The 72,089-nt window shown below is 43.9% G+C and overlaps 1 protein-coding gene across 1 annotated transcript; it reads right to left on the bottom strand.

Moving 5' to 3' along the window:
• Positions 1–22,616: 22,616 nt before the first annotated feature.
• On the bottom strand, positions 22,617–63,446 carry LOC114029652 (nuclear factor interleukin-3-regulated protein). Its single transcript, XM_027844239.1, has 2 exons — positions 63,387–63,446; positions 22,617–24,045 (listed from the first exon to the last, which is right to left on the bottom strand). Exon 2 carries the CDS (start codon positions 24,026–24,028, stop codon positions 23,177–23,179), a length of 852 nt encoding a protein of 283 aa, XP_027700040.1. The 5' UTR covers positions 24,029–24,045; positions 63,387–63,446; the 3' UTR covers positions 22,617–23,176.
• Between the last annotated feature and the right edge of the window lie 8,643 nt (positions 63,447–72,089).

Genomic DNA, 72,089 nt, shown 5'->3' with positions numbered 1-72,089 from the left:
ATTTTATAGGTACCTATATAAGGACATATTGTCTCCCTCTTAAAGGCACAGACTGGTTCGTTTTTGTCTCTGTATCCCCAGTGCTTGGCACAATGCCTAGCACAAAGTTTATTGATTGATTGACTGATTGAGGAGGGCCACCAGGATGGTGAGGGCATGAGGATCAGGGATTAGTTGAAAGAACCAGGATGATTTAGCCTGGAGGAGAAAAGAATCCCAGAATATCAGAGCAAGGAGGGTCCTTAGAGATCATTGTATCCAACCACCTCATCACTGAGTAAACTGAGTCCCAAAGAAATGAAGGGACTTGATCAAGGTCACATAGCTGGAGTGGCTGAGCCAGGACTAAAATGTCTTCTGACTCAAAATATAGTACTCTTTGCACTCTATCACACTTAGCAAAAGGGCAGGGAGCATCAATTTTATACTCTTCAAATTTGTTTTCTAGTTGTTTTTTAATTGATACTTTGTTTTGACATAATGAACAAAACTAAGCAAAAACAAAACTACACAAACAAGCTACCAACACAATATATTTCCTCCAAAACAGTTTAACAAAATGGTTACACAAGTTATTTTGGTTGTTAGGAAATAAAACAACCTTCACATTTCTGAAGGACAATCATGTATGTGGCAAAGGGATTAGGTTCAAAAGACAATCAATCAAAGAGTGAGCATTTCCTAAGCAGCAACCTTGTGCCAGACACTGTGCCAAGCCCTGGGTATATAAAGAAAAAGCAAGCACTGGCCCTGGAATCAGGAGGACCTGAGTTCAAATCCCGCCTCAGATAATAACACTTAGCAGCTGTATGACTCTGGGCAAGTCACTTAACCCCAATTAGCTCAACAAAAAAAAAAAGAAAGAAAGGAAGGAAGGAAGGAAGGGAGGAAGGAAGGAAGGAAGGAAGGAAGGAAGGAACAAAGGAACGAAGGAAGGAAGGAAGAAAGAAAGAAAGAAAAAAAGAAAGAAAAAACATCCCTGCCCTCAAGGACCTTGTATTTTCATGGGGTAGACAAGTTAGATACAGAGAAGATAGAAGGTGACCTTTGAGATAATTGGGCTAGCAGCTGAGGAGACCAGAAGAGGCTGAGTCAGAGATTGGGAGAGAGGGCATTCTTGGCTTGGAGAACAGCAAATACAAAAGTATGCAGAAGGAGCTTTAAGACATGTAGGCCAGGATGGCTGGATTGTGGAGTGTGGGGCGGAGAGCTGAATGTAAGAAGACAGGAAGGTGCCAAGTTGTAAAGAACCTTAAATGCCAAACAAAGAATTTTATATTTGATCTTGGAGTTAATAGGGCTGAACAAGAAGTGGATAGAAGTGATAAGGAGGAAGATTTATGGTTCAATATGAAGTGTTTTCTGTTTTGGGGGGGTTTTTTGTTGTTTTTTGGTTGGGCAATGGGGGTTAAGTGACTTGCCCAGGGTCACACAGCTAGTAAGCGTTATGTGTCTGAGGCTGGATTTAAACTCAAGTCCTGCATCCAGGGCCAGTGCTCTATCTACTGCACCACCTAGCTGCCCCTTTTGTGTGTGTGTGTGTGTGTGTGTGTGTGTGTGTGTGTGTGTTTTTGAAGTGTTTTCTAACAGAGCTATCCCACTATGGAACAAGCTGTCTTGAAATGAAGCTGCTGTTGTCATTATCAGCCTCCTCCTCTTCCTCCTCCTCCTCCTTTTCTCAAAGAGGACCAATGACATCATGAGGGTGATGTCTTGACTTGTCCATGAATTGGATTTAAGCGAGTTAGACCTTAGCTCCCCGTCAGTGGAAGTGTGCAAAGAGGAGATTTAACAGCGACTCATAGAAGAGATTCCCCTCTTCAAGCAAGGGGTCATACTAGATGCCCCCGAAGCCCCTTCCAGCTCTGGATTCTAGGGCTGCCCTTCAGTCTGGATCACTGGACTTCTGTCTTCCCCTCCTCCCCATCCCACCCCCTCCTCCATTGTTTCAGTAGTATGTTTTTTTTTAATTTTCACATTAGTCATGTTGTAAAGAAGAATCAGAACAAATGGTAGGGACCATGAGAAAGAAGAAACAAAAAAGAGAGAGAGAGAGAGAGAGCAAACAGTATGCTTCCATCTGCATTCAGACTCCATAGTTCTTTTTCTGGATGCGGACAGCATTTTCCATCATGAGTCTTTTGGAGTTGTCTTAGATCCTTGCATTGCTGAGAAGAGCCAAGTCTAACAAAGTCAGTCATCACATAATGTGGCTGTTACTGTGTGCTGTGTACAATGTTCTCCTGGTTCTGCTCACTTCACTCAGCATTAGTATGTTTTGATGACTGCCAGATGACCACTAAAGTTGCTTCCATCTCTCAAATTTTGTGGTTCTAAACACTGTGCTCTGTCTACTGAGCCCACCTTGAATAGTGGTGTCCCCTCCAGAGAGCTCCCCCCACCCACCCTACAAATAGAATACCCTGGGCCTGGCTGGTAGGAGCCTGGGTCCCAGTGCCTGACCTTGGGCAGTTCCTACTCTTTCCAGCAGATGGCAGCCACCCCTGGTCCAAAGGTCTCGGCAGGAGTTGGTTTAGACTGGTCCAGCAAGGCTGAGATTAGATTCTCCGATGCTCTTAAGACTCTCTGATAATGAGCATCATAAGAGATTGAGGGTCAAAGGCTTTTATCTGCAGTTTGGATGCTAATGACCTGTTCAGTTTGTCTTGGCCTGGGGCTTTGGGGAGACCATCTTTGGATAGGTTGAAGGGAAGGGGCTTTGAAGGAGGGAATCATTAGTCTGCTGGGAGGGCTCCAATCAGCCCCTGGTCCCTGGCTTCTGGACCTTCATCACCATTCCCAGGCAAGAGCCTGGGGCCTGAAGCCTCCTTCCTTCCCTCTATGACAGAGTCCCAGAGAACAGAATTTGACTTGGATCCTCCTACCCAGAGGCCACTGTCCATTTGGTTGAGATCCTTCTCCCGGGAGACTGAGCTTTACGCCTGAACAAAGCAGAAGGCAGACATTCCCTGCCCCAGCCTCAATGAGTTCTTGCCCATCACATCAGCCGCATCAGACCCTGCTCAGACCTTGGGCTCGGAGGGTTGAAGGCTGCCAGCCCCATCACATCCACATCCCTGTACCTCACGGGCCAGTGAATTTGGCAAACACCCACTCAAATCTCCTGGACGTCTCAGCAGCCCCAATCCCTACCCTCATCAAGCCCTCATCTTGCTGACACTCTGACTGAGCCAAGCCAGAAACTACCAAAGCAGCTGCTGCATAGTTGTGGGGGAGAAGGCAGCCCAGGTCACATCCCCCCACCTGGAACAGCTGGGGTTAGTCAGGGAAATCTGCCTGGAGGAGGCAGCGAGCTCTGGGGCCTTGCTGAATGTGTGAGGTTAGGGGCTGCCTGAGGCTCCTGGGAGGCTGAGCAGGAAGGAAAAGTACGGGAAGGGGCGGGCTAATCTGGGCTGGATCATCACCAATGAGCTTGTAAAGTCTCAAAGCCACACAGAAACCTCATTGCACCTAGGTTTCCTATGAAAAAATTTTTAAAAATCATTCATCTCACTATTGGTTTCTGACTGTCTCAGCCTTTGCCCAGGGACCAGTGGCGTTTGCAGAAGCTTCTGTCCACTTTTTGAGCCCATGTTTACCAGGACCATAGAGGGTTTCAGGAGAGACCTTTTTCTCCTTTGGGCCCAGACCCTCAAACCCTTTGATCTCACACTAGCTTCCTGGAACTAAGGGCCATTTTTCAGAGAGAGAAACTAAGGCCCCCTCAGGGAGACAGGACAAGACTTCTGAAGTCCTTAAGCCAGGGATTTCCCCAATCCCACCAAGGTCATGTCCCCTGGGGTCTTGGAAAGGTAGTATTGAGGAAGAAAAGAAGAAAGGGAAGGAAACAAGTATTTAAGTGCCTACTATGTGCCAGGCACTGGGCTAAATGCTTTACAAATATTATCTCATTCTGATTCTCACAACCCTGGGAGGTAGATGCTATTTTGTCCCCATTTTACAGATGAGGAAACTGAGGCAAGAAGGCATTAAGTGACTTGTCCAGGGTCACACAGCTAGTAAGTGTCTGAGACCAGATTTAAACTCAGGTCTCCTGCCTCCATATCCAGCATTCTATCCACTGCATCACTTAGCTGCCATGCAAAGGAGAGAGAAGGGAACAAGCACTTATTAAGCACCTACTATGTAGCAGCCCTTGTGCTGAGTGCTTTACAAATATTATCTCATTTGATCTTTACCACAACTCTGGGAGGTGGGTGCTACTACTATCCTCATTTTACATTTGAAGAACAGAGGCAGACAGTTTCATTGACTTGACCAGGGTCACACAACTAGTAAGTGTTTGAGGCTGCATTTGAACTCAGGTCTTCCTTCCTCCAGACCCAACCCTGTCCTCTACACCACCCAGCTGCAGGACTAGGGGAAGGGGATACCACCCACTCTCCTCCATAAGAATTCCAGTGGAAATGAGCAAGCCTGGTGCCTTGTATCCCACAACCCATCGAGGCAGCCTGATGGAGGAATAAGAGCACTGGATTTAGAGTTACACAAGCTGGGTTCAAGTACTGACTCTGCCACTTGGACCTGTGAGATCTGGGCAGGTAATTTCACCTCTCAGGGCCTTAGTTTACTCATCTGTGAAATGGAAAGGTTAGATCTGATGCTCTCTAAGGACCCTCCTAGCTTAACATCTCATGACCCACTAGGCTGAATGGGCCCCAGTTTGGTACCCAGGGGAGGGCTGGAGATTCCAAAAAATCTCTGGGCCAGAGGATGGAGATAGTCACAGGAAAGAAGTAGGGGATTGCTTTACACATTGTGAAAAGGTGGAGAAAGGTAATAAAGGTAGACAGACAGATAGAAGAATAGATAGAGAGAATGGATAGATGATAGATTGATGGATAGATACTCATATCAATAGACAGAAGGATAGATAGATGGATAGATGAATAGATCACCCTGTATATAGCCTATATATATGCCAAGTTTTGTGTAGAGGCAGCTAGATGAAACAGTGTCCTGAGCCTGGAGTCAGGAAGACAGTTCAAATTATGCTTCAGACACTTTCCAACTGTGTGACCTTGGGCAAGTCAAGTAATCGCCTTCAGCCTCATTTTCCTCATCTGCAAAATGGACATAATAATAGCATCTACTTCATGGATTTGTTGTGAAAATCAAATACGATAATATTTAGCACAATACAGATAATATAGTAAGTGCTTTAAAAATGCTTATTGCCTCTCCTTGTTTACCTGGCATAGTGGATAGAGTGCTGGGCCTGGAGTCATGAAGACCTGAGTTCAAATCCTGCCTCAGAGTACAGGCTATATAAAAACAAAAGATAGCAATAAAAAAATTTTAAAGAAAAAAATCCAGCCTCAGACACTTACTAGCTGAACAAGTCATTTCACTTAACTCTTCTGTGCCTCAGTTTCCTCATTTGAAAATGGAGATAATAATTGTACTTGCTTCATAAACTTCCTGTGAGGATAAATGAAATAATATATGTAAAGTGCTTTGCAGATCTTAAAGCACTGTATAAATGTTGGCTATTTTAGTAGTAGTAGTAGTAGTAGTAGTAATTGCAGTAATGGTAGTGGTAGCGGTGGTGGTGGTGGTAGTAGTAATAATAGTAGCAGTGGTAGTGGTGGTAGTGGCAGTAGTAATGATGGTGATGGTGGTAGTAGTAGTAGTAATTGTAGTAATGGTAGTGGTAGCAGTGGTGGTGGTGGTAGTAGTAGTAGTAGTAGTAGTGGTAGTGTTTACTTATTGGGACGCTGTCATATATCCCCCAGTGGAATAGAAGCACCGCAAGGTTAGGAATGAGTTTCTTTCATGTCTTTGGAAACCTAGTAGCTGCCACAGTACCCGACACATGGTAGATGTTTAGTAAACGTTTGTCAAATGATTAGGATGGGGGAAATATCCCCAAACTCTCTGCAGGCCAGAAGCCCAGGAGAAGGACCAGGTGCAGGAGGGAGTTGGAAGGGGAGGGCAGAGATTGAGGAACCTGTTGCAGGCTGATATCTCTTCTCTCACTTGAAGAACTGCGATTGTGGTCAGAGGGCTGAGATGAGCACTTATCTCTCACAGGAGCAACCTAGAACTTACCTGATGCGGCATCCATAGCAAAAAAGATTGGGTGACTCACAGCGGCGGGGAACCTGCGGCCTTAAGGCCACACGTGGCCCTGCTAGAGGTTCAGACATGGAGGAGAAGGGATGCCTACACGTGAACGGAATCAGTTTTTCTGCCGTACTTTTTCATATCTGTGGGGACTCAAGGACCGTGGAAGTTTCCGCAGAGGGAGACAGAACAGGATTTGTGAGCCATCCTACCAGAAGTGAAAGTGCCCCAATCCTCTCTAGGACATAAGGAGAGGACAGTTGTCCTATCTTGACTGTGACCAGGGGCAGGAAGCCAACAGGAAAAGGGGAACTTAATCTGCTGTACGCTGTGGCATCCAAGCTTCCTTTCTTCTCTTCTTTCCATTGACCTTGGATTTGAACTTCTGGGCCTCCCCAAAAAGGGAGTGGCTAGGCCCACCACCTTGTTCTCTAGAAGACTAGAAACCAGCATTGTGGAGAGATACAGATCCTGGAACAGAGATAGAGATAAGAGAGGTGAGGAAGTGGGATCCTGAGTTCTGAGATTGTCAGTAATTGTGCATCCCTCATTGACACTAGCGATCCGTGTTGGGGCTTTTTCCACACTGAGTGTTCAAACTCCTAGATATGTGTTCTCCCTGATAAATTTATCAAGGCTTAGTATTCCTATCCCTTATTTTAAGTGGGAGAAAGTGACTTGATTAATTTACTCAATCAACTCCTATCCTTGCACACATAAGAAATAAAACAGATCAAATAATTTTCACAAAAAAAATTTTATTCAGCACATGGCAATGTTTATGATGCCACGAAGTTAAATATTTATCAGAGCCACAGTCTATAGATAAACTAGCGAGACCCATGAGTTTGCTTCTTCTCAACAAAGCAAACAATTTACTCTCAATATAGTTTTTCAAAGGGACACCCAAGGATTTGTTCTGTGAAGTTTGGATTCAGTCAAAGGGCCACACCTGAGGACCTAGAGGGCCACATGTGCCCTCAAGGCCTCAGGTTCCCCACCCCTGCACCCAGGTCACGATCAGCCTCTAGTTTGTTTGCTTTTGATTTGATAGAGAACAGGACCGAGAAAGCTGATCCCCAAAGGTAAGTTGTTTAAAATGGAATGAAAGCCTTGCAAACATATTTGGCAAGACAGGGATAAGCTTTTCCAAGGGCACACTAACAATTCTGTATCTTCCTTGATTGGAAATCAATTTAGGGATTCTGGTTATTGTGGAGATCCATCAGCTCATCTTTTACTGAGTTGTTGACTTTTTTCCCCCTCACTCAAAGGGCAGTGGATGGAGCTCAGGGCCTGGAGTGAGTCTTCCTCAGTTCAAATCTAGCCTGAGACCCTTACTAGCTTGTGACCCTGGACAAGTCACTTCACCCTGTTTGCCTCAGTTTCCCCATCTGTAAAATGAGCTGGAGAAGGAAATAGCAAACCACTCCAGTATCTCTGCCACGAAAACCTCAAATGGGGTCACGGAGACAGACATGACTGAAAAACAACTAAACAAAAGCTTTTGGATTTTGAAAAAGATTTTGGATCCAAACCTCATTCATTTGGCAGGAATTAATCCTTCAACTGCCTCTTCCAAATTTTTCAGTTGCATTGTACTGATTCTTCCTTTTCATGCCCGACCCCATATCTTCTTCATTTTGTCTCCAATCTATATATGGTCTCCCCCTCCCATTACTAATTTTGGAATATTTCTTTTTTCTTTTTTTTCTTTTTTTTTGCTTTTTGGTGAGGCAATTGAGGTTAAGTGACTTGCCCAGGGTCACACAGCTAGTAAGTATCAAGTATCTGAGGCTGAATTTGAACTCAGGTCCTCCTGACTCCAAGGCCAGAGTGCCACCTAGCTGCCCCCTAATTTTGGAATATTTCAATAAGACAATGTAATTATTAACCAAATGTTCTCCGCTCTCACTTGGGCACATACATATCCCATACCTCTTCCTAACCTTGGAAGGTCTCCCAAAGTGGAGTGTGCTGCCTAGAAAAGTAGTGAGTTCTCTCTCCCTGGAAGTCTTCAAGCAAAGGCCAGTTGAGGATGTTGCAAAGGAGATTCTTGTTCAGGGAGGAGCTGGCCTCAGAAATCCCTTCCAGTGTTACAACTATGGGACCATCTATCTAGCCTCCTATTTTACAGATGAAGAAACTGAGGGCCAGGCAGGTAAATGAGTTGAGCTGGTATTCAAACATAGGTCCTCTGACTCCAAATCCAAGGCTTTCTTTCAAGTTACCAATGACCCCTTAGTTGCCAAATCCAAGGGTCTTTTCTCAGTCCTCATCCTTCTCGGCATCTATGCAGTCTCCAACACTGTCAATCACCCTCGTCTCCTTGATACTCTTTTCCCTGAGTTTTTGAGACGCTGCTCTCCCCTGATTGTCCTCCTATATGTAGGAACCATCTCCTTTGTTGGAACTCCAGTCATATCACTTCCAGTAACTATGGGGATCCCTCAAGGATCTGTCCTGGGCCCCCTTCTCTTCTTCTTCTATACTATTTCATTTGGTGATCTCATCAGTTTCCACGGATTCAACTATCATCCTTCAATGGATGATTTTTACATCTATTTTTCCAGCCCTAAACTCACTCCTGACTTCCAGTCTAACTACCTATTGGATATCTTGAACTGGATGTCTTATAGACATCTTAAAATCAACATGGCCAAAATGAGACTCATTCTCTTTTTTTCCAAAACCTTCCCCTATTCCTAACATCCCTATCATTGCTGAAGGCACCACCATCCAGCACCTAATATTTAGATAGCATCCTTGACTCCTCACTCCCAATCAGTTCCCATGTCCCGCCATTTCTGCCTCAGTAACATCTCTAGTATACATACCACCCCTCCTTCTCTCCTCTGACACTGCCACCACTTTGGTTCAGGCCTCAGGCCCAGACTATTGCAATAGCCAAGTCTCTCCTCCACTCAGATGTCAAAGGGGTCTTCCTAAAGTATAAGTCATATCACCATCCTGACCACTCCACCCCATTCTCCAATTAATAAATTCCAGTGGTCCTCTATTGACTCCAGGATCAAATATAAAATCCTGTTTGGATTTTAAAGCCTTTTATAACTGAATCCATTCCTTGTGGTTGTTGAGTTGTTTCTGTTAAGTCTGACTCTTCATGACCACATTTGGGGTTTTCTCGGCAAAGATACTGGAGTGGTTTGCCATTTCCTTCTGTGGCTCATTTTACAGGTGAGAAATTGAGGCAAACAGGGTTAAGTGACTTGTCCAGGGTCATATAGCTAGGAAGTGTCTGAGGCCATATTTGAATTCAAGGAGATGAGTCTTTCTGACTCCAAGCCTGGTACACTACCCACTGTGCCCCGTAGCTGCTCTGCTACCTTCCTACCTTTCCAATATTCTTGCACCTTGCACCTTACTCCTCCCCTCCTTTCCACCCTCATGTACTTGTCTATCCAGCTGCACTGGCCTAGTTGCTATTACTCACACAAGATACCCCATCTCTCTACTCCATGCATTTTCACTGGCTGTCCCCAATACCTTGAACTCTTTCCCTCCTTATCTCTGCCTTCTGGCTTCTTTCAGGTCTCAACTAAAATACCATTTCTACATGAAGCTTTTTCCAATCCTTCTTAATCTTTGTGCCTTCCCTCTGTTGATTATTTCCAATTTATCTTGTAATAGCTTGTTCTCACATATAATTGTTTCCATATTGTCTTTCCCATTAGACTGTGAGCAGGGACTGTTTTTTGCCTTTCTTTGTATTCTCAGCACTTAGCACAGTGCCTGGCATGCAGTAGGTGCTTAATAAATGCTTGTTGATTTGACTTGACGCGACTTGACTTTCCATTATGCCATATTGCCTTCCACACTTTCTAGTATCATCATTATTTGCTTAACTCTTCCCTTGCTAAGATTAATAGGCAGCTTGAGAGTAGCATCCTAATTATCTTTTCATTCCCAGTACCAAACACAGTGCCTTGGGTGGTATCAGAGGACTTGAATTCAAATCACTGGGCCTCAGTTTCCTTTTATGTAAAATGTGAGGGGTAAGGTATAAAATGAGTAATTTTGATTACATTAAATTAAAAAAGTTTTGTCCAAATAGAACCAATGTCACTAATGATTAGAAGGAAAGCAGAAAATTCAGGAAAAAATTTTATACACAGTCTTTCACATAAAAGTCTCATTTCTCAAATATATAAAGAACTTTGTTTTATAAGAATGTGAGTCATTCCCCAATTGATAAATGGTCAAATGAAATGAATAGATAGTTTTTTAATAAAGAAACCAGAACTATATAGAGTCATATGAAAAATGCTCTAAATAATTATTGATTAGAGAAATGCAAATTAAAACAACTTTGAGATATCATCTTACACCTATCAGATTGGCTAAAATGATAGATGCCCTTCAATTAAGGAATGGCCAAAGAAGTTATGATGGATGATTGTGATAGAATACTACTGTGATATAAGAACTGATGAGCTGATTGAATTTAGAAAAACATGGAAAGACTTGCACGAAATAATGAAAAGTGAAAGAAGCAATACCAAGTGAATGTTGTATATAGTGACAGAAATTTTGTCCTAAGAACAACTTTGAATGACTAATTCATCTTGAGTACCATAAATACTCAAGCCAGCTTTATATAGTACCTATGAAGGAAGATGCTCTCTACCTCTAGAGAAAGACTGATAAATAGAAGTATGCATAGAATGGTTTTGCACACACACGTATTTAATTTGTAGCCTTCTTTAGGGTGGGATGGGAGGGAGGGAGAAAAAAAGTGCACAGCAGATAACAAAAGAAATCTTAGAAGGAAGCACAGAAAAGCAGGGTAGCTTTGAAAACAACGTGTAGTGTTTATTACGTGGTTGTTTTTTCTTAAGTGAACAGTCTGAAATGGAAATTCATGGTTATTTATTGAATCCTCGCTATCTGTTGTGCTGTGTATGTGGAAATGTTCTCTTTTTTTTTTTTGTCTTTTTGTATTTAAGTTGAAATGAATAAAAAAGAAAAAAAGAAAAATGTGGAGGCTGGATTGTCAGATGACCCTAGAATCTCAGTTTTGGAAAGGATTCCAGAGGCTGGTTAACGCAACTCATCCGTGAACAAGATCACCTTTACAACATTCCCAATAGTAAGGGTGGAATGGATGACCTCTCCAATCCCTTCCAGCTCTGGGTCCACAATTCTACGCAGTAGATATCTAATACATGTTTATGAAATTGAATGGAATCTAGACAGCCCACCGGATGATGACAGGATGGGGGTGAGGAGAGGGCCTCTGTAAGTAAAAGTTGGTTCCTAGGTCCCGAATGGATTTCCTGAGCCAGCTGGCTAGCCAGAGAAAGGCAGGAATCCCTGGAAATGGGATGGTGTCAGGCTGAAGCTGAGGATGGGGCTGGAGTTGAGGGTCCTTGCAGACTCTGGGCTCTGGAGCTACTTGTCTAGTTAGCTTTACTAGTTGTATTTCCTCCCGTGGGGACGTGACCTGCTCCTTGAACACCCCAAACCACAGTTTCTGCCCCCGCTCCCTCCTAAAATAGCACAAACAAGTCCATCTGCTCTCCTTTTGTGTCCAACCCCCCACCTTCCTGTGCTTCCTCTTCCCCTCCCTGCCTTGACTATTACCAGTGATACTGATCTCTCCATCTCTGATGCCCTTGAAAGTGGCCCCAGAAGCCTTCACTCTGTTGCCATGGATAGAGAGCTGGCCTTGGAGCCGGGAAGGCCCGCGTTCAAGTTGAGCTTGTGATACAGGCTGACTGCCTGAACCTGGACAAATCACTTCATCTCCCAGTGCTCCAAGCCCTCACTAAGACAGTCTGTTGCAGAGAAGGTGCTTATTTGCATTAGTACAACATAGAGTGAGTTTCCTCATCCAGTACTTCTCTATTTCCCAGTGAAATCACAATTTGTTGTTGTTCAGTCATTTTAGTCATGTCCAAATCTTTGTGACCAACTCTTAGTGATCCCATCAGGGGTTTTCTTGGCAGAAATATCGGAATGGTTTGCCATTTCCTTCTCCAGTTCATTTTACAGATGAAGAAACTTAGGCAAACAGGGTTAAGTGACTTGCCCAGGTTCACCCAGCTAGTAAGTATCTGAGGCTAGATTTGAACTCAGGAAAATGAGTCTTCCTGACTCCAGGCCTGGCGCTGTATCCACCATGCCACCTAGGTCACAATGCTAGACTCCGTATCCCATAATAATAAAAACAACAACAATAATAACAATGATATATATTTACATAGCACTTTAAGGACTGCAAAATGCTTTACTTGTGTTATCTCATTTACAATAACCCTGGGACTCAGGTGCAATTATTATTTCCATTTTTGCAAATGAGGAGATTGAAGGTGTGAATCACAGCCCTGCTTTTTAAAGGAGCCCATGAATCTACAGGCACCCTAAATAGTATCATTTTGATCACAGAATCACAAAATCTCAAAATGAGAAGGGGGATTAGAGAACACTTGGCCCTAAACTGGTGGGTTCCTGGTACATCGTTAAGTGCTTAATCCATTGCCTGCTGCCTGCCTGCCTGCCTGCCAAGGATCATCTAGCTGCTGCTTGGTGACTCCTGATTTATCCAGCCCCAGCTGAAAGGACAGAGATACTTAGTGTAATGTATACATAAACAAACATGAGATCTCTGACTGAATACACAGTAGCTTTGCACACATACATGTTACTATTTTATACATGTTTCCTCTTATGGCTAATAAATAGGGGAGGTAAAAACATTACCAAATTCATAGCAATTTTTTTTGTCAACGAGTAGTTTCTTTTTTTTTAAACTTTTTAAAAAGTTTTTTTATTAAGAAGTATTTTAATTATGTCCCTCCTTCACCCCTCCCCACTGAGCAAATTTTATAAAACCTAATAAAGTTTCCGATATGTCACTGCAAAATCCAGCAAAACAAATTCCTCCTGACGCATGACTGAAAACGTGGTTTGGTTTTTTGTCTTTTCTCTGCATTTTAAGCTCATCACCTCTCTGGCGGAAGGTAAGCAATATGTTTCATCTTCATGGTTCATCTTCTTTCTTTTGGATTCGTGGCTCATCCTTGCCTTGACCAGAGTTCTCTTATCTTTCAAAGTTGTTTTTCTCTATTATGGAAATTGTTCTCCTTGGTCTGCTCATTTCACTCTGCATCAGTTCATAGAGGTCTTTCCAATTACCTCTGAAATTGTCCATTTGATTTCTCATGGCACAGTAATACTCCATTACTTTCATGGGGCCGCAAGGCTATGCATGGGATAGAGCCCTGGGTCTGGAGTCAGGAAGACCTAAATTCAAATCTGATCTCAGACATTCACTAGCTGTTTGACCGTGGGCAAGTCACTTGACCTCTGTCTGTCTTAGTTTCCACATCTGTAAAATGGAGGTAATATTAGCTCCTCCCTCCCAGGGTTATTGTGAGGATCAAACAATATAATAATTGTAAAGGACTTAGCACAGTGCCTTGCACTTAGTAAGCGCTATACAGTTATCCCTTCCCCATTGCGGTTTTGATATATCATGGGTCGGCATAAGAAATTAAATGAGAAATTTTGAGGAGCTTTGCGGAAACTGCAGACAACACACAAAGACCAGCAGGTAACACAGAAAAAGTTCAGAAACTCAGAAATGCATAAAATATATGTATAATATTATATAATATCATATTTTTATCTTTTACTACCGTAATAAACCAGACTTCTTCTCTGGTACAAAGAGAGGGCCAAAAATGTTTGTGCAGATTTTCCAGATCACAGGGGCACCATGCCCCTTATCCCTACAATGTGGAAGGTATAACTGTATAAATGTTAGCTACTATCATTATTATATACCATGATTTGCTTAGCTATTCCTCAATAGGAAACTCTTCCTACTTCATTTCCAGTTTATGCTTGCCATGAAAAGAACTGCTATAAGTTTTTGTGCACAAAGATCCTTTTCCTTTAACTTTTTTTGGGGGGGAATAATAATAATAATTGCTACCATTTTTTATAGCATCCACTATGTGCCAGGGACTGTGCTAAGCACTTTACAAGTATGATTCCATTTGATGGCAAAGAATTGGAAATTGAGAGGATGCCCATCAATTGGGGAATGGCTGAGCAAGTTGTGGTATATGAATGTGATGGAATACTATTGTGCTGTAAGAAATGATAAACAGGCTGACTTCAGAAAAACCTGGAAGGACTTGTATAGTCTGATGCTGAGTGAAGTGAGCAGAACAAAGAGAACGTTGTACGCAGTAACAGCCATGTTGTGTGATGACTAATATTGATAAACTTAACCCTTCCTGGCAATACAAGGATCTAAGACATCTCCAGAGGCCTTGTGATGGAAAATGCTAACCACATCCAAATAAAGGACTATGGAAGCCGAATTGCTAATTTGTTTCTCTTCTGTTGAGTTTTGTTTCCTCTTTCTGATGGTTCCTCCTAATGGTTCTAATTTTTACTTACAACATCACTAATGTGAAAATATGTTTAATATGAATGTAAATGTATAGCCTATATCAGATTGTGTGCTGTATTGGGGAGGGTGGTGGGGAAGAAGGGGGAGAAAAATCTTAAACTCAAAAGCATATGGAAGTGATTATTGATAAATCAAAATAAATTAATAAAAAAAAGCTGTGGGAAAAAAAAAAACAAGTATGATCCTATTTGATCCTCACAACAACCTTGAGGGGGTAGGAACTAATGTCTTCCCCATTTTACAGATGAGGAAACTGAGGCAAACAGACGTTAAGTGACTTGCCCAGGATCATACAGTTAGTGAGTATCTGAGGCCAAATTTAAACTTAGTCTTCCTGACTCCAGGCCCAGAGTTTTATCCACTGTACCACCTAACTGCCACTAGATATTCACCCATTAGGGGTGTAACTGGGTCAACCAGGTATACAGAGTTTGGTAACTTTCTGCTCATTGTTCCAAACTGCTTTCCAATTCACAGCTCTACCACATCCAGTTTTCCCCCAGACCCTCCGATGTTTGCCATTTTCCACTTTTGTCATCCTTATCAATCTGATTGGTGTGAGGTAGAACCTCAAATACTTTAATTTTCATTCCTCTAATTATTAGTGATTGAGAACATTTTTCATTTGGTTGTTGGCAGTTTGGGTTTCTTCCTTTTAAAACAGCCTGTTCATATCTTGTGATCACTTATCTATTAAAAGATGACTTAGTCTGATAAATTTGAATCAGTTCCTTATGTATCTTGGATATAAGACTTTTATCAGAAAAACTTGCTGAGGTTCCCCCCTTCCCAGTTATCTGTGTCCCTTCCGTTTTTTTATTATACTAGGCTTGTTTTGTAAAACCTTTTTAATTTTATGTAGTCAAAATTGTCCATCTTGTCTTGTATGATCCTCTATATCACATGTTTGGTCATTAACTATTCCTCTATCCATAGATACGAAATGTAATTTCTTCTTTGCTCCTCTAAATTGTTTGTGATGTGACTTTTTATACCTGGATGACATATCCATTGAGAGCTTTTCTTATTGTATGGTGTGAAATGTTGATCTAAGCTGAATTTCTGTAAGACCACTGGTTGGTTTTCCCAGAAGTTTTTGCTAAATAGTGAGCTCTTCCCCCAGAAGTTGCGGTCTTTGGGTTTATTGAATAAATGTTATGCTACTGTTTGTTTGCTTCTGCATTACCTAATCTGTTTCTCTGTTTGACCTTTTTTTTTTTTTTAAAAGTACCAAATTATTCTAATGATTATTGTGGTTTGAGATTTGGTACTGATAGGCCCCCTTCCTTCCCACTTTTTTTTCATTATTACCGTTGCGACTCTTGACCTTTTGTTTCTCTATATGAATTTTATGATTTTTCTAGGTCTATAAAATGTTCTTTTGAGAATGTGATTGGCAAGGCATTGAATAAGTAAATTAATTTCAGTAACATTGTCATTTTTAGCATATTGACTTGACCTATCCATGGGCAATTAATATTTCTCCACTTGGATCTATCTTTATTTAGTGTTTCTCAGTTACATTCACACCATCCCTGAGTGAATCTTGGTAAATACTTCTAAATACTTTATAGCTTCTCTATTTTGAAAGTGACTTCTCTTTCTAGATCTTCCTGCTGAATTTTGTTGGTTATATAGAGGAATGCTGAAATTATTATTTCAATTGATTTCCCACTGTCTCTCTAGGATTCTCTAAGTACAGTATCTTGTCATTTGCAAAAAGCAATAATTTTATTTCCTCTTTGCCTATGCTTATTACCTCAGTTTTTTTCTTATCTTGTGGCTATAGCTAGCATTTCTAGGACTATGTTAAATAGTGATGGTAATAAAGGGCATCCTTGTTTTACCCCTAATCTTATTGGGAAGGTCTCTTAACTGTTCTCCATTATGTAAAATGTTTGCTATTGGTTTTAGATAAATATGTTAAGGAAAGATTCATTTATTCATATGATTTCTGGAGTTTTTAGCAGAAACAGGTTTTGGACTTTGTCAAAAGCCTTTTCAGTGTTGATTGACTTAACTATATGGTTTTTATTATTTATATTAAGATGGTATATAATATTTACAGCCTTCCTTATATTGAATCAACCCAGCATTCCTGGTATAAACTCAATGTGTAGTTTCTCAAACAACATTCACCAATTGTATGACTGCCATCATGTAGGAGATGGGAAATTTTTTGGCATTAAAAAGGAATCAAGTCATCATGATCAGAACTATAACTTGGGTTGGGCAACTAGGGCTTTTTCCAGAGTGCCAGAATTAGACAGTGTTGATGGCATGTGGGCCCATTCAACAGGTGAAAACTGAGATTGTACCTGGTTAAAAAGACTTAATTAAAATAGACAATTATCAGCTTTGTAACCTTAGTCAATTTCTTTTCCCTCTGTGGGCATGGTTTCTTCATCTATAAAATGAAGGGATTGGATTAGGTTATTTCTGCAGAACCTGTTTCCTTCTCTATCTTCTCTCAGAACCAAGTTGAGTGCAGGACTGGGGCGCAGGGGACAGGTAGAGGGTGCAAAATGGAGTGGAGAAGATTAAGAATGGCTGAGTTAAATGGCATGGAGCAGTAATTTTGCCTGGGAGGGTCTTTTCCAGGGGTGGGGAACCTGAAGTCTCGAGGCCACATATGGCCCTCTAGGTCCTCACGTGTGGCCCTTTGATTGAGTCCAAGTTTTACAGAACAAATCCTTTTACTAAGGGGATTTGTTCTGTGAAATTTGGATTACGTCAAAGGGCCTCATTGAGGCCTCAAGGCTACAGGTTCCCCACCCCTGGTCTATTAGATACTGATCTGGGGTCATCTGAGGAATGGGCTAGACCTGGGATCAGGATTTTTTTTGTTAATGTCGAATGGTTTGGACCAATTGAGGAGCAAACCACAGGTAGCCTCCCTCTGGGGGCTTATGGATGGAGGGGCTGCCCAGTGCTTCAGTCGAACTGAGATTGTAGGCCAGTTGACTGATACGCCTTCTGGAGCTCCTTCCCTCCTTTCCTTTCTCCACCTCCCCCTTGGGACTCTTCTCTCTCAAAAACCCACCCCCCCCCCCCCCCCCCCCCCCCCCCCCCCCCCCCGCCTCTGAGTCAGAACTCAGGCTAGAAATGAGAGCTGTGGTTTTCAGCAGAACCATCTCCCCACCCCACTTCCAAGTGTATGTGTTGGGGTGGGGGGACCCCAAGGGTTCTGAGGAAGATTTTTTAGTCCATCTTTGAGGAAAAAAGCTAGAATGCTGCTGGGGACCTAGGGAGGCAATTCTGAGGCAGGGAGAGAGTTCTTATTATTTTAATTCAACTGAACTACCAGGTCTATCAAGTGTGAGCTGGGTCCTCAGGAACCCCTTGGGACTGTCTCCCTCAGCCCCATCTGATCTTGTCTGATTTCTGCTTGCTAAGGTTGCCTGAGGCTCAGGCAAAAGCCCAGCCCAGCCCAGTGACCAGAGCCCAGAGCTCAGAACCCAGAACCCAGTCTAGAACCAAAGCTAAATCTAGAATGTGGAGCCAAGAGTTCTGGCCATCTAGAGTCTACAGCCCAGAGCCCAGAACCCAGCCTTCCCCAACTTAGCTCAGTGACAAGGGCAGGGTGATGATCCCAGAGCCCCAGATGCTTCTGCCCGGAGAGGAGAAGGACAGAAGAGGAGGGGGCTGGAGAAAAGTAGTTGGCTGAAAGGCTAGGGAGAGTGTAGAGGGAACCACAGCTTCTCATTTGCCCCAGGTGGTCCTTGGCTCAATGTGTCTGTGCTCAAGGCCTGGGTTTGTACTAATGACCAAAGGTGAACAGTAAGAGACTCTCAGCCATCAAAGTCATCTCTGCATTCTCCCTCCCTCCCCAGAGGGAATCAGCAGCCAAGCCTATCACCTCTACCACCAAAATCAGAATCTTACAAGTCTCTTTCCCTCCCAGGGCCTCAGTAAAAGGAAGGGCTGAAATCTGTCTTCTTTCTTCCTCTCCCAGCTCTAAATGATGTGCTTGGTTTTGCCTAATTATCCACGTGTATGTATGTAAGTATGTATGTATGTGTGTTTACATTCATGCCTTATATGTGCACATTTATACGTGCTTGTGAATGTGTCCATGTTACAGGTGTACTGGAGACAGCTCCTACTGAGCCGGTTGTTAAATGTTTCATCATGAGTATTTACATCTATGAAATAGGCAAAGGCCCTAAAGAAGGGCCGGATTTGTTGCTTTATTGATTGTTCAGATTTAAGCAAATAGAGAAAATGTTAATAATGCAAATTAAATCTCCAAGTGTGCCTGGAACTCTTGGAGAGCCAGTTGTTAAACATTTACTATCACACTGTTGGTCCCTGTGCATACTTGTATATATACAACTATATATATATGTGGTATATATACAATAGGTATACCCCTAGGAGTGTTTCACATGTTTGGGTGTGTATTTCTAGATCAGTTTTTAGTATGTGTGTATGTATTTATCACAGGGGATACCTGCTGCTCTGCGTGTACGTGGGGGCACGCATGGGGGCTGCCCCTTGGGTACACATACAAGCACACCCATAGGAATGTCTTCGGGAGGCCAGGGTTCTGTGACCTCCTTCACCTCCTTCCTTCCCCTCCCCGTCCTCTTGACAGATGAGACTTGGTCTATCTTTATCTTTATCCCCGAGGAGTCCTCCCCCATCCAGTTCCCCAAAGTCAGTCACAGCCCTGAATTCAGGGCGCAGTCACACTAGGGGCTAGGAAAAGGGCTGGACCCAGGTCCTGGAAGTAGAGCTGGGTCAGGGATAGGAATAAGGGGAGAGTCAGGGGCCAGAGATGGGTCCTGGGGCTCAATAGGGGTGGGGAAAAGATTAGAAAGCCCAAAGAGGGAGCTTGCCTAATTAGAAGAGTGGGACCTCCCCTGGCGACCCACATGGGCCCCAGGCCTCAAAGAGCCACGTCACTCCCTCCCCCGGCCAGCTCACAATTGTAAATTCTGAGAAATGTTGTCATTACTGTCCTCCTACCCACTACCCCACCCTCTCCACACCCCCTTCCCAGCTCCACTGTGATTTCACAGCTTCCCCCCACCACCCTACCAACCACCACCTCTGGGCCTGCGGGGGGCGGGGGAGGGGTTTCCTGTTTTATTCACTCCTGGCCAAACCGACTGTCATCCCTGGGGGGGGAATCTGATGATAGCACACACAGGCAGACCAGGAGGCCAGGGCAGCTCCAGACTCCGAAGTCTGGCTTCTAGGATCCTGAGAATCTATCCTTTACCTCATTCTCCAACCTGAATTCCCTCAGATTCCCTACAGGCACCCTTTTCTGCAGTCAGACTCCATTCTGCCTCTGGCCTTTGGCTAACAGCATACCCAAAGTAAACTTCTTGTGTAGAGTGGGCTCTTCAAACCCTACCTGCTCCTTCAAGGCCTATCCCATGTCCGACCTCCTGGTCTCCCATGCAGAACAGAAACTAGTCTGCACCTTGGAGTCCTAGAGAGTTACTGGGGGCATTGAATGATCAAATGACTTGCCCAGGGTCACAGCCAGTACCTGTAGGAAGCAGGGCTTGAACCCAGATCTTCCTGACTTCCAAACAGGCCATCTATCTGCTGCTCCATGTTGCTTCCTTTGCACATGGGAATATAAATATTAATCAGAATTAATAGCCGCTAGAATTTATATAGCACCTACTACGTGCCCAACACTGTGTAAGCGCTTACACAAATATGATCTCATTTGATCCTCATGACAACCTTGGGAGGTAGGTGCTGTTATGATCCCCATTTTTCAGGTGAGGAAACTGAGGCACACAGATGTTAAGTGACTTGCCCAGGGTCACACAGCTAGTAAGTGTCTGAGGCTGGATTTGAACTCAGTTCTTCCTGACTCCAGGCCCAGCCTTCTATTGACTGCCCACCTGGCTGCTTGATAAATCCTCAAGGGGCTTAATGAATCCTTGTTGAATTTAACTGAATTGAATTGGAGCTGAAGACAAGGTTGGAATTGGAGATACCTAAGAAGGGATTATTGACTGATTGCCTTAAGGTCCATTGACTAGACCTTACCCTAGACAGGGGTGGGGAACAGGCGGCAGGATCTGGAGGTGTTACTGCCCCCAGAGCCACAGGCAGGATCCAAGATGGAGGTAGTAGGCCAGACCCAGGGCTAGGGACAAGGAGAATCTCTAGGGCTAGATTTGGCTCAGGGTTAGTTCTTAATTTCCAACAGGAGATGCTGCTAGGGGAGCAATGTTGTTCACTAACAGAAGGGAAAGGAGATACAGAGAAGGGAGATGGGGAAAGGAGGAAGGACCGGGAGGGGGAAAGTGAGGGGCCTAGAGAAGAATGGACAGTGGGAAGGTAGAAGGAAGGACCCAAAGGGAGATGGGGAGGAAGAAGGGGGGACTAGAAGGGCGAAAGCCTGCTGGGAGCCTGGGAAGGTGGAGTGCATTTGTCATCCTAGGTCATGGAGCCTGAGCTGGGGTGGTACTGTTTGTCAGCTCCTGGGCTCTGAGGGTTAGTATGGCCATGGAACTCCCCAAGACATTCCAAGGACCAATTCCCAGGCCCAGAGCCAGTGGCTCTGTCTAGGGCCAGAAGGGACCCGCTGCTCCTCTGGTCAGGGCCAGGGGGGAGGTGTGAAAGGCAGCAGTGACTTTATATCTTTGTTGATGGTTTTCTCCTGGCTTCTAGGCATCCCATCCCCCATGAATACAGGCCACAGTCACTGACTACGTACTGGCTTTTTCTTCCACTTCCTAATGTCCCAGCCTAGGGGGTATGTCTCCTCACCTCTGGTTATAGGAGTTGTGCTTCTCTAGAGGGCAAACCGAGGCAGACAGAGATTAAGGGACTTGCCCAGGGTCACACAGCTAGCAAGTGTCTGAGGCTGGATTTGAACTCAGGTTTTCCTGACTTGAGGCCCAGTGCTCTATTCACTGAGTCACCTAGGCTGCCTCTAGGCAGGTCAGAGCCCTGGGAAGAGGAACAAACTCAGGCAGGATGAACCCTTATGTACCCATTGTTAGTGGCTCCCAGGGGACCTTACCTCACCTCCCAACACACACACACAACCCATTCTCCCAACGGGCCAGCTTTGTTCTCAAAGGAGATTTTGAGGGAAGGGCCAGGGGAAGTCTTATCTGAGCCCAGAGGCTCTTGCAAGAGGGGGGCTTGAGGAGATTCAGAGAAAGATGAGAAAGACTTTAGCAGACTCCCAGGAAGGAGTGGGAGGAGTCTCTTAGAGAAGATAGGGGTCTACTCTGATGGGGAAGAAGGCAAGGTCAAGAGGCTAACGGAATGTCTCCCTGGGGTATAATGGTAGCAGCAGAGCAGCTAACATTTATATAGTTCTTACTATACAAATGTTACTACATTCATATAGTTCTTACTATACAAATGTTACTATATTGGTGCCAAGCATTGTGCTAAATGTTTTACCATTATTATCTCATTTGACCTTCACAACAACCCTGGGAGGGAAATGCTATTATTATCCCCATTTTATAGACTAAGGCAGACAGATACTAAATGACTTGCCCAGGGTCACACAGCTAATAAGAGTCTGAGACTGGACTAGAACTCAGATCTTCCTGACTCCAGACCCAGCACTCTGTCCTAGCTGCCCCTAGGCATGGATAAAGGGGAGAAATCCAAGGGAGAGGAGGACTGTTGGAAGGGTCTACACTCCACAATTATCTAAAGTACTCAGTGTTTGGTATGTGGGTAAGCTATCTGGCATTTGTCACCAAAAAGCCCCTCCCTTGAGTAGATCAGCATGGTCCCCAGGAGGTGGCAGGTGCAGCCTCACTCCTCTGGAGATCTCTGTGGGCTCTCTCTCAGACCCCAGGCCTTCTCCAGTGCCCAGGATCTTCTCTGGGCTCCCAAGTCATCCCTAACAAGAGCAGCTGACATTCTATTCAGTATGGGTATTTGACCTTTCTTGTGCCCCAAGGCCCTCTGGTAGGCTGGTGAAGCCTATGGACTCCCTTCACAGAGTCAGGTTTTTGAATGTATAAAATGAAGTACAGAGGAAATACGAAGGATGCAAATTCTATTGAAACACAGTTATCAAAATATATTTTTTTCAAGTTCACAGACTCCCAGGTCAAACACCTTCTATAAAGTTTGCAAAATGCTTGGTGCTTATTGTCCCAAATGATTTTACCACAGTCCTGTGGGGGAAGATATTACAGGTATTATTATCCCCATTTTTACAGATGAAGGCAATGAAGGTTTAGAGAGGTAAGTGGTCATGTGACATGGGGCTGGGACTTAAACCTGGGGCTCTGCTAACTCCCAGATGAGTGCTCTTTCTTCTCTACTATGCTTTTCTCCTAAGACTTTGGATTCTCCCTGGAGATGCCAACCCTAATGAGACAGAGCACCTTTGGAGGGGTAATGGTTACAAGGACAGTGTTGGGACTCGGGGCCCATCTACTAGGAAGATCTCAATGAAAAGAGACTAATTGCCTCGGTATTGGGGCAGGAGCTGAATTGTTGTGCCCCAGGGAAGCATCGTGGGGGAAAGACGGAATATGATGGGTCTCCTTTTGCTCTGGCAACCTGGCACACCCATAGGAGTCATGTAGATTTCTGCCTCCTCATCTCTTTTTCTCCTCCCTATCTGCCATGCCCATTGCTCTCAGCTCCCTTATCCTGCTCCTCTGTCCCTTATGGTGGCAAGGAATCTCAGAAGGAATTGGAAGGACTGTCCTCCCAGTCTGCCAGGGCCTTGGACTTGATCCGAAGTTTATGGGGCAGAGAGGATTGAGCTGTAGTCTTGGCTCTGCCCCCAGGATGGGGGCAGGGTGTTCCGGAGGAGGGTGCCGCAGAACCAGACTTTGCCACCAAGAGTCCATCGTTGCTGCCCAAGACCCAGTGCCCAGAGCTCTTTCCCTGCCCAGTTGGCACTGATGGCCCCCACCTAGGGCTAGGTTCCAGCAGAGGCAGATGGGTGGTATGGCCATCTGGTAGGTGGTAGCTGAAGAAAGCTGGGGAGCAGACAGCTGAGTCTGGCCTTTTGGGGTCTGGCACTGATAGCTCATGAGAGAGCCCTGGGGAGCCCAGGCCCACCACCTCGTGGGAGCTACCATAATCCCTCAGGACCAGCTCCTTGGGGTCTGGGCTGCATGGCCTGAGGGGGCCTCTATCTGGTAGGGCTAGTTTTCCCTCAGGGCCTCGGGATGCTGGCCATGGGCAACTCCACAGCAAGGCTTGGAGGGCCTGGGGGGTGCCAGGGCCCAGCAGACCAAAGTGAAACTTGAGAGCCAGCAGCTCAGCCCGGAGTGAGGCATTCTCCTCCTTGAGAGCAGCCAGCCGGCCTTCCACTGCCACGTCATTCAAGCGCCGCTTCTCCCGGGATCTCTTGGCCGCCTCATTGTTCTTACGCCTCTTCTCCCAGTATGTGGTGTCTTTCTTCTCTTCTGGCATGAACTCTCGCTGGCGTCGGGTGGCAGGCACAAAACTACTTCTTCGGTTTCCCCGAAGGGCCTTGTTCTTGCCCTGGGGCAAATCCATGAGTCTCAGGAGTCCCAGATCCATGATTCCCACCCAGGGAGCTAAGGGAGAAGAAGGAAAATCGGTTGCCCAGGTTGATCCTGGCTATGATGTAGGAGCGCAGCTCCCAGCCCCTAACCTCCAGTCTGTTGCCCAGGTTCAAGGTCCCCACCCTTCCCAGGATGAGGCAAGGGGTTCAGCCAGGTAACCCTTTTAATCAGCCCCTCCTCTAGACTTTGTCAGCTTCCCCTGGGAAAACAAACAAACAAACAAAAATAACACGATGGATAGGGGGAGGGAGAAAATTTAAAACTCAAAATCTTATGGAAGTGAATGTTGAAAACTAAAAATAAATAATTTTTTTTTTACAAATAATGGAATTTTGTTATAGCTTGGGAAATACACATTTCACAGCTGATAAGGTCAGGAAATGTGAGGTGGCTATTTTTTTTTCTTCTGTCTAGTGACTAAAAGGGAGCCAGAATAGGAAGAAAAGAAACCTGTGGTGATAAATGTTTTTGAAGGGCTTCTGGGTGACAGCAGATGAGATGCAGGGACTTTGGAAAGAGTCAAGTGGGCATGAACAGAAGAACAGAGGGAACTGTTCCAGAACCATGGACTGTTCCCTGGGCTCCATTGCTTCCTGTTTGGGGCGACAGAGATCAAGTTGTCTCTGGGATCCAGACAGGACTAGACTTTCAAACTTTGATGTGGTCACACTTCGAAGCTTTGCGCCTTCTGTATCAGGAAATAATGGTGGCACACCTGAGAACTCACTGCTCTGGGGTAGGAGATAATAGTATCCAAGGCATGGAATCCTGGTGCCTTCAGTGTAAATAGTAATAATCATAGTAATAGTAATAATGATGATGATAGCTAACATAAAGCACCTACTGTGTGCCAGGTGCTGTGCTAAGCACTTTACAAATATCGTCTCTTTGGAGCCTCACAACAACCCTGGAAGGTAGGTGCTATTATAACCCCCATTTTACAGAAGAAGAAACTGAGGCAGATGGAGGCTGTGACTTGCCCAGGATCACACAGTTACTAAGTGTCTAAGGCTAGATTTGACCTCAGGTCTTCCTAATTAGGACCAGCACCTTACCCACTCTAACACCTAGCTGCCATCCAATAGGCACATCCCCGATATACCTTTTCACTATTAGCTAAGATTGCATATTGTGCTGACGTAGCAGTGTAGATCAAAGACAATATAAACTCACAACTATTCACATTTTGAGTTTGGGAGGAGTTTTTTGAGAAATGAATAGTGAGAGTGTCTGTTGTTTATTGTATTTATCTTGTCATTTATCTGGTGAGTCTATTTTAAGCAAATGCCCTTTTGCATTACTGTGATATATGATTTTTTGTCTCTCTAGGAGTAGAGACTCAGAAGGAAAATGGGAGCCCATGAGCAATAGTATATGAACCTAACAGGTCTTAGATATCTGCAGTTGATATTTAGGAGTGTTACACTATGTAGGATATCAAGTATGGCATTGAAAGAAGAATGTTGGTGGAAAATGTTCCTAGTAATCCTCAGGAGGAAATAATTGGGAAGAGGGTCAGGAAGAAGACTTATGACTTTATATGCCTGTTCACCAATGCTTGGAATATGACAGCTTAGTGCTGTGAAGAATATTTTTTTTAAAAAATCTCCTTTTTCACTATGCCCAAAGGGCTATAAAAATGTGCATACCCTTTGACCCAGCAATAGCACCTGTAAGGCTATATCCCAAAGAGGTCATACAAATGGGAAAGGGACCCACATGGACAAAAATATTTATAGCAACTCTTTTTGTGGTGGCAAAGAATTGGAAATTGAGGGGATGCCCATCAATTGGGGAGTGGCTGAACAAGTTGTGGTATATGAATGTAATGGAATACTATTGTGCTATAAGAAATGATGAGCAGGCAGACTTCAGAAAAATCTGGAAAGGCTTGTGTGGACTGATGCTGAGTGAAGTGAGCAGAACCAGGAGAATGTTGTACACAGCAACAGCCACATTGTGCAATGACTAACATTGATACACTTAGCCTTCTCAACAATGCAAGGATCTAAGACATCTCCAAAAGTCTCATGATGGAAAACATTATCCACATCCAAAGAAAGAATTATGGAGTTTGAATGCAGATCAAAGCATACTATTTGCTATTTTTTTTCTTCTGTTTTGTTCTGTTTCCTCTTCTGGTGATTCCTCCTATTGGTTCTAATTCTTCCTTACAACATAACTAATGTGAAAATATGTTTAATAGGAATGTATGCGTAGAGCCTATATCAGATTGCACACCATGATGAGGAAGGAGGTGAGGAGGGAGGGGGAGAAAATTTAAAACTCAAAAGCTTATGGAAGTGATTGTTGATACATCAAAATAAATTAATAAAAAAATTTTAAATCTCCTTTTTAGTTTCTCTAGAAATATTTTAAAAATATGATTTTCTGGCCTAAAACCTTTTCTAGACTTTTCTCTCTAGGAAAGTGGAAAGAACAAAAGTTGAGGCCATCCTTTGAAATGGAATAAGGGTAATAACCAAACTTAACTCTTGTTTAGATAAAATCATTGCCACCCTAACCCCTGAAGTGATTGACCCCATGACCCACTTAAGAATAATGTTTTCTCTTTTGGAAATTCGAGGTTAAGATATTGATCATGAAGCAAGAAATTTTACAGGGAAGTGGTCCAAAGAGGAACTGAGTGGCGACTGTTCTAGAATGTTACTGTCATTTCCTTGATCAAGATTCCTCTAAGTGTTATCTCAAATTGTCTTGGGGCAGAAAATCATGTGAGAGGACACAGAGGATCATGCCAGTTTGAACATCTCTCTCTAAGTCAGAAATGACTTGGAATTAGGTTAATCTTAAAATTAAAAAAAAATTGTTTCTGGTAGATACAAGCCTAAACCACAAATTACATTATTTTTCCTTACAACAGTTTAATAATGTTGTGACTCAGATACTGACATCTCATAGAAACTAGCAGAAGCCCAGGACTGCTTCTCTTTGAAAGACTATCATGAATTGGAAATTAATGCCCATCTCTTGGAGAATGACTGAACAAATTGTGGTATATGATAGTGATGGAATACTATTGTGCTACAAGAAATGATGAGCAGGATGATCTCAGAAAAACCTGGAAAGACTTACAGGAACTGATGCAAAGTGAAATGAGCACAACTGGTTGTACACGGTAACAGCAATGTTGTGCGATGATCAATTGTGAATGACCTAGCTATTCTCAGCAACACAATGATCCAAGACAATTCCAAAGACTTATGATGAAAAATGGTATCCACTTACAGAGAAAGAACTGATGGAGTCTGGATGCAGATCATGGCATACTTTTTTTTTACTTTTTTATTTTTCTTGTTTTGTTTTTTGTTTTGTTTTGTTTTGTTCTGTTTTCTTTTACAACATAATTAATACGGAAAAGACTGCACATGTGTAACCTAATTCACAGGTGGGGAACCTGCAGCCTCAAGGCCACATGTGGTCCTCTAGGTCCTCAAGTACAGCCCTTTGACTGAATCTAAACTTCACAAAACAAATCCCCTTAATAAATGGATTTGTTCTGTAAAACTTGTACTCAGTCAAAAGACCACACCCAAGGACCTAGAAAGCCACATGTGGCCTCAAGGCCTCAGGTTTCCCACTCTTGAGTCCTATATCAAATTTCTTGCCTTCTCAATGAGGGGGAAAGGGAGGGAGAGAGGGAGAGAATTTAAAACTCAAAATTTTAAAAAAGTAATGTTAAAAACTGTTTTTACATGTAATTGGGGAAAAAATAAAATAATAAATTTTAAAAGCCTCATTCTCAAATGAAAAAGAAAGAAAGACTGTCATAGCCAACTATAGAGGTGAGAGACCTTTTAAACTCTTGCAGGAAGGCTTTTGAAGGGGAGCTGTCCTAGTCTTGTTGATTTCTGATTTCTGATTTTGAGTAAAAGGTCAAGTCTGTCAGACACAGTGAGGAGTTATTTGTGCATATCTATTCATGTCTGTACTGGTGGCTACCTCACCATGTGTGTTGTATATAGTAAGTCTTATATTAGGGCAATATAATCCCATCCATGAGCAGCTTTAAATCACGTACTGCTTTGGGACCAGCGTGATTTCAGTCAGCACTAGGGTATTGGCAAGAGAGGTTGTGCCTAACCCTATGAGCCCAGGTGATGGGGTAAGCTCTCCTTCCCTATTTCTTAGCATTGGGCAGCAGATCTGGGGAGCAGATTGCCTAGGGCCAGTGGTTCAGTTCATGAATAAGAATTTAATTGTTCCTCACTACTTGGAATTTCACACACCCCCTAGTTCTCTCTCCAGAGACTCCCTACTGGCCAAAAGTGTTGCTTGGTATTTTTTGATGTGTTGTGGTTTGTTTCAGTGTCTATCAATCTGTTTTGTGTTTCAAGAAAGATAAAAAAACTTAAGATTGTAACTAATCTCAAAATCAATAGCTCCTCCACAGCTAGATAGCACTGTGGTTGGAGCTCTGGGTCTCATGTCAGGAAGATTTGAGTTGAAATTCAATCTCAGATAACTTCCTAGTTGTATGACCCTGGACAAATTAATGAAACTCTATGCTTCTGTTTCCTCAATTGTAAAATAGGGATAATCGTAACATTTGCCTCCTAGGGTTGTTGCGAGGATCAAATGAGATAATATTTGTAAAGTGTTTGTAAATACTTGTAAAGTGCTTAGTACAGTGCCTTGCACATAGTAGGCTAATAGATCCCTCCTTCCTGCCTTCCCTATTTCCCTCCTTCCTTCCCCCCTTTCTTCTTCTCTTCCTCCCTCCCTCTGTCTCTTCTTCCCTTCTTCCTTTTTTCCTCCCTCCCTCCCTCCCTCCTTCTATAGAAATGGAGTTGGTGACCATAAGACCACAAAGATCACCCCTACCCCAGGAGACCTTGACTTTTTTTTTTTAGGCAATTGGGGTCAAGTGACTTGCCCAAGGTCACACAGCTAGTAAGTGTCAAGTGTTTGGTCTGAGGACGGATATGAACTCACATCCTCCTGACTTCAGGGCCGTTGCTCAACCCACTGCACCACCTAGCTGCCCCCGAGACCTTGACTTCTTACTCCAGAGATCCTTCTAATTGTTTTGGAGTGCTTGACCAAAATTGGTCAATGGATCCACCTTTCTGAGAGTGGCTAACCTAAGTGGATCTCCAGCAATGGGAAATGAGGTTTTGCCCAGAAAGACAACAGCACCTCAAAATACCGGATTCCCTGCCATAAGGGTAGAGTTAGACTCGGGCTCCTGCTGGTCAATCAGGGAGCTTTGAAAATAGATCCTCCACTATGTAGTAAGGAGTATCCAACTTGGGAACAGTTGGAGGAACCTCAGACTGAGGAACATAGAGTATAAAACATCCCTGTCTCTGGAGAAGCCAGCATTTTTCTCGTGCCCACCAGAGAAATAAATGAAATGTTCACATTTTTGAACAAAATGATTTGGTTAAAGGAAAGGATCCTTGTTTAATTTAAATTAAGTGTATTCTATGGATTTTTGTATGTGTGAATGAGTGAATGAATATTGATAGTAATGGAAATATTTGTTTCTTGTGCTTTCTATGAGTTGGTATTATGTGTTCAGTAAAAAAAAAAAAAAAAAAAAAAAAAAGTACCAAATACATAAACAGAACTGAAGCTGGTTTCGGAGTTTTCCTTCCAGTGACTCAAAAATAGTGGAGAGAGAAAAAGAGAAGTGATTTTATAGTTTGAAGTTTGAGACTCAGCCTGATCTGCTTTAGAACCACTGCTAGGTCATTTTCCTTTCAACTCCTTTCTAGTTTGGAAAGAATAAGGCTTATTTTAAATCAAAAGGCAAGTAATTTGGGGGGGGGGAAGCAAAATTTCATTTTAAGGGTTTGGTTTACTTAACCACAGCAGGCTTTCCTGAATGATTTGGTAAAATTTAGTTGCATAAGCAAATTAGAAGCAAAATCACCTGAAAGAAACTAGAATACACCATGGGTTTTCAAATTCTTAAGTAAGAAACTAAATTGGAAACATTTGACAGGGCAAAACGGGAAAGTGTAAACATTGAAGTTTCAGCTCAGATCACCTAAAAGTGAAGTTTTGTGATGAATTTGAGATGCTTAAGAAAATTGTGCTAATTTGCAAAAGAGATTCAAGAGAATAAAAGGGAACTAGAGATGAAAAGAATTTGAAAATGAATTGAAAGCGAAGAAGTGGGAGGTTAAGAAATTGACAGCAGTAGAAAGTGAAATACTGAGTCAAAATACATAAAGAGAAATTCAGTTCAGTGATTTCCAAGACTCAGGCAGCAGAAAAAAGAGAATTAAAAAGGAAATTAGAGATTGTTTACACTGACAAGATGTGTAGACCCACAACTCAACTAAAAGGCAATGAGAAGTCCACTGATGAGTTCTGAAAAACAAAAATTCTGAGAATTCACCTCCGCATCCAGTATTAATGCATGGGAATGAGTTTTAGTTGAATACTTTTGAATAAAGCTAAAACTGCAGTTTTGGCTGAGATGTACATAAAAACCTAGAAAGAGACCACTAGTTGGAAAAATCATTGTCTTTATGATAGGAGCCTTTTGAATCAACTCCAGGTGGGTGTGCCCTGTGAAACTCCATGAGAACTCTTCTCTCCTTGCTGAGAGTATCTAACAGACTGAGAAACTCCAAGAGGATAGAGCAGGTTCCCCATCCCTGGGACAGAGCATGCTCTGAGGTCCAGAATTTCTTGAATGACCAACTATGGGTCATACATGGTGAACTCACTCATCAGTGTTAGTTGTACAGTTCAAGAAGTCAAAAATTCCTTCTGACCTATGACCATGGTGTTATACCTGAAGGGTCTCAGTTTGGGAATACAGAACATCTACTTACAATGGGTAAGGAGCCTGGACCCTGACTCAGGGACCTTGAGAAGGAAGCATATGAGACTGAGTAGTCCCCTGGGATTTGTGGGAGCTCAACTCCCCACAGCAACCTAGTCAGTTCAGAGTAAGTATTTCTGGAATAATGCCAGATATTTAGTATTAAATAAAGAATTAGTGGAGTTCCTGGTCTTTACAGCCACATCCAGTAGAAATGTGCACAGTTCTGAGATGCAGATGCAGTTATGGTACTTGATGAGAATGGTTGGATTCAACAAATAATAGCAAGCATACTCTCCAGATGAGAATGATAGATGCATCAAAAGAATCAATACAGTCAGGTCCCAATTAGTGCAGATGATGAATCCCATTAAATAGATGCATTATTTGAATTTGCAATGCAGATTTCCATTGAGCTGGAACCAATAATTATATTTTACATAATTATAATGTGAATTCAAATACATATGACCACTTCACAGGATTCATTGTTAACACTAATTGAGTTTTGGCTGTATACCAGCTATATATGTCTTCCATAGCTCTGGCTAAAGGGACCAGAATGTCTTCTTGCCAGCTGACTAGCAGTACAAAGTTCCAATAGCCTTTAAATTGGACTAAATTGGTCCCAGATGTCTTTGTTGATCTGCATAGCCTTCTGGTTATTGTTAGAGAGGAAAGGGATGAAGAATCAAATGTTTGAATATTGACTTATCTTTACTTATGTCCCTTGGCCCACTGTTATAGCATTGAGAATAGTCTTTGTCCTCTTACTGTTTTGCTGCATTTGATGTATTAAAGCTAAACAAAAAACTCCAAATGTTGGATCAAACAAGAGTAATGCAAGTTGGTATTGATTAGCAGGTACAAAATTGAGATCTTGAATTACTAAATATATAAAATGTTTTAAATTGTGCAGAAGCACAAAAGGGGGGAAACAATTTTTAAAATCTTTCTTTTTAAATTTTACCAGAAATATTAAGAAAATTCTTTTTCCAGCCTAAAACTTTTCAGACTTTTCCCTTAAGAAAAGTATAAAGAACACAAATTAATGTCTTCTTTTGAACTAGAATAAGAGTAATAACTAAACTTAACTCTTGTCTAGATAAGATCATTGCCTCCCCAACCCCTGAAGTTATTGGCCTCATGACCCACCTAAAGACAACGTTTTCTCTCTTGAAATTCAAGGTTAAGATCACAATTTCAGGAAGGAACTTTTAAGTGGAAGTGGTACAAGAAGGAAGTGGAATGTTACTACATTTTAATATATTACGATCTTCTCTTTGTTCAAAATTCCTATAAATTTATCTCAAATTGTCTAGGGGCAGAGAATCATGTCATGGTGCATAGGAGAACATGCCAGTTTGTATATGTCTAAGTAAGAAGTGATTTGGAATTAGAGAAATCTTAAAAGAAATAAAAAAATTTCTGGCAAACTAGAAATTGCCGAATATATTATTAGTATTATTTTTTTCCCCTTTGGCAGTAGTACTAAGAGGTAACTAAAACCTCACAGAAATCTCTAAGAGTTTGTGGGATATGATTCATTGTTAGAATATGGCCTTTGAGAGGATATATATCTTGTTTAAAAGACTTTCAAAGTAGGACATGAAGGTGCTTCCTTAGAACATTATTCATGTGCACCTGAGAATTACTCAGGTATATTGGAGTAGTACCACTGCTGGTGTTGTTGTTATTGTTTTCACTGAAGTAGAGTCTGGGAAGTTGCAATCTCAGGTCTCTCTGGGAGTAGCAGGTTGTCAGTCCCTTAGGATTTCTAATGCTAGGACTTTCACTTTGGTTTTCATTCAATGAAATGCACTCTAAACTAAATGTGAATGAGTAGGACTTTGGGGTCCTGAGGAGTCAGAAAGGAGATGAGAATCTTTGATGGGTTGAGGGCTGAGCCAATATAATGAATTATTCATGCCCTTAAGACTATATGATATAGAAACCCAGGATGAGGCACCGAGAGTATACCAGAAGGAATGACTTGGAGTTTCAGAACCCAGGAAAGGAGGCTCTGGGGCAAAGAGATTTCTTCTACACCTGTGCAAAGGGAAGCAATTGAATCAGCTTGATCTGGAAGTGTTATCTGGTATTTTATGAAGAAGTTGCATTTTGAGTCCCCCCCAACCCTCCTCCCCCCTTTCTCAATGCCAATGAGAAACAGGTATTCCTTGGGAAAGGAACACTCTCACTTAATATTTTACTTTCATGATGGAGAGGAAGGCTAAGGAGTACGCCCTAATCCTGTTTTTGTCAAAGAAAACCTGGTTGAGGAAGTAGAAGTGATGGAAACTTTGAGAAGCAATGATAGTATCATTTTAGTGTTTGTAATACATAAGGCAGAGGGCCGGACAGGGGGAAAGAATATGAGGCATATATTACCTAAAGTTTAGTGGGTATCCTAAACCTTGGAGGAGTAGATTTGAAGGAATTCATTGAAAATGTAAATACGATCCCATGACCTGAGATTTTGAAAGGAAAGTTGGTTCAAGAGCTTGGAGGTTTCAAGAAGGATATTCTAAAGACAAAATTGCAAATGGGTGGACATATCATTTAATCTCTCTAGGTATCAGCTGCCTTATCTTTAGATAGGTGGGCTGGACTAGACAAATCTCGAAAATCCCTTCCATCTCTAAATCATACAGTTTTTTTATTCTGATGAGAAATCAAAGGGGCAGGTGTCTACAGAGATTGATGTGGTCACACAAGGAGCTCACCATTGAGTTCAGATTTTAAAAGGGCAAATAAAAGAGGTAGAAGTGTGGACAAGTAACTGAGAATGAATTTTAAAATGTGATTTATTCCTATCAGAATAGTATCTGGATGGCTAAATCCCAGAAAGGGTTGAAGCTAACAATAAATTATAGCAGTGACATTAAAAAAAAATGTTCAGGTTGAAAAAAAAAAAGCATTGGCCCCACTGATCAGGCTGGATAATGCAGTGAAAAGAGATGACGGGGAAATAGTAGAAAAACTCAACTCGTATTTTTGCTTCTTTTTCCCTTCTATCAAGGAGAATGATCTCAGTAGGAAGAATAAAAGAATAAACATGGTTAAGGTAACTGAAACCCAAGATCAATGAGGAGATATCTGATCATTGAGTTGAGCTGCTTCAACTCAACTCAACATTGAGTTCCAGTCACCTGGTCTAAATAAATTTCATCCCAAGGCACAGAAAGAATTCAGATGTAAATTCAGTGAATATGTATTAAGAAACTATAGACTGATGAGACTCTTTTTCCCTGAGCAAATTCCAGAATGGATGATTTGCATAATACTTAGAAAAGAAGTCAATGTGGGATCAGGAAGTTAAATCAGACTAACCTCATCTTCTTTGACAGGGTTACTAGGTGATAGAGTAGAGGAATAATGTAGACATAACATACCTGGATTTCACTAAGGCATTTAACAAAAATCTCTTATAATATCCATGTGGATAAGATGATAAGGCATGGACTAGATGGCAATAGAAAGAATTCATAAATAGATGAATGACTGGACCCAAAGAGCATTAACTCATTTAATGTTGTTTAACATTGACCTAGAAGCAGAGCTATAGAGGTCTTTCTTCTCGTCCTGTCCTGTTCCATATTTTTAGCAACAACTTGAATGATGACTTAGAGCACATGTTTATCAAATTGGTAATTGATATTAAATTGAGAGGACTTGTTAACACATTGCGTGTCAGAATCAGGATTAAAAAAAAATATCCATAGCATGGAATGATGGTCTAAATACAATAAGATAAAATTTAGTACGGATAGATGGAAAGTCCTTCATTTGGATTAAAAAAAGAAAAAGGTCCATGGCACTAGCATAGACACTAAAAAGCAATGCACATGAAAATATTCTGAGAGTTCCAGTTGACCACAAGCCCAATATGAGTCAATAGTATGATGTGATTTGGAACTCAAAATTTTACAAAAATGAATGTTGAAAACTATCTTTACATATGATTGAGAAAAAATAAAATACTGTAAAGATAAAAAAAAAATAGTGTGATGTGGTATCAATCTAAGGGAGGCACTGTGCCCAAAGCCAGGAAGGAGATAACACCACTATCCTCTGCCCTGACCAGACACATTTTTGAGATTGTGTGCAAATCTAGGCACCACATTTTTAGGGAATGACACTGACCAGGCAGAGGAGGCTGACAAGGACTTAAGAGGACTTGGAGTGTCCTCTGATGGACATTCCATCAATATGAGGACCTTCCTTGCCAATGCCAACCTCTCCACTTGTTTTGATCCCAAACCCCGCTGTCTTGTTGGGGACCTTGCCCCTTAAAGTATCCCCTCTCTCCCTAACTTTCAATCTCTTCTTATCCACAACTCCTTTCCTCCTGCCTAGGAAAATTTCCAGATTACTTCCATTCTTAAAAAAAAATCACTTGGCCCCCTGTCTCTTCAAGTACCAACCTATATCTCTCTTCTCTTTCATGTCCAAACTCCTTTAAAAAGAAAGAAAGAAAAATCTGTGTATTCTCATTGCTTCTACTTTCTCACCTCCCACTCATTTCTCAGCCTCTCACATACTGGTATCTGTCCCTATCACTTGTTTGAAACTGCTCTCTCTCTCTCTCTCTCTCTCTCTGATCTTTTTATTGCAAATCCAAATCCAATGGCCTTTTCTTAGTCCTCAGTGACCTTTCTAAAGCATGTGACACTGTTGACCACTTTTTCTTCCCAGTGTTTTCATAATGCAGCTCTGTTATGGTTCCCTTTCTGCCTGTTGGACTAATCCTGCCCAGTGTCCATTGCGACATCATCATCCATGGCCCCCCTTTCCATCCCACTAATCCATGCCGAGGTATACCCCAGAAGGATATCCTAAACTCTTGCTTCTTCTACCCTCCTTGTCAGTGATCTTACTAGCACCCAGGGATTCAACTCTGATCTGTATACAAGTGCCTTTTAAATCCACATTTTCAGCCTTCATCTTCCTCCTGAGCTCCAGCTTTGTATCTCCACGTGCCCCATGGACATCTCCAGCTGGATTTCCCATAGGCAGCTCAGATGCAACATGTCCAGAACTGAATTCATTATCTTTCCTCCTAAATCTGCCTTTCTTCCTAACTTCCATATTTCTGTTGAGGGTGATCCCTAACTCTTTATCTCCCTCATCCCCCATATCTACTCAGTTTGCAAGACTTGTCAATTCTATGCTGTCAGCATTTTTCACTTCTGTTCCTGTCTCTCCACTCACACCACAATTATCTCAGTTCAGGCACTCAGTATCTCTTACCTAGACTCTTGCAGGGGCAGCTAGGTAGAGCAGTAGATAGAATGCTGAGCCTGGAGTCAAGAAGTACCATCTCTGTGAATTCAAGTGTGGCTTCAGACACTTACTACCTATGTGACCCTGAGCAAGTCACTTAACCCTGTCTGCCTCAGTTTCCTCATCTGTTGCGTTCTAATTGATGTTTTTGTACTTAATCTCCCCCCTCTTCAGTCCATCCTCTGTACAGCTGCCAAAGGGACATTCCTAACCCCTCCAAATACCTGTAAAAAAAATGACTCTAAACAAAGGGACATTCCGAAGCATAAATCTGACCATGTCACTCCCCTGCTCTAGAAATGTCAGTGGTTTCCTTTTGCCTCTAGGATAAAATGCAAACTCATTTTTTGGCATTTAAAGTCCTTCACAATCTGGCTCTACCTCTACCTTTCCAGGTTCTTTATACATTTTTCCCCACTCTGTGTGCTAAGCAAGCCAGCCTATTTGCTGGTTCTCTGCCTGACAATCCATTCTCCCCCTCTGTGCCTTTGCATAGCCTGTCTTCCATTCCTGAAAGGTTCTCCTTTCTCGCCTAGAACTCTTAGAAACCCTAACTCCCTTCAAGACTCAGTTTAATACCTTTGCTTCAAATGATCTTTCCTGATTTGTTCTTAGTATTCCCTCCTCTGTCCTCCAAACCTTTGGTGTTTATTTAGTGGACACCTTTCATTTATTTATCTGTGAACATGATGTTTTCCCTAGAGAGACTATGAACTCTTTGAAACAGGCTGTCTCACTTTTGTTCATGTATTCCTAGGGCCTGGCACAGTTCTGGCACATAGTAAGTACTTAATAAATGTTTGTTGATTAAATGATTAATTGATTGATCAACTGAAGGACCTGGGACTATTTTGATTGCAGAAGAGAAGGCTTAAGGAGAAGGCATGCAGTTTTCAAATACTTCAAAGGGTCTCATGGGGAAGAGAGATGAGACTTTTTAGAGGGGAGAACCAGGACCAGCAGGGTGAAGTGACAGGCAAGCAGATTTCAGTTACATCTCAACAACTAGAGTTGTTTAACAATGAAATATAGACTACTTCAGTAGGTGGTGAGTCCCCTTTCACTGGAAGTATTCAAGCAGAGACTGATGATCACAGAAACAGCAGAGGAGCTTTCTGAATGAGGACAGGGTGGGTTGAATGAGCCCAAGGTCCCTTTCAGCTCTAAGAATCTCTATCAATTTGCTCACTGACCAAAATTGGGTATTGAGACAGGGGAAGGGGAAAGATTGGATTCAGAATGAATCTTCTCCCTCCTCTTCACCCTCTTATCCTTCCCTTCAACCTTTCCCCTTCCCTAGTCCTAACTCCTCCATTCTTTCTTCCTCCTTCCTCTGCCATCGCCAGACTGGGCAGTAGGGCAGGGTAAAGAGAACAGAGCTCCCCGAGGGAAGCCTAGCTCAATCAGAATTCTATCTCCCTGAGATTTCCATCTGGAGCCCTTGTGGTTCAGTACTGACATCATCAGCCAAAGTAGGGTGTTGCATTTTACCCACAAAAACTTGTTTTTCTCATTAATTTTGGCATGTGAGGGAATCAATCTATGATTGAGTCAGGTGTTGGAGCTATTGCTGTCCTGGAGGGGGAGTGAATGAAGTGGGTCCAACAGAACAGCTAGGGAATGAGGAGTTTGGAGTCAAAGACTCTGATCATCTAGATCCAAGTAGGGCCCTCTGGAAAGGAGGAAATGGAGACTAGGGAGCTAGAGGTCAGAGCATGTGCCATAGACTTCTTTTATTGTTCAGTCATTTCAATCACGCCTGACTCTTCATGTTGCCATTTGGGTTTTTTCTTGGCAAAGATACTGGAATGATCTGCCTTTTGCCATAGACCTCAGGAAGAAGGAAAACACCCTTGACCTAACCCCCATTACAGAAAAGCCTGCATAAGGCTGGATTGAAAAGTTCCTCACCCCACCCCCTGGTGAAGAATCACTTGGATTTCTCATAAATAGGATGCCAATTCAGCATTAGAAGTCTTTCCTCTCTCCACTCCATCCTCCACACAGCTACCTAAGTGATGTTCTTACAGCACAGGTCTGAATCTACAGGTAGGTAGATCACTCCCCTACTCAAGAAACCCTAGTGGCTCCCATTTATTTCTAGGATCAAATAAGCTCCTCTGTATGGCACTTAAAATCCTTTTCAACCTGGCCCCAACCTACCTTTCCAACCTTATTATGCATTATTCCCCTGCTCACACTTTACAGTCTAGCCAAATTGACCTCTTCTCTCTTCTTCACACGTAGCCCTCCAGCTCCCACGGCTGTGCCTTTGTGTTGGCCGTCTTTATGCCAGGAATGCCCCACCTCCTCACTTCTTTCCTTCAAGAAGCAGCTAAGGCACCTCCTTCTACACTAAGCCTTTCATGATCTCCCCATCTGCTAGTGCCCTCCCCACAAGCAAATTTCCTTGTATTTATTTTGAATATACTTAGTTATATACCTGTTTTCTCCCCTGATAGAATATAAGCTCCTTGAGGGCAGGGATTATTTTCATTTTTGTCTTTATATCCACAGAGCCCAGCAACATGCCTGGCATTTAGAAGTACTTACTAAATGTTTGTTAACGGATTGATTTTTAAATTAGAAGATTTATGTGTAGAAGGGGACTTATTCATCTAGCCCCCTCATTTTATGGATGAGGAAACTGAAGGCTAAGTGACTTGTTCAAAGTCACAGAAGCAGTACACGGTAATGTTGAGATCTGAGCCCAGGTCCTTAAACTCTTTCCAACCTAATCTTTATAGCCCACTTTGGCTGAATCCTCAGCAGACAGAGAGACTTGGAGAGAGGACAGACCTTCTGCACTGTTAGTTACCCAAGTCAATTTGACTCCTTCGGGGTTGGCCAAAGAGAGCTACATTCTATCTGGACTCACGTAGGAACTAATGAAAGACAGTTAAGTTCCAAAAGAAGATGAACAATAGGTGGAAAGGTGCCTTGGCTCAACAGTATGATAGATCAAGGCACCTGACATCTGGAGGGAAGGTTCAAACAGTGACGGTCTCAGGACAAAGGTTTCCAACCTGGGGCATGTGCCCCTCCAGCAGATCCAAGATGGTTGTCAGGGACATGGGGAATATTTGGTAACTATATTATCCTCTCGAAATACTCCAAAAACAGTCATGCTAATGACAAAGTGGGTGGATTAGAGGGAGAAACAGGAGGGAGTGCAACTGAAAAATTTGGAAGAGACAGTTGAAGGAATATTTTCTACTGACCCAAAACAAAAGAATGAAATTTGAATAGGAAACTTTTTTCATGTTGAGCTAGAAAATAATCAGCAACAGCAACCCATTGGAAATTGACTCATGGATAATCATTCCAAATTGATTTATTTCTAGTCAATGAAGCTACAAAATTTTAGGTGTACCCTTGGAAAAACCTAGCCTCTTTTTACTAAATATGCTCACAAGGCCTTAATTCTGGAGGAGCAGTATATAGAGCACTGGCCTTGGAGTCAGGAAGGCTTCAGTTCAAATCCCGCCTTAGACATTTTCTAGTTCTGCGACCCTGGGCGAGTCACGTAACCCCTGCCTGAGTCTGTTTCTTCATCTGTAAAATGAGGATAAAAATAGCCTTTACCTCATAAGGTTGTTTGCAGGATCCATAGACCATAATGCACTTTCCCAACCTACAAGCACTGAATAAGTCTTAGTTTTATCATCAGCATCCTAAGGCCAGTTCCCAATCAAGTCCAAAGCAAAAAAGTAAAATAAATAGGAGGCTAAACATGACATGTGAGAATCTAAAAAAGTATGCTGAGCATAAAATTATTGGTTGACCAACACCTCCCCCTCCCCCCCAAAAAAACCGATCAACAAGAATTGAAGGTCTCATTAATTGGTTTGACCACGTTCTAATAAGCATTTAACATCATGATACTAAAAAATGTACATACCTAATAATGGTTTTATTTATGAAAAATGAATCTTTTTATTTCATATATGCATATGAATGGGAAAATGCTAGAACTTATTTCTTTTCATATTGAATAAGGGTTATGGGAAGGGTTAATGCACACTCCTCTCACCTCGCCTCTTAGACTCCCTAGTTTTCTTTGTGATTCAGCACAAAGACCACTTTTTTTTTTTAAAGGCAATTGGGGTTAAGTGACTTGCCCTGGATCACACAGCTAGTAATTGTCACGTATTTGGTCTGAGGCCGGATTTGAACTCAGGTTTTCCTGACTTCAGGGCCAGTGCTCTATCCACTGCACCACCTAGCTGCCCCCAAAGATCACCTTCTTTAAGAAGCCTTTCTTGATCCACTTACTAGAACTGTCCCTGCCTCCAACATCACCGAACCACTCCAGCACCTTCTATCTATTTTGCATCTATTCTTCATGTCCCTATATATCCCCCTGGAGGGAATGTAAAGTCCTTAAGAGCAGGGACAGTTTTGCTTTTGACTTTGTAACAACATCTAGCACAATGCATCCACAATGCTTGTTGATTGATTGGTTGGCATTTCGTTTCCTGTCATTAACCCTAACCCTGGGTGGTCGTTATCCTTGGTGCTTGGAAAGGACCATAATGACATTGTCATGTGGGAGTCAAGGTACAGTGTGTCTAACTGTGGCTGATCAGAACAATACAAGCTTGGAAGGCTCTACCATAGGTCAGGCACAAACAGTCCATGTGAACATTTGCAGTAGAGATGTTTCTAAATTTGCACACCTAATCATAATTCAAACCCTAACCCTAACTCAAATTTTGACCCTATGTCTTAACCTTTCTAGGGCCCAGAGAGAAGGAGTCCATCAGCTGAGATATTCAGTCTAGCTGGGTAATTCTGAACAAATACCACAACATTTCTATGCTGGAGCAAGGAGTGATGCCCCCTGTGAAGGGGCAGAAGGTCACACTGCTCAGACACAGCCCCACAACTAACTCGGGGTGGCTGGGGATGCTCAGCCTACAACTCCTTTGTCTGGAGGGTGGGGATCAGGCCATGGAATCAGACGTAAGAATAAGTATCTGAGAAGGGATTGGCAAGGAGTCCCTTCCGCCACTGTAGTAAACTCGGCTCCAGCCCTCTCTTCTTCTTGCCCTCTCTCTCCACCATACCCTCTGGACTCCTCTCTCTCTTCATCCCAGCCCTCTTCCTCCCACATTTATTCCATCTTATGGTGTTTAATTAAACCCGACTTTCTCCTGAAGACACCACCTCTCTTGGCCCTTTCTTCAAAGATTGGTTGCTCCTTTTCCTTACACATGGGGCCAGGCAGAGAATTGGGCAAACTTGGCATACTTTGTCCTCTCCATCGCCACTTTCAGACCTGACCACCCTCACTCAGAAGCCTTTTTCCTGCATCCTACATGTTCCCTCCATCCTGTTCATAGCCTTGTTGCTATTATCTATGGATCTTCTATTCCCTCTTCCTCCTCTCCACGAAGGTCCATACCTCATTCACAGTCTTCTTCTCCACCCTGGATTCCCAGTTCCTCAACTTCCGCACCTCCCAGGATCTCTGTCTTCATTATGACTCAACCACACAGAAGAATAATCAGACCTTAGACTTCCCCCACTCTATGGAATTTTCCTTCAGCACTAGAATCCCTAGTTATGATTCTGGCACTAGCCTTGACCCTCTCCCTAATAACTTGCCTGCCTAAAACTTTAATCTCTGCTTTGTCCCATCAGGTTGTCCTAGGGAATGTTGTCCACCAGTCAGGCTTTTTCTCCCTCTAGTGTATCCTCTCCTGCCGTCAGAGGTCCCAACACTACCCTGTACCCAAGTTGCCAGAGAACTCAGGAGAAGAAGCAGCTCAAAGGCCTATTCAGGGGCCAGGCCAGGGGATGGGCAGGCCTCCCCATTGTTAGTGGCCAAGGTTTGCAGGAATACCCCCCCATGCCCTCTACTGCTAGGGCCAAGCCTGAGGCTGCCCACATCACAGAGGGATAAGCAACATCTGTTCCCATGTGGATCCTGTGCCTGAGTTCTCTCCCCCTACCCCAGGCCAGACACCTATGCCCACACAGAGCTCAGCAGAACTGGGAGGGGCAGATTAATCATGAACCTCTGGAGTCCAGCTCCCTAAACCTTCACCTGCAGCTGTCCCCGCTTACCTCTGTGCTCTGGGAGCCAGCTTCCTAGGGGAATGTCAAGGCAGTCATTCAAAACCTCTCTGGGGACTGAGAGAAGGAGCCTGGCATCTGGCAACTCTCCCTCCTAACTGGTCTCCTTCCCTGTGGTCTTTCCCTTTTCCAATCCACTGCTCCCACAGCCCACAAATTAACTGTCCTAATACACTAGTGTGACTGTGTCCCCCTTGATCACTGGATCCTTTGGGTGGTCTGGTGAAACCTATAGACTCCTTTTCAGAATAGTTTTTAAGATACAAAAAAAAATGAAGTGCATAGTATTAAAAAAGAAGGCAATAATATTGAAATAAAGATGTAATTTTCCTCCATCAAAGTTCATAGATCCTAGATTAAGAGCCCGTAGAATATAGTATAAAATACAAACATCTTAGTTTGGCATTCAAGGCTCCCTAAAATGTAGTTTCAGTCTACATTCTATATATCCTGGCCAAACTAGGCTCCTTACCATCCTTTGATCTTTTACCTCAAATGTCCCCCAATGCTTCCATTTGTTAAAATCTTTTTGTTGTTGTTATTCAGTTGTTTTAATCATGTCCAATTCTTCATGACCCCATTTGGGGTTATCTAGGCAAAGATACTGAAGTGGTTTGCCATTTCCTTCTCTAGTTCATTTTACAGATGAAGAAACTGAGGCAAATAGGATTAAGTGACTTGCCCAGGGTCATACAGTTAATAAATGTCTGAGGCTGGATTTGAACTCATGAAGATGAGTCTTCCTGATTCCAAGCCCAGTCCTCTATTTCCCACCTTCAAAATCCAGCTCAAGCACCTCCTCCTTCTGACAGCCTTTCCTGAATCTCCCCGATCAGTGTTAAATTCTCTCAGCATCAGGCTTTCCCTTGTACTTTGGCTAGCCCTCTCTGATACACTTTTCCTGAGATATTGAGTCTTACAAGTGATCTGTGTTGGTGTCCTAGCCTTCTACTGGAAACTGTAAACTCTATGAGGGCAAGGATGAAAATTTAACTACATTTGGCCTCTCCCTGGTCCTTTGCCCAACCACCCCCCATCCCTGCCTCCTCAAGTCAGAAGTTAGGTGCTCAGTGAAAAAGGGGCAGGCTCCCAATTTCCCTCTCATGACCTTTAGGCTCCCAGGACCCACCTGGGGAGCAGAGCAAAGGCCCAGGGAACCTCAAGCTAGTCTGGCCCTGCAGCAACTATTTTGGGGGAGGGGGAGATGGTGGGGGAGATAATGCAACCTGAGTTTATTTTGAGATGTTGACTCTTGCCTCTGCTCAGCTGGGTCCCTAAACTGGGCCTTCCTGTGGTCGAGGGAAGTCTCAGGGCAGGTCAAGCAGCCCTCTGGTTATGAGCTGGAGGAGTTGGGCAGGAAGGAGGAGGAAGAGGGGGCAGGGAGGCCACAGAGCTCAAGCTGTCTTCTCCCCTTTGAGTCATCCCAATACCTCTGTGCCCCAAGGAAGGGGGAGGGTGAAGATCCAAACCCCAAGAGAGACTTTTCCGAGATGACGAAGGAGTGATCCACGACTCTGCTCCCTTCTGCAGCATAGAGGTGATTTCTGCCCCCTCCCCACTCTGCCAAGGATCTCTGTGACCATCTCATGGCCCTTCCAATGTAGTCTGATGCTCTTCATTTTACAGATGGAGAAACTGAGACCCAGAGAGGAAATGACTTTAGCAAGGTCACACTGGGGATAAGTTGAAACCAGATCATCTGACTCCAAATCCAGCATTTTTTAACCCCCCACATTACATGGCCCCTTTGGTCCATTATAAAGCTCATTCATCATTGTAAAAGTCATTCCTCTGAAAGGAGGTTGAAGCTAAAAGTATAGAAAGTTTTCAACAAGGTTAAAATTCTAGTTCCTAGCTCCATCCTGTGACCTTGAGTAAGTCACTTCCCTTCTCTGTAAAATAGGGATAACATTTGCCCAGCTTGATCTCAAAGGATGCTGAGAGGGCTTTTTTTTCCCACCTGCCTTGGTGACTGTAGGCTTAGATCCTCCCACCCGCTTCCCTTCCTGCTGTGGGCCATCAAGCCATAAGATCAAGTAAGGAGCCAGACCCTGGACTAGAGAGAGCACAAAGGACATTTATAGGAAGGGAAGTGCTTTCAGTGGAGAACTCCCTGGATCTACCCAGGAAAGCCAGGCAAAGAAACCCCCTGCCATGAAAATAGAACAGCCCTAAGAGATGGGACAGAGATGATGAAATCATGCACCTAATCTGGACTCTGGGCTTACTCAAAATGGTGGACGAAGCTGGATCCCTCTCTTGTAAACTCTTGACCTGTAAATACTTGGCACCTAAAACAGAGATCATCAGCACTGGGAGGGCCCTTAGAACACAGGATGTCAGGGCTGGGAGGGCCCTTAGAACACAGAATGTCAAGGCTGGGAAGACCCTTAGAACACAGGATGTCAGGGCTGGGAGGGCCCTTAGAACACAGGATGTCAGGGCTGGGAGGGCCCTTAGAACACAAGGTGTCAGGGCTGGGAGGGCCTTTAGAACAGAAGATGTCAGGGCTAGGAGGGCCCTTAGAACACAAGGAGTCAGGGCTGGGAGGGCCTTTAGAACAGAACATGTCTGAGCTGGGAGGGCCTTTAGAAGAGAAGATGTCAGAGTCAGAGGGACCTTAGAACATAAAATGGCAGAGCAGCAGGGTACCTAAGAGAGCATCTGGTCTTCACTTTGTGGGTGGGAAAACCAAGGCTCAAAGAAGAGACTTGTGTAAGGTCTCACAGCTAATTAATTATTGTCAGTCATGGCTAAAATCCAGATCTCCTGTTTTAGCCTTTAATTTGTCATCCAGGAGGGCAGGGCACTTCCCCTAGAAGTCCAGCCTGAGAGGCAGGTTTTATGTCAGTCTTTGAAAGGGAGGAGAAAGGAGAGAGGTGGGGTGAGAAAGGCACTTGACATTCCCAAGGCCAAGACAAGAAGAAAGGCCCAAAGACCAGAACCCCAAACCTGGAGCTCAAGGCAGGTTATTGACTAACCCTGGAGAAGGCGGCCTGAAGCTGTTGGCCCTGAACAGAGGGTGATGGGTGTGCTGTGGTTTCCCTCCTTCTTTCCTGTTTTTCTTTCTTTCTATTCCTCTAAGCTCCCACCCCTGTATTGGGAGGCCTCTCCAGCCTCCTCTGGAAGGGCATCTGATCATTATGGTGGCCAGATGGACTTCTGGGTTGTCCTGTAGTTGATGTCTCTTCTCTGAATACAGTAGGAGGAGGAGAATATAGTACTAGTAGGTAGTAGTAGTAGGTAGTAGTACTAGGGAGTAGAAGTAGTAGTAGTGACTAGCATTTATATAGTGCTTACTATGTTCCAGGAACTGTGCTGAGCACTTTACAATTATTATCCCATTTTATCTTCACAACAATCCTGGGGGGGTAAGTGTTATTATTATCCCCATCTTATGGATGAGGAAACTGAGGTAAATGGAAGTTAAGCAACTTGTCCACGCAGCAACTAGGGTCTCAGGCCAGATTTTGACTCAGGTCTTCCTCACTCTGGGCCCAGCGTTCTATTCACAAGCCAACTAGCTGCTTTGCTAGGGATCGGGGTTCCCTCACTCAGTGGTTTTAGAACTAGAAGTCATAGGTTTGATTCCAAGTTCCTCCTCCTCCTTCTTGCTTTCTTGCTTTCTTCTTTCCTTCCTTCCTTCCTTCCTTCCTCCCCTTCTCCTTCTCCCTCTCTTTCTCCCTTCCTTCCTTTTCTCCTCCTCCTCTTCTTCCAGAGGAACTGGGTTGAAATCCCAGCTTGATCACTTATGAGCTATGTGATCTTCGGAAAGTCAATTCCATTTTCTTATTTTTTAAATGAGGTGTGTGTGAGAGTGGGGGGCAGAAAGGGAAGGTAAGAGTTGCTGGACTAGCTGATCACTAAGATCTATTCTAGTTTAAATCCATGCTCTTATGTCATCCCTTACTTAATCACGACCAACTTTAAAGTTCTTATCTATGATTCTTCCACTACCAGGAGTACATTTCCTTGACTCCCTCAAATGTCACGAGTTTCCCTTTCTACTCTGTTTCACCCTCCCACAGTGGTAGCCCCACCATTGGCCTCATGGAATCACACCATTTTGTTCCACCTCCAAGATTAAGTAGTTGGAAATTTCCCTCTCTGACCACAACATCTCATCCTTCCACCTCTCCCACTCCCTCGCTGCTTTCCGCTACCATTGTGACATCTCTCCTTATTCTCCCAATCTGTCAATCTGCAAGGCTCCTCTTGCCTGTCTCTCTCCCTAGTCTGGAGTCCATGCTTGCTAGCCATTTCAGTGAGTGGGTTCACCCTAAAAATTCCCTCATTTCCGCCCTCTGCATGCTGCCGTCCATACCCGACTAATCTCAAATCTAAGTAACACTCAAAGGCTGTTATCATTTTCAAGTTGCAAGGCCATTAAGTTCAACTCTCTTGTTTTATACATGAAGAAACAGAGGCACAGAAAAATGATGAAGCTTGTCATGGATCACACAGCTAATAAGTGTCTGAGTCAAGAATTTGAACTTTATCTTCCTGACTTCGGTTCCAGCACTTTAGCCGTTGTAGAACACTACTTATCATCTGTGTTTTATTCCCCAGAAACTTCACTATGTTTGACATTATAAATTCATATGAAATCAAGCTCCTGTCTGTATAGCTGGGCCCTCTTTGAAATGGAGATGGAGTGGCATAGTGGTCTCTAGAGTCAGAGGATATGAGTTCCTATCCCACCTCTGAAGCTTATGGTCTCTGTGACCTTGCGCAAGTCACAGCCTCCCTGGGCCTCTGTTTCCTCATCTGTAAAATGAAGGGATTGTACTAAATGGCCTTTGAGATCCCTTCAATCTCTGGATAATGATCTTATGGACTTCCTTTCTTCCTAGGCAACTCATTTCACTTTTGTACCTTAACCTCCCTGCAGATTTAGACATCACTGATGACCCTTTCTTGCCTAGACACCCTTTTCTCCTTTGGCTTCCATGACACTGATTCCTCTTACTTTTCTTCCTACCTTTCTGATTTTTCCTTCTTAGCGTCCTTTGTTGTAGCATCATCCATCTCCTGAGCCCTAAGCATGAGTGTCCCCAAGGCTCAGTCCTGGGTCTTCTTTCTTTATACTTTCCCCCTGGGTGATCTCACCAGTCGCCATAGGTCCACTGATCATCTCAACATAGATGACTGATGACTTCCAAACACACATGGCCACCAACCTAGTTTTCTACTTAATCATCTCTTGCAAGGACTTTGGTAATAGCCCACTAATTTACCTCCCAGTTGTCACTCTCTCCCCTGTCTAATCCATCCTCCATACAGCATCCAAAATAATCTTCCTTTAGTAACAGGTTTGTGTATCACTGTCCTGCTCAAAAACCTTTAGTGACTCCCTAGTGCCTTTAGGTAAAATACAAACCCCTCAGCCTAGCATGAAAATCTCTCCCCAATCTGGCCTTTATCCACTTGTCCAGACATTTCACATGACTACATTTGTCCATTCTATATTCCAACAGAACTGGATTCAGCTTTCCCCCAAAGCTGCCCTTTTAGTCCATCCTCTGTCCTTAGAATGCCCTTTCTCCTCATCTCTCTGCCTTTCAGAATCCTTATCCTCTTTAAAGGCTCAGCCCAGGTACCACCTCCTTCCTCCATGAAGCTTCAGCCAAGTTGTTCAGGCTTTCTCCCTCCTCAAATAGCCTTGGACGATGTTGATCTGTGTACTTGGTGTGGAGTGGAAGCTCCTTGAAGTCAGGGAACTGCTCGGTTAGTGTTTTTGCTTTCCCGGCACCTAAACTGGTCTTCTGCATAGAGTCAGTACTAAATAAATACTTATTCAATTGAATTGCACCATTAGGATGCTTTTTCCTTATGGGCCTAAACTTATCTCTTGACCACTACCAGGGCTCCTAATTGTGCCCTCTGGGGCCAAGCACAACAACTCTAACAGTCTTCCTCCCTCTTGAATGAAGATAGTCATGTTTTCCCCCAAGTCTTCTTCTTCAGGCCAACCATGGCCAGCTCCTTCAACTGCTACTCACATGTCAGCCTTCCATTGCCTCACCATCATGCATGCCCTACACTACATGCCTCCCCGCTTTTCCATGTCCTTCCTAAAATGTGATGCTCAGAATTGAACCCACCACTCCAGACTCAGTCTGACCAGGAACAGATTCTAGACACAGAGTCTCTCTTGATGCCACCTAAGATCCTCTTGGTGGTCAAGTCACAATTGCTGACTCATATGGAGTTTGCACTCCACTGAAACCCCCAGATCTTTTTCATACATGAATCAGTTAGTCAATTTCTAAGAAAGGAAGGAAGAAAGGAAGGAAGGAAGGAAGGAAGGAAGGAAGGAAGGAAGGAAGGAAGAGATGCCCTCCCTTCCCTAGTTAGGTCTGATTTGAAGCTTTTATCTGTTTATTTTCAGTTGATCAGGAACATCCCTTTAAGAACTGTGGACATAGAATGTTAGGGTTGGGTGGAAGGGCCCTTAGAACACAGGGTGTCAGAGCTGGGAGAGCCTTGAGATATGGAATGTCAGAATTAGGAGTGCCTTTACAACATAGAATGTCAGCACTAGAAGGGATCTAAATACCTACACCACAAAACACTGAGCTGGGAGGTCAGTCAGTATATAAGCATTTATTAAGTACCTGTTATGTGCCAGGCACAGTGCCAAATGCTGGAGAAACAAAGAAAGGCAAAAGACAGTCCCTGCCCTCAGGGGCTCATACTCCAATGGGGGAGAGAGCTTGGGAACGACTGTGTACAAACAAGCTATATACAAGATAAACAGGAAATAATTAACTGCTGGAAGAAACTAAAATTGAGAAGGATTAGAAAAGGTTTCTTATAGAAGGTAGGATTTTTAACTGAAATTTGAAGGAAACCAGGGGAACCAGGAGGCACAGATGAGGAGGAAGAAAGTTCAAGGCATAGGGGGCAGCCAGCAAAAATGCCTGGAGCCAAGAGATGGAATGTCTTGTCCAGGGAACAACAAGAAAGCCAAAGCCTGCAGAACCAGGAGAATGTCGTACACAGCAGCAGCCACATTGTGCAATGACTAATATTGACAGACCTAACCCTTCTCAGCAATGCAAGGGTCTAAGACATCTCCAAAGGCCTAGTGATGGAAAATGCTGTCCACATCCAAAGAAAGAACTATGGAGTTTGAATGCAGATCAAAGCATACTATTTGCTATTTTTTTCCTTCTGTTTTGTTTTGTTTCCTCTTTCTGGTGGTTCCTCGTATTGGTTCTAACTCTCACTTACAACATCACTAATGTGAAAATGTGTTTAATAGGAATGTATATGTATAGCCTATATCAGATTGTGTGTTGTCTTGGGGAGGGTGGTGGGGAGGAAGGGGGAGAAAAGTTTTAAACTCAAAAGCATATGGAAGTGATTGTTGATAAATCAAAATAAATTAATTTAAAAAAAAAAAGAAAGCCAAGGCATATCAAAGAGTGGAAGGTAGAAGGTAGGGAAGGAGTAAAATATAAGAAGACTAGAAAGGTGGGGGATGGTGTTAAGTATGAAGGACATCGAATACCAAACATGATTTTGTATTTGATCTTGAAGGGGATACAAGGCCTTTGGACTTTACTAACAGGAGGGTGACGTGACCCGTGCTTTGGCAGTTGAATGGAGACTGGATTGGAAGGGGAAGACTTGAGGCTGCCAGAGCCACCAGAAGGCTACTGCATTAAGTCAGGCACGAGCAGATGAAGGTCTGCACACGGGTGGTGGAAGGGAAAGAAATCAAAGGAAAGGAGTGTGTTTGACAGATGCTGCAAAGGTCTTGGCAACAGCATGGATATGGGGGAGGGGGTGAAAGGTAATGACGAGTTGAGGATGACACGTAGGTTTTGAGCCTGAAGGACTTGAGAGGATGCTGTGGCCCTCGACAATAATAAGGATGTTTGGAAGGGGTCGGGTTCAGGGGAAAGATGATGAATTCAGTTTGGGACATGTTAAGTTCAAGGTGTCTATGGGACACCCACTTTGAGATGTCTGAAAGGCAGTTACACATGTGAGACTGGAGGTCGTCAGAGAGGTTAGGGCTGGATAAGCAGATTTGAGAATCATCAGCATAGAGATGATCATTGAATCCACAGGAGCTGATGAGGTCAGCAAGTGAAATGGTATATACTGAGTAGACAAGAGGGCCCAGGACAGAACTCTGTGGAACACCCATGGTTAGAGGGTTGAAGATCTGGCTGAAGATCCAGCAAAGGAGACTGAGAAGAAGCAGGATGATAAGTAGGAAGAGAACCGATGGAGTGTGGCGTCCCAAAAAACTAGAGAACAGAGGCTATCAAAGAGAAGATTGACAGTGTCAAAGACTGCAGGGTGGTCAAGGGAAGGCCCTCCAAACAGAATGCCAGAGTTGGATGCAGTCTCAGAGCAAAGAATGTCAGAGCTGGACTAGACCTTAGAACCTAGACTAGGAGAGCCAGAAGAGACTTTAGAACATAACAATGCCAGAGTTGGAGAGTGTTCTAGAGACCCTCTAGTTTAGGATTTGGTAAACTACTAGATGGTGCAGTGGATAGAGCACTGGCCCTGGAGTCAGGAGGACCTGAGTTCAAATGTGGCCTCAGACACTTACAAGCTATGTGACCCTGGACAAGCCACTTCACCCTGTTTGCCTGTTTCCTCATCTGTAAAATGAGCTGGAGAAGGAAATGGCGAACCATTATAGTATCTTTTCCAAGAAAACCCCAAATGGGGTCACAGAGAGCCAGACATGACTGAAACGACTTAACAACAAACTACCAGAAGAGTCAGACATAACTAAAAAATTACTAATGGCAAAACTACCAGAAGTCCAAGACACCTATTTTTGCCTACAAGCTGTTGAATACAAAAAACTTCACAATGTCCCTGTAAATAGCTCTCTGATGGTCTTTGGGCAAACATCTAATACACTCATCACATGAAATGTTGTAGTCAAGTTAGCTGTGTTTACAGTTACATCCCACCAGTAGTAGATAAACTTAATGAAGGCAAGGAAAGCTAAGCTGTCTTATCTTCCCCAGCACTGGCAGAGGGCTTTGCACATAGCAAGGACTTGGGAAATAACTGGTGTAATCTCTGCAGAGCCTGCCAGGAGGCCAGAGGAGAGAGAGGGGAGTCCCTTTCCCCCCCCCTCCTCCTCTCTTTCCCACAGGCCCTATCCCCTAATCTCAGGTTTCCCTTTGACTCACCCACCACTTCTAGGGCGAGGGAAGGCTGGAAGGAGATACTACAGTTCATAGCTCCTGTTCCTCAGAACTTGCTGTGACCCTGTCCAGCTCATGCTCTCATGGACTGGAGCTGCCCACAGCACTCTCGGTCTGAGAGAGATTTCCCGAAGCTGGATAAAGGCACAGCCATAGCCTCCTGAAAGAGCTTCTTTATAGGAAACACATACACTCTCTCTCTCTCTCTCTCTCTCTCTCTCTCTCTCTCCCCCAAACTCTTCCCACCCCAGTTGATCTCTAAGCCCATCTTTACCTGCCTTAGATTTAGATCTAGAAGGGACTGTAATGGCCATTGACTCCAACCACTTCATTTTACAGATGAAGAAACCAGAGGCACAGAGAGGTTAAGTAACTTGTCTAGGGACACACAGCAAGTGTTTGAGGCAGGATCTAAAGCCGGGTCTATACACCACACCATGCACCCTTTCCTTTTGCAATGAAGCAAGTAGCAGTTGCTTCCCAACCTTTTTTCCTCTAGGCACCCCCCTGGTAGGGCTCTCAAAAATCGGGGGGTGAGGGGGGGCTTGGTGAGGCCGGTTGGGTTTCTGAAGGGTGAGTGGGAAGGCTGATTTCAATGCCAGGTTTCCAGGTTTTATCACCCAGCCCAACTCTTCCTCAGAGGCAAAGATGACTGCCCTGGGTCTGTAGCTAGCTAGAGATTTAGTTAGTGTAACTAACTAAATGTAGCTCAAAATGTCCTGATTCTGCAGTCAAAAGTCTTAGCTCCAAACCCCAGCCCTGCTTTTTTCTGCCAATGGGACTTTGGACAAGTCACTTAACCTGTACGTACCCCAATTTCTTCATGCTTAAAATGAGGGGTTGGCAAGGGATATGTAGTCAAGGGATATGAACAAAAAAAGTCTTCGAAAGAATTGCAAATTATTAGCAGCCATATGAGAGACTGCTCCAAATCACTAATAATAAGAAAAATTCAAGTTCTGAGATTTCACCTCATACCCAACAAATTGTCAAAGACGACAGGAGATGAAAACTGTCGACGTTGGAAGGGTTGTGTTGAGACAGGCACAGTAATACATGTTCTGTTGGTTGAGCTGTGAATTGGGACTGTTTTGAAGCTGTGGTGGAGCTGTGAATCGCGTCTGATTTGACTCTAGAAAGCAGTTTGAAACCACGCTAAAAAATGACTAAAATGCCCATGCCCTTTAACCCAGAGAGTCCGCCAGCTAGGCATACACCCCAAGAAGTCAAGAAGTTCACAGAGAGAAAGAAGTTGAAAGAAAGAAATGTGAGAAAATATTCATAGCGGCACTTTCGGTGGTAGCAGAGCTGGAAACAAAGTAAGCGCGCATAAAATGGAGAATTGTTACAACGCGATTGCAGTGGAATTTTACTGCTTGGTAAGAAGCAAATAGACGCGTGGGACATTTACACGAGCTGAGGCTGAGTAAGGAGAAGGATTAACACCCCGAACAATGTTCGTGTAAACGGAAAGAATTGCAATAACAAAGATCCGGAATGCTTTGTAATTATAATGACCAAGCCTGGCCCCAGAGAGAACAGTTGGAAGGAAGGTACCTCCCTCCCTTTTCGGAAGAGGTGGGGCACTACGGGCATGGAACTCTGCATAGACTTACCCCAATGCTCCTTATGTTCCGCAGTTTCGCCGACCTGTGTTTATTCTCCTTTGACTTAGCTACTCTGATCAACACAATGATCCCAGACAATTCTGAAGGACTCATGATGAAAAATGCTATCCACCACTATGCCTTCACCACCAGAGATGAACTCTAAGTGCAAACTGAAGTATTAAATTTTCACTTTCTTTTTTTTCTCTCGCCTTTTTTTTTTCAGCATGGCTAATATGGATATATGTTTTACATGATTTCACATATATAACTGATATCGTACTGCTTGCTTTCTCAGTGGGTGGGAGAGGGAGAGAATTTAGAGCTCAAATTTTTCCAAAATGAAATGTTAAAAATAAATAATTGTATTTTTTAAATATTCTCTTTCTTTTTATTTTTCATATTTTCCTTCTTATTTATGATTTTTCTTTTTCTTTGTTACAAAGAGTGATTCATTGGGAAAGGAAGGGATGTAGTCAGAAATGAAGGTAATCTTAAGACAAAATATCCATCTTTTTTTTTTTTTTAAAGAAAAAAAATGTAAATTAAAACAACTCTGAGGCATCAGCTCACATTCAGAAAAACCAGTAAAGATGTCAAAAGATGGAAATGGTCACTGTTGGAAGGACCATGGGAAGTTTTGCCAAACTTTTTTTTTTCTTTTTTCCTTTTAAATCTTTATTACAAGGGAAGGTTCAGTGGATGGCAGAGAGAGGGCAGTATATGTTCAGAAATGGTGTACAGTAGTTAAACCAAAAGACATCCTTTTTTTTAAAATGAGAAGATAGATGATCTCTACTGTCTGTTCTGGCGTTCTATAATCCTGTGAATTTGAAGGACTGAGGGACAGCATAGGGTGGATCTGGCTCAGAATCACCCCTGCCCCTTGTCCAGACCTCAGTCATCCCCTCCTCAAAACAGATACAGCTCACGAAGAATCCAACAGCCCTTGCCCTGTCTGGGAAGAGCAAAGGGCTCTTTAAGCAAAGGGCCTAGGACTTTCTAGCAGTGTGTTCTACTAGCCCCTCCACAGTGACTGCACCCTACGCTATGGGAGAAGGAAATGTAAGGGATGGATGGGTTGGGTTACTCTTGGGATTATCATCCTTACAATCTCAGGGCCAGACTCTTCTGTACAAGAGAAGGAAGCCCAGGGAGGGAGGCCCAGAGAGGAAGGCTAGGTGACCTTGGACAAGGTTAAACAGGTAGGAAATCCAGAACACAGCTGCAGACAGACTGTAAGCTCTTTGAGGTCAGGGAATGTTTCATTTATATAATTGTATCTTCAGCATTTAGCATGTGCCTGCCTGACATAGAGTCAGCTCTTAGTATGTTTGTTGATTAATTGATTGATTGATCGAAGGTTTTAAGGAAAATCATCTATTCCTCACCTCCAGAGGCAACTGTAAGCTAGTATCTCTCGACAGCCCTGCCTTGAGGGAACCAACAGATACCCCTCCCCCCCAACCCACTGAAGAGCAGAGGCCAAACCTGAAGCTGCATCCAGACATCCCTCTGCCTCTAGGCTGGACTGTGCCTCCACCCTGCTAATGTCCAGCTTTCTGGCCTTATATCCCTTATACGGGAACAATTCTTTCAAGGGTCTACTTGAACCTCTGCTATATGACCCTCCCCAGCCAAACCATACCCAGAAGCACACAGGGTTCGAGCAAAACTTAAGACTCAGCAGAGGCAGCATCTAGCTGGGGTGTCCCCATGTCCCCGTGTCTCCATGGTAAGACTTTTCCTGAAGCCAATCTTTTCTCTCCTCCTCTCAATCTTCTGTCCTCTTTCCTTTGTCCCCTGCCCTCTCTCCCCTCTCTCCTTTCCTCTCCTTCTTCTCCATATCCTCCTCCTTCTTTTACCAGAGGCAAGCAGAACAGTAGAAAGAACCCTGGTTCTGAACTCAGAAAATCTTGGTTTTATTCCCATTTCTGATATGTACTGCCTGTGTGACCTTGGCCAAGTCACTTACTTGGACCTCAATTTTCTCCTAAAATGGTGTGCTCTAGCGCTTCTGTTTCTGGATCAAAGGTGGGTCAGCACAACTATGGAACAGGTAGCTATTTAAGCACTGCTCCCCACCCCACCCCTACCTCCCCTTCCAACCCCAAGCTCCATTTTACTTTAATTTTTTTCTTTTAATGGAACAAAATAAATGTGTCATCCTTGTTTTAAAATGAATTTTTGTTGTTTCTGTAACAGATTGCTCTTTTGGCCGTGACTTTATGCACTAGTATTTTAATACACCAAGGGAACACCTTGTGATTGATTTGCCTCAAGGTCCCACCTGTTCTTAATCCTCCCAGAATCCCAGAACGTCACAGCTGGAAGGACTCAGAATATAACTGTGTGAGAGATAAAAGAGATTTTAGAACAGAGATTGTCAGAGCTGGGAGGGTCCTGAAAACAGAGAGTTTCAGAACTAGGAGTATCAGAACACAGAATGTCAGAGCTGGGGAGGCCCTTAGGACACAGGACATCAGAGCTGGGAGGGTCCTTAGAACACAGAATGTCAGGGCTGGTGAAGGCCCTTAGAACACAATGTCAGAGGTGAGGAGCCCTCAGAACACAGAGTTGCAGAGCTGGCAGAGGCCTAACAACAATGACAATAATAGCAATCATTATTAATAATAATAGTTGGCATTTATATAGTGTTTGTACATATCATATGTATTATTTCATCTGATCGTTACCATCCTGTGAAGTAAGTGCTGCAGACAGTGGTATTGCCATTTTACAGATGAAAAAACTGAGACTCAGAGGGATTAATTGACTTGTCCATGGCAGCAGGATCCACATTCGGGCTTTCCTGACCCTAAACCCAGCATCATTCTCACTAGGCCAAACTGTCCCTCTCCAAGACAGAAGACACAACAGCAGATGTAAAGGGACTTCAGAGCACCCAAGGTGCTCAATGTAACATGGTCAGCCTGTGAGGCAGATTGCAGCCTTGCCCCTCTCAACACTAGCATTAGGATGGGGTGCACCCGCTCCCCCCTCTGCAGTCCGAGGAGGCCGTGGGGTTTCAGTTCATCTTGACTTTGTTTCCAAGTCCTGTCTGCTCCTCACCAGAAAATTCATTTTAAGTCAGCCTGCCAAACTTTGCAGAAAGCTCATGAACCTTGAGAACTTAAGAAATCAGAATAGGCTGTTCTTCATAAAGGATCAGGCAGCAAGTGTTGGATTTTAAGGTACAGTTGACTTTTTTGATCTGGGAATATTTTTATTCTGTATTTGAAGATGTGCCTTTTTATTAGGTAAGGTTAATTTGTGAATGAAGTAAGCACTAAAAACCATAATGGGTACATCATTTCTAAAATTAATCATGTCAAAGTCATTTCATAAAACCCCAGTGTGGCTTTGATTGCACAATTATTGCCTAGGTTGTTGCTAAGTCAAAGTAAGGGCACTTTCTATCTAAAGCTACTTTCAGAAATCATCTTTGTCTTTGTATACCGTAAATGTGACGCGATATCCTCTTGGAGGCCAGGGCACTGCCTAGCACAGGCAGCCTCAGATAAAGAAGTCTATATGCTGTGAGGGAGTGGGAGGTAGAGGAGTGTGTCAGATTACCTGTCTATGAGGAGCTGTCAATTTTTTTGTATAAGTCTTGAATATTTTCTCTGAGAAAAATTATTTTTATTCTCTTTTGCATTTTGTCATTTGAAAGTGGCTGTGGAACATTTCTGAAGTGTAGTAGGAGAGCAAAACGCACTTGGAAAGAGAAGAGATATATGGAGAAAAGAAAAAAAAAAGAACACCAGAGCTGGAAGGAACCTTAGAGATCATTGAATCCAACACACCCATTTTACAGGTAGAAAAACTGAGCCCTTAAAAGAGTAATGGACTTGCCCAAAGTCACATAGCTAGTAAGTACCAGAGCCAGGACTAGAACTTGGGGCTTTGGATTCTGAATCCTGGCCCAATCCCACAGTAGCACACTTCCTTCCTTGTCTAACTAGAGTGCCAATCTGGGCTCAAGCCTTTTGGCTCTTTCTTAGTGTGTCCTTTGCCTCTGGCCCAAATACCTTAGTGTATTTCCTCCCTCATCATCCTTCATTTTCATCTAGTGGGGCCAGGGACACCTCCCTTATTTACCCCTCCTCAGATTCTCCTAACAATCTATATTATCCATCCAGGTAGCTGAACCCAAGGGCAGCTAGATATCACAGTGGATAGAATGCAGGGCCGGGAGTCAGGAAGACCTGAGTTAAAATTTGACCTAGGATACTTAGTAGCTGTGTGACCCTGGGCAAGTCACTTAGCCCCGTTTGCCTCAGTTGCCTCATCTGTTAAATAAGCTGGAGAAGGAAATGGCAAACCACTCCAGTATCTTTGCCAAGAAAACCCCAAATGGGGTCATGGAGAGTCAGACACGACTGAAAATGACTAAACAACATGTGAACTCCAGAAGGTACTTCACCTGGCCCCAGGCAGTTCCCCACACTGGTGGGCCTTTACCTCAGACCCAAGAGGCTATACAGACCAGTTGCCACTATCCTCTCCCACAGAATCTCCCCTCAAAGATTGGACTTATCAAAAGTCCCTAAGTTAGTCAATCTTCCAGCCCAGACGTAAGCCCCACTGCCCCTAGCTTAGAGAAATCAGCTCTGGACTGGAGTTCAAAGGCCTGCATCTGAGCCCCAGCTTTGCTGTGGACTGCCAGTTGTGTCCTTGGACAAGGCACTCTCCCTCCTTGAGACTCAGTTTTCTCGTCTGTAAAATTGGAAGGTTAGATCAGATTATCTCAAAGGTCTCTTTGACAGTTCAAAATACTATGATGCTATACACAGGGGACCTAAGCAAGTTGGACTGTCAATGCCCCTAGGCTAGGGTAGCACCTTTTGACTGCCTTGTTTGGAAGGCTCTATCCCTTTCAGACCCCTGGTCTTCCTATCTGTGAAATGGGGCCGGGATATTCCAGATGCGAAGTGCTTCAAGGCATTTTTCAGGGCATAAGGACAAACTGTTCTCACAGTGCAGAAGAACCAGCAATGAATCCCTGAGACCAGTGTCTACAAGGAGGACACAGAGCCAAGCTGGGTAAAGGGAAGCTGTCCCCAAAGGCGCTAAGCCTGGTCCTGTGTTACAAATGTGAGCTCCTCTCTGCTCGTTGGGAGGAAGAAGTGGGCAGAAGGTCAGATGGGTGGTTGTTGTTATTCGTCTGTTCTGGTCAGGTGGGGACGGTGCAACGGAACAGCAGCAAAGGGCTGGAGACAGATGCTATCACCAGGCCCTGACATCTGATTTCCAGCATCCCAGGTGACTCCTCCCAGCCCCAAGCAACTATCACTAAGACTAAGTTTCCTGCTGGGCCCTGGGGCCCCTTCCAGCTCTTACAGAGGCAGCCCAGCCCCCAAGAAGAAGAGACTCAAAAAAGAAAGTGACTGATGACTCCAGCTGAGGAGATCTCGGGCTCATAGATGTAGATGGAAGGAATTTCAGAGATGATCAAGTCCAGTCTCCCCATTTTATGGATGGAGAAAGTGAGGCCCAGAGAGGTTATGTGATTTGCCCAGAGTCACACAGCTAGTGTCTGAGGTAGGATTTGCATTCACGTCTTCCTGACTCCAAGTGCAGAGCTCTAGTCACTAAACCAAGCCTGAGTGGAATGAAAGGCAGCAGAAAGGAGATGTCTACCTTTTTGCCTAGTGTTCAAAGATCCACTACAGACACTCCAGCCTTTTCCCTCAGGGATCTCAGGGACAAACTGATCTCTCTCTTTCAGCCTCATGGACCTAATACTATTCTATGCCCTCCTTCTCCAACGTGGAGTCAAGTCAAGTCAACAAACATTTAATCAAGTGCCTATGATACTCTAGGCACTGTGTAGAGCTCTGAGGATACCAAAAAAAAAAGGAGAAGCCTTGCTCTCAATGAGGCCATGGTGTAGTTAATGGGGAAGGCAACATATAAACATCTATCTAATAAAAAATAGCTAGCCTTTAGACAGTGCTTTGAGATCTGCAACACACTTTCCATGTATTATTTCATCTGATCCTTACAACAATCCTGGGAGGTAGATGCTATAATTATCCCCATTTTACAGTTGAGAAAACTGAGGCAAACAGAAGTTGAGTGACTCGTCCAGGATCAAGCAGCTAGTACGTGTCTGAGGCAAGATTTGAACTCAGATCTGCCTGATTCCAAGTCTGGCATTCCACCTACTATATCATCTAGCTTCCAAACAAGATTAAGGCAGGATAAATTGGGGGGTAATCTTAGAGGGAAGGCACACCACCGGTAAGGAGTCCTGGGAGTGATTTCTTGTGGAAGGTGGGACTTGAAGCGGCCAGGGAAGTCAGAGGGCAGATATGAGGAGAGACAGCATTCCAGGAGTGAGAGACAGTCAGAGAAAATGATCAGAGGAGGGAGATGGAAGGTCTTGTTTGAGGAACAGCCAAGAGGTAAGGGTCACTGGGTCAGAATATTGGGGAGGGGAGGTCAGGCGTAAGAAAACTGGAAAGGTAGGAAGGGCTTTGAATGCCAAACAAAGGATTTTACATTTGATTCTGGAGGAGGTAGGAAGCTACTGGAGTTGATTGAATTGGAGGAGTGGGTGATGGCAACATGGGCAGATCTACACTTTAGGAAGATCAGTTTGACAGCTGAGTGCAGGATGGACTGGAGGGTTTGAGGCAGGGAGATGAGCCAGCAGGCTACCGCAGTAGTCAGTATCTGAGGCCTGTACCAGGGTGGTGGCAGTGGCAGAGGAGAGAAGGGAGATGTTAAGACAGGTAGGAGCTATATAACTTGGCAATTAATTGGATATAGGAAGGCAGGGTAGGAGGTGCTGAGGATGACATCAAGACCGTGGACCTGGCAGTGATCTCAACAATAATAGGGAAGTTAGGAAGAGGCAGGGGTGTGCTGGAGTCAGTTTGGGCTTGAGAGAGCTGATTGTTAAAATTTCAGTATAGCATTTACAGCCCAGAAATCAGCAAGCACTATAAACTGGAGTTGGATTTATTGTTCTGTCAATTGTCTGGCCCTAAGAGAGTGATGGTGAAAATGTTAATAATTCAGATTCAATTTTAAAATGTGTTATTTGTACATTTTTTCAGAGAGCTGGTTATTAAACATTTACCAGCGTACCCATAGGAGGGGGAGGGGATGATCTTTAGGGAAATACAATGACTTAATTTTTGAACATTTTGAGTATCAAATGTCTACAGGACGTGCAGTTTGAGATGTCCAGTAGGTAGCAGGAGATGTGACTGGAGGTCAGGAGGAAGGTTAGGGCTAGACAAATAGATCTGAGAATCATCAGCACAGAGGTGATCATTGAATCCATAGGAGCAGAGGAGATCACCAAGTGAAACAGTATAGAGGAACAAGGGAAGGGGGCCCAAGACAGAGTCCTTGAAGACTCCACAAGGAGCAGGTGTAAGTTAGATGAAGATTCGGCAAAGGAGGCTGAGAAGGAACAGTTGGACAAGTAGTAGGAGAACCAGGAGAGAATAGTATCCCTTGGGTGAGGGCACCTGGGGAGGCATCCAAGAGTGTACTGGTAAATGTTTAACAACTGCCTCTCTGGAAAAAAATATACATACATACATACATACATACATACATACATATACACACATACACATATATAATATATATACATACAACAAACTTTTAAGTTCAATTTGCAATATTAACATTTTCTGTACCACTTTCTTAAGTCTAGACAATCAATAAAACAATAACTCAAACCCTGATTTGTAGTGTTTGCTGATTTCTGAGGTGCAAATATTCATACTGAAAAGTTAACAATCAGCTCTCCAGAGCCTAGCATATCATGGAGACACCCAACTTGGCATGATGCATTGATTCCCTGGGCTCGGCTGAAGTCTGGCACCTGAAGGCTTATAATTTTCTTCCCGGTGACAGACACAGATAGAGACTGGATAGGCTGAGAGAGATCTTGGACCCTGACATTTTCCCTCCATACCACCCTGGCTGGCTTCTTCCTCTCCCTGGGTCATTGAAGGCTCATCTTATTAATTCACTTCCTTCTCACTTACTGCTTTCTGGAAGAGCAGTACCTAGAGGTCACCGATGCCCCCTGTCTCTATTAAAGCATTCAGGTCACTAGGGTTTCTGCAAACTTCTAACTTCTCATAATACCTTCACTCTGACCTCAGCAAGACGTTTCATTTCTCCAAAACTCTGTTTTCTTATCCTTAAAATGGGCATGATAATCCATACATATATCACTGAACTCACAGAGTTGATATGAGACATCATATATGCAAAATGCTATACACAGTAATGTCTCCTTCATACAGCTGAAAAAATGATCCTTATAAAGCACAAGTCTGACCAGGTTACTACCCTGCTCTAGAAAAGTTAGTGGCTCTAGAATAAAATCCTAATTGCTCAGCCTGGCATTTAAATCATTTGAGGATTATTATACATTGCTGCCACTTGTACACCCTCTCCTCTCTCCGGTCCATCCTCCACAGAACTGCCAAACTAATATTTCTAAATTACAGTTGTGACCGTGTTCTCTCCCCGCTCAAAAAAGCTACAGTGGTTCTTTATTGCCTCTAGGACAAAATATGATCCCCTTTGGTCGACATCAAAAGCCCCTCACTACTTGTCTCTAGCCTATGTCTCCAGGCTTCTTTCTTATTTCTCCCCTTCATGCATCATCATTATCATGGCTTTTCTTGAGAGCTGTAAGGTCTGCAAAGCGCTCTAGGTTTGTGATAGCATTTGGTTCCTCTATGTTCCGGCCACGTTGGCCTACTTTCTGGGAGAAGGAGTCACCCCTCCTCTGGGAGAGGCACAAATTGCTCCTTGTGCCTGGAATGCTCTCCCTCTGCACTCCCAGAAGCCCTGGCTTCCTTGAGCCTTAGATCATGCACCATCTCCTAGGAGAAGCCTTATCTGATCGATCAACAAACACATATAATGATATATACATGTAATATGTATGCAGGTATATATGTGTGCATGCTTGCGTGTGTGTGTGTGTGTGCGCGCGCGCTCGCGCGCACGCACGCGCACATGCTCACTGTGCAAAGCACTGGGGAAATCAAAGACAAAAATAAAGCAGACCTTGCCCTCGGGGAGCTTACGTTCTTTCAGGAGCAATGACACATACACGCACAAGTAGATACAAAATATTAGTCAGTCAATAAACATTTATTAAGCACCTACTATGTGCCGAGCACTGCACTAAGTGCTGGGGATACAAAAAGAAGCAAAAGACAATCCTTGCCTTCAAGGAGCTTACAACCTAAAGGGAGACACAAATACGGATAAACAAGCTTTCAGTCACTTTTCAGTCGTGTCTAACTCTTCATGACCCCATTGGGGCTTTTCTTGGCAAAGATACTGGAGGCGTTTGCCACTTCCGTCTCCAGTTCATTTTACAGATGAGAAAACTGAGGCAAATGGAATTGAGTGATTTGTCCAGAGTCACACAGCTACTAAGTGTCTGAAGCCAGATTTGAACTCAGTAACGTGAGTCTTTCTAACTCCAGGTCCAGCACTCTATTCACTACACTACCTAGCTACCCCCATAAACAATCTACATACAGGATAAATATTATCCCATTAATTAGTACTCTTTACCTCTTCAAGTTAGAATGTATATATATACTTTTCTCTTTACATTTTATACCTTCTCTCCAGTAGAATGTAAGTTCTTTGAGGGAAAAATGGTTTTGGGGTTTTTTTAGGTATCCCTAGCACTTTGCAAATAGTAGGTGCTAACTTGTTAGTTGGATTGGAAATAAATGCTCATTGTCAGTCGTTCTTATTATTCTACCTTTTGCTCCTAGCCTCCTACCACCCCAGAACACCGTGGGGCTCCTGAGTTTACCCCAGCCTTTTCTCCATTTCAGATAAAACCTTGTACAGAAAGAGTCCCATACTTCCACCCCCATTCTCTTCATGCTCCCTCCCCATCTTCCTTCAGGGTCATCCCACTCCATTTTCCTCTCCCAGCCCGTCACTCTCTGCTCGCCACCTGCCCCCAATCTGTAATTGTACCAAACTTGGGAAAGAACGCCACCAGTGAAGGTCCTCGAGGCTCAAAGTGAGGATTCTGGCCAGAAGAGATTTGGAGCAGGGCAAAGGGCAGAGATGCAACTCAGAAGAGACAGCAACTTTGGGGTGGGAGGGCAGGGGCTGGTGGGGAGCTGTTCTCTGTAACTATCCTCTGTCCCTCTAGCATTCAGGTCCTAACTAGCTTTATTCTGACCCAGGGCAAGTTTCATAAAATATACCTGAAGCAAACAATATGGAAAGTGCCCTCCAGTGATAAATTCAGGAGGAAAGGAGTGAGAAAGGGGCCTGATGACAATGGACACCCTGGGCAGAGAGAGGACATGGCAAGGCAGCCCCGCTTTGGTGGGGGGGGGGGGCGGGGGCAGGGGCAGTGCTCACCTGGGGTGCAGCTACCAGGAGAAGGACTTGCCAGGTACTGAGCCCAGTTGTTTGAAGACATTTGCTGGGTTCTGTATGTCTGTAAGTGCTGAGGTGGAAGGCAAAGGAGACTTAAGGCCAGAGCTACCCCACTGAATCAACCCAAGTTCTTGTGATTAAAGTTATCTGCCGTGAATTGGGGGAGGTAATGTGGAGACAAGGTGAGCCAGGGGCCCTGAATATTTCAGAGATGGGGCTGGACCATTTAAAGTGTGGCTCTTAAATTGAGATCCAGGGCTGTTTGAACTTGATTAGAAGAAAGAAATGACATCTTTATTTTCACTAACCTCTAACTGAAATTTAGCATTTCCTTCTATTAAAATTTTTTTTAAAAAATGATTCTGAGATGTCTATTGGCTTTGCCAGACTACTAAAAGGACCCATGACCCACAAAGGGTAAAGAACCCCTGATGTAGAGTGGTTAAGTGGGGGCCACAATCAGCCTGCTGTTTTTTTCTTTCTTTTATTTTTCAAAAACTCTTTCAAAATTTTAACAGCATTAAATCAGATAAACACAAAAGTCACAAACTCAATTATGTTTGGCCTTATATGAGTAGAATTTCAGCCTGGAGCTTTTGAGTGAAGCCAACCTCTCCCCAGCCCAGCCTTGAATTGGGCCTAGTGGGGAATAGTGGCAGATTTGGGGCTTGTCAGAAAGGCAAGGGCTGACCCAGTGAAAATGGGCACGATCTTTCACGGGAGGAGATGGATATTCAACGAATATCCTTCCTGATAAAAAGACCAGAGCTCAACAGAAAATTTGATCTTCAAATACAAGACTCAAGGGAGACATAAAAAGATAAATGGGACAGAAAGAAACAACATGTTATTAATAAGGGCAAACTATTTACATCCCTACGAGGGAAGATGACGCTTGTAACTTGAGAACTGTATTGTTATTACACCACGTTAAAGGGATATACATAAAGGGGGTGGGTATAAATTGACTTTGATGTAATGATGAAAAAAATCTAATCAAGTGGGTTAAATGGATCCAAGTAAGTGAATTAATCTGATCTAACTAAGAAAATGTACTGAGAGAAAAGGAAAGGAGGAGGCAGACAAGGGTAAATTACATCACAGGAAAAGGCACAAAAACCTATTACAGCAGAGGGAAAGAAGGGAAGGAGATGAGCATTGTTTGAACCTTAGTCTCATAAGATTTGACTAAAGAAGGGAATAACATAATCAGTTAGGTATAGAAATCTAACATGCCCTATAGGCAGTAGGAGGGAAAAAGGGAAAGAAAATGGAGGGGGCTAATAGAAGGGAGGTGGGACTGAGGGAGGCGGTGGTCAAAAGCAAAACATTAGTGAGGAGGGAAAAGGAGAAAGGAGAAAGAAAAGCATAAAGGGGGGAAGGATAGAGAGAAAGACACAGATAGTAATCATAATTGTGAATGTGATATATGAATGTAATGGAATACTATTGTGCTATAAGAAATGATGAACAGGCAGACTTCAGATAAACCTGAAAAGACTTATATGGTTTGATGCTGAGTGAAGTGAGCAGAACCAGGAGAACATTGTACACAGTAACAGCCACATTGAGTGATGACTGACTTTGATAGACTTAGCTCTTCTCAGAAATACAAGGATCTAAGACATCTCGAAAAGCCTCATGATGGAAAATTCTATCCACATCCAAAGAAAGAACTATGGAGTTTGAATGCAGATTGAAGCATACTATTTGCTATTTTTTTGTCCTCTGTTGTGTTTTGTTTCCTCTTTCTGATGGTTCCTTCTATTGGTTCTAATCCTTCCTTACAACACCACTAATGTGAGAATATGTTTAATAGGAATGTATATGTATAGTCTATATTAGATTGCATGCCATCTTAGGGAGGGAGGTAGGGAGGGAGGGGGAGAAAAATTTAAAACTCAAAAGCTTATGGAAGTGATTATTGATAATTCAAAATAAATTAATAAAACATTTTGAAGAAAAAAAAGGCAAGGGCTGGCCTAAAGGGGCATATTCTTTCTCATGAGCTCCTCAAGAGGAGGTATTCAAGTAAAGGCTGAATGACCCCATGACAGAGAAGTTACAGAGCGGGCATTCCTGTTTAGGTCCAAAGCCCTCTGAGATAGATCCCTTCCAAATCTGATAGCTCATCATTCTGTGGCCCCGAAGGTGTGATGTGAGGGGTGTGAGTGAATTGGTGGCTTGTACTCTGCCTCCCTGTCCCCCAGTGCTGGTGATACCCCTTACTAAGGGACAGAGAGGGGCGAAGTGTCCAGGCCTGGAGAGGAAAGAGGACAGCAAACTTTTCCTCTCAAGGCCTGGAGAAAAGCAGAGCAGCAGGGAGAAGGGTGAACTTGGGAGGAAAGAGCTAGGTTTTAGTCTTCCTCCAGAGGCCTGGTTTGGCCCCTGGAGTCACTCTCAGTATCCCCAACCCTGCTCTCACTAATCCCCCCACCCAGAGCTGAGTGCTTTCTTCCACTGACACGCTGCTCTCTGGAAAGGACTGATGTTCCCCTCAAAGGCAGGGGCTGCTGGGGAGTTGGGGGGGAAGACCTGGGGTGTCCTGGCCTCCTCCAGTTTCCATCACTGCCTCCCCAAGCATCTGGCAAGCAGTCAGGCCACAACAGAGGTGAGTCCCTAGCAGAGTCTGATCTGGGAATCTGAGGCTAACCCAAGGGAATGACCCCCTAATGGTAGAAGCTGAGGCACAAGGTGGGGTAGAGAAGGGGGGATTCCAGGGGCCCCAAGCCTCCTCCTCACTGAGGTGCCAGTTTTTCCAAGGCAGTACAGGGCAGATCCTCAGTGCCAGAGGCTGGCCAGAACTCTCCCCACCCATCCCTCTCCTCTCCTCAGCCTTTCTTGGGGACTTTCCCTTCCTTCTTCTCCCACTTGGGGCTCATCTGGGATCTCAGATCTTCACTCTCCTCTACTCTAGGGTAGCCCCCCTGGCCTTATTCCCCTGTTAGAGAATGGAGTGGGGAGAAGATCTCTCTCAGGCCAAGAGCCTCCCCAGCTGAAGGGGAAGGTGGCCTCAGGGCAGAGCCAGACTTCAGTGCAGTCAGAGACGGCCCCAAAGAAAGGGACCGAGAAACTCAAGTTCCAAAGACCTAGAGACAAAGGTGGAAAGAGGCTGGGAGACCCAGAGATCCAGAGACTAACAGACAGGCCCAGAGACTGAGGAGGCTGAAAGAACAGAGACTGAGAGACAGAAGAGTCCAGTGACAAAGGGGGAGCCCAAGAGACCCAGAGGCTAGAGGATGAAAGCAGAGAGACCCAGAGATGCAGCATCTGAGAGATGCTGTGTTAGACTGGGAATGATAATAGGACTAGAGAGGGGGATGGAGAGGGAGGAGATGAGAGGGCCAATGATGAGGGGAACAGACTCAGGGGAGGCTGGGATGGAGAAAGGTTGGCCAGCACAAAGCAAGAGGTGGACAGATGATCGGTGGTATCTTTGTCCCCAGATCCCAGGGGCTGTACACTGGGGCTGCTCCCTTACCTGCAGGCTGGGCTGGGTCTCTGGTCACTTCAGTGTCTTGTCACCGGGGCCCAGGGCCTCTGAACATTAGTCAGGCTCAGGAAAGTGAGAAACTCGATGAGTGTACACTCACCTCAGCCCCACTGTCCCGCCCCTGCCCCGCCTTCCCTCTCTCTTCTCTCTAGCAGATGCCCCCTGAAGTCTGCTCCCCCTTACTGCTGTGGGAGGTGTGGCCCTGTCCTCCTGGGGAAAGCACCAACTTGGCCAACCTAGGGAGACCTCAGTGGAACACGGACTGATAAAGGCTGCCACTTCAAACTGGCACAAACCATAGGATGAGGTCTAGATTCTGGGATGGATTGGACTCCAGATTCTGGGCCCTCACCTCTGGAATAATCTTCTGGGTTCTGTGATAAACAATGAGTTCCAAATTCTAAGCTCCAGTTTCAGGGTTGAAGTAGACTCTGGCCTTCAAGGCCTGGATTCTGCCTGGGGTGGACACTGTCCTCTAAGGTCTGTGTTCTAGGCTAGACTCTGGGCAGTCAGATCCGAGAGCTGGGTTCTGAATTTCGAGATAGACCCTGGATTCTGGACTGGATTCTGAGCTCTAGGCTCTGGGTTCCAGATTCAGGGCTAGAGGTTGACTCTAGAGTCTAAGTTCTAGGCTATACTGAATCCTGAGCTTCAAGGGCTGGGTTCTAGGATGAACTTCATACAGATATTGTTCCTCCATGGAGGAGCATCTCCAATGAAACTGTGGGTGTTGCCTGTCACAAGGTTCCCTGGACCCTTCCTTCTACCTTTAGGACTCTCCTCCTTTGGGAGGCAAAATTGAGAAACCCTGAGTGGCTAGAGCCTTAAATGAACATAATTTCCTGAATCCTTGTATGTGCCCCCAGGGTTAAGGGCCTGGACAAGGCCGAAGGCCAAGCACAAAGCTCTGTAAACAGTAGGTGCTTAATAAATGTTTGTTGAATTGAACGTAAACTGGATTTGGAGCCAGAGAATCTGGGTTCACATTCTAGGTCTGGTTATGATATTTGGCTATCTTTTCTGCTGTGGCCTTGGACAGATTGCTTTCCCTCTCTGGGCCTGAGTTTTCTCATCTGTGGAGTGAGAGGAGAAGGCAAGGGAGCAGAGGGGCCTGGATGATCTCCCAGCTTCCTTCCAGCTCTGAATCGCAGACAACTCTTCTAGGGGAGCCCTCTACAATTTAGCCTCAGCCACAGCTGGGCTCCCTGGGCTCAGGGCTGGTTTTCTGGGAGCAGAAACATTGACTGCATCCATCGCATTGGAGGCCTAGAAGAACACCCCTAACCCTATCCCAGGGCTCACCTCCTGATGAGCAGGACAAGACGGTGAAGGTCCTAGCCCCTGGAATTGCACGGCCCCTTGGCCTCCACATCTCTGCCACTTGGCTCCCAGACAGTGTATCTCTGCCTCCCTTCTCCCAAATGTCACTGGGACTGCTCTGTGACAAACCTCCCAACCTGGGTGATATACTACGAGAAATGATGACGTGAGGGGGAGAGAGAGCCACTGAGGCCGCTGGCCAGGTTTGGGGGCTGTGGCAGACTCTGAAATCCACCTGGTAACAGTGACCCCCTGTCTCCTTTTGGTAAGTTCTTAGAGACTGGGGTCTCAGAAATCATTACTCTGGGCTCTAGGACTAAGTCCTAGTGCCCTCTGGTGGACACTGACTAGAACCTCTCCAACACACCCATTTTCCATACTGGCCCAAACCTTGAGACTGCTATCACTGACAGCTCCCCAACCCCAACCAATTTCCTGATCATTATAGCAATCTATAATATTTTAAGGCTTGCAAAAAGCATTGCATGTATTATATCGTTTGATCCCCACAACAACCCTTTGAGGTAGGTGTTGCTGTAATTCCCATTTTACAGGTGAGAAAACTGAGGCAGACAAGGGTTAAGTGACATCTCCACTATGAATTCTTTCTCTCCCCCATCATACCCATTCCCGGGATGGATTCCTATAACTAGCAATGCTTGTACCTAGGACAAAGTGGGGAAGCATGTAGGATACCAACCCATTAGGGGATGGAAAGGAAGGCATTTTTCAGCAGCTTCCTACTCTGACTAGTCATTACCAGCATGATGGTTGGGACTCAGAACCAGAAAGATTTAGGTTCAAATCCTACCTTTGAGTCATACTGGCTGTGTGACCCTGGACAGATCACTTAAACTCTTAGCGCTCTAGTCTCTAAAGATTAAGTTGCAGGAAAGGTGCCAACTTGAATTAGTAGGAGCTTTCTCATCTCAATGAAATCACAGATCCAATCTCTACCCCTTTGCAAGGCTTGCTAGCTAGGTGCTAAGCTCAGATGTTCCTAGCTGCTGAAGGACTGCAATTAATTTCCATTCCCCAATCTAAGTTTCCAATACTGGAGCAAACCCCTAGTCGCACTGCCCTAATTCAGGCTCTGGATGCCCAGAGCCCCCCAGCAGAGAGGGACTGCTCCATTTTTGAGCCCCAATCTACCCATTGTGGCTTTTGTGGGACTTGTTTGGAACCAGACTTGTCTGTTGAAGAGAGAGGAGGTCTCTCCAGCCAAGTAGCCCAGGGGTAGGCCAGCTTCATTCCTTTAGCCAGCAGTGGGGAACCTGAGGCCTTGAGGCCACATGTGCTTTAGGCCTTAATGTCTAAATTTGAAATTTTTTTGTCCCTCCCTGAAGATTAATAGAGGAAAGACTTTCAGGGGTTCCTAGGCAGCAGAGCTAGATGGAGCCTCAGAGATCATGAAGCCCATCCCCCTCATTTCACAGAGCCCCAGAAAGGAAGAGTGACTTAGGACATAGAATCCAGGATCTAGAGCAAAAACGGTCCTTAGGGGCCATTAGATCCACCTCCCCCCCCTCATTTTACAACTGAAGAAACTGAGACCCAGAGGTGGAATTTGAACCCAGGTCCCTCTGACTCTGGAGCCAGTACTCCTGGCCAAGTTCTCACAGTTAGTAAGTAACAGAGCTAGAATTTGTTTTTTTTATTTGTTTGTTTGTTTTGGTTTGGTTTTTTTTAGGCAGTTGGGTTTAAGTGACTTGCCCAGGGTCACACAGCTAGTAAGTGTCAAGTGTTTGAGGCTGGACTTGAATTCAGGTCCTCCTGACTTCAGGGCCGGTGCTCTATCTACTGCGCCACCTACCTGCTCCCAGAGCTAGTATTTGAAACCCTCGGTGTTGGGACTCCGAAGCAGAGCTCTTTTCCCTAGACTTCATTGTCCTCACTTCCTTAGGACCCCTAGACCCAGGACTCCAAGGGCCAGTGGAAGCCAAGGAGTGGTTACCAGAGCATCCAGTTCCCCAGATTCTGAGTTTTATAAGTTATAAAGGAAATTCCCATGTCTACATCAGATGGTGGGGACCATGTCCTCACAGGTCCTTCCTATGAGGATGACAAAATTGTAAAATGCTGAAAATAAACCTTAAGAATCACCTGAACCACGGGTTCTTAACTTGGGCCCATGAACTTGGTTTTGTTTTTAATATTCTGAGAACTTTATTCCAATATCTTGGGTTTTTTCTCTAATCTTATGTTATTTTATTTAATGCATTTAAAAACCTTCTTCCAAAAAGGGGTTCACAGGCTTCCAGCAAACTGCCAAAGGGGTCTGAGATGGAAAAAAAAACAATCTAAAAATACCCGATTTAGTCCAATCTCTTCTTTGTACAGAGAAGGAAGCCAAAGCCCAGAGAAGAGAAGGGATTTCCCAGAGTCCCAGCCAATAAACAACAAAGCTGGAAATCAAACTCCGGTCCTCTTGCTCTAAATCGAATGCTCTTTCAAAGATACGTCTCCTAACCTTCTTGGCAGAGGTAGGGGACTATGGATGTGGAATGCTGCATACATTGACAGGCCTGGTTGATGGGTTGGTTACTTTTCTGAATTGCTTCTCTGTTTTCTCTTTATTCTCAGGTATGAGAGATGACTCTCAGGGGAGAAGAGGAAGGGAGGAATATTTTTGGAGATGATGGTGATGTCAAATCAAAAAGGTATCAATAGAAATTTTTTAAAAGCTTCCTACCCTTTCCATTGTATCCTATCGGGAGGGAATCATTTCATTTTGACAGGTCACTGGCATTTCATTTGCCAGGAAGGATCGAGAGGCTTTTCCTGGCAGAGTGTGTCATGTCTTGCACTATAAGGAGCTATGTGCTCCATTCCTTACACAGGAAGCCTCCTATAGAGGAGGTAAGGACAAGGCCTGTTCCCAAAGTCATAGCTAAGGAGATCACACCAATGCTTGCCTTTGACTCTTTGGGTAGTAGATATAGTAACCAATAGCTAATGTGAAGTGAGGAGAGGCTATCCACATACAGATGTGGATAGCCTTGGCTTTTTTTTTTACAGTACTCGTGATGGCCTAATCTATAGATAGTTGGGATCTATAGAATTCCTTTTTTGAAAGATAGCAAGCATATTTGAATAGGACTACATTTCCCATAATGCCTTGGCCCAGAGCATGACCATTCATTGGAAAAATTCCTAGGACTCCATTTTCCATAATGGTGCACCTGAGGGTTGTGGTGCCAAGGTTAGAGAAAGAGAAGGAAGGGGCTATTTGAGACTGCAAAGGGTGGCATCCAGGAACCAAGAATCTTAGAGTATCCTAGGACCCCATGGAATAAGAAAGAAGATATCTAAGCTGGAGGAGTTGCAGAGATTAACTGATGATTACAGGAGAGATGTGAGCTTCATAGGTGTGAAGTTTCCCTCCTCTCACTTCAGTTATAAAAAGACCTTACACCTGCCTTCTCCCCTGGAGTAGCAAGTTTGGAGTGATTTATTTTCCAACCACTCAAGGGGGAGAGGGAGATGAGATTGGACTCATTCCTGAATGTGATTGTTTTCCTGTTATGTACTTTCATGTTGGCCCATTGATCCCACTTCTCAGACTTGGGTTAAAATCATGGGGATGGAGCTGTCCGGCTCGTCTTGCCCCACCCCCCCACTCAATTTGAGACTGGGAACTTCTAAAATCAAACTCTGTCTAGATATTCAGTTGCTCACCATATCAGACCCAAGCAAAGAAAAGCATGGACATAAAAGAGCATTCTTTTTGTGGTGGCCAAGAATTGGAAATTGAGGGGATGCCCATCAATTGGGGAATGGTTGAACAAGTTGTGGTATATGAATGTAATGGGATATTATTGTTCCATAAGAAATGATGAGCAGGCAGACTTCAGAAAAACCTAGAAAGACTT

The sequence above is a fragment of the Vombatus ursinus genome, unplaced genomic scaffold (assembly GCF_900497805.2).
Source record: "Vombatus ursinus unplaced genomic scaffold, bare-nosed wombat genome assembly UNPS02014935.1, whole genome shotgun sequence".
Classification (NCBI taxonomy): domain Eukaryota; kingdom Metazoa; phylum Chordata; class Mammalia; order Diprotodontia; family Vombatidae; genus Vombatus; species Vombatus ursinus.
Note: the sequence above shows the minus strand (reverse complement) of the source record. Positions and strands in the feature narration are given on the sequence as shown.

Bases quoted from the DNA above. Each gene is read 5' to 3' on its own strand.
- LOC114029652 (XM_027844239.1), bottom strand. From the start codon at position 24,028: ATGGATCTGGGACTCCTGAGACTCATGGATTTGCCCCAGGGCAAGAAC.